The sequence below is a fragment of a genome, unplaced genomic scaffold, assembly GCF_019419815.1.
Source record: "Pyrus x bretschneideri cultivar Hongxiangsu unplaced genomic scaffold, Pyrus_bretschneideri_v1 Contig73, whole genome shotgun sequence".
Classification (NCBI taxonomy): Eukaryota; Viridiplantae; Streptophyta; class Magnoliopsida; order Rosales; family Rosaceae; genus Pyrus; species Pyrus x bretschneideri.
In genome coordinates this window covers 97,759-169,483 of record NW_025999813.1, presented here as the reverse complement: position 1 = coordinate 169,483, position 71,725 = coordinate 97,759, and the positions used below count along the sequence as shown (strand labels likewise).

Below are 71,725 nucleotides of genomic sequence, written 5' to 3'. Positions count from 1 at the left end.
TATAGTTCCAAATGCTAGAACTCATGCCCATTTCATTCAAAGCATGTTATTGATTTGCATAACACATATTCAAGAAGAAGTTGTGTAGTGACCACCACCATAGCCAAATAGCCTTACTTCCCATACTTCGTATATGTTGTAAGTTTTAACCCCGTTGAGCCTCGTTTTGCCTTTATTCCTTGTTTACCCACATCACCCCTTACCTAGCTTAGAGTAGGACTTTCCTATACCCTTGTTCTTAAAGTTTAGTGAGCATGACTTAAATGAATTCCTTTTGAGTTACATTATGCAAGAAAATGAGTGTGGGGGAGTAAAAGTTTGTTCTTACGTTTATATGTATGTTTTGAGATTCAAAAGAAAAAGAAGAAAAAAAAAAAAAAAAAAAAAAAAAAAAAAAAAAAGGAGTGAAAATAAGTAAGAATGAACTCACGAGCGTTGATGGTTGAAGAAAGGGTCCAAAAAGTTGAATATGGCCCTAAGTTTTGTGTGATTTTCCCTTGGGTGTTCAAAGTTGACTTCTGCGTTCTTAAGGGAATTCTAAGTGTCTAATTCAATACTTTGCTCACTATTGCTTTAAGAATGTTTGTTTATCCTTCACCTTTCATTGTTAGCCAATACCCTAGCCCCGTTACTACCCTTTGACTTCTATATTGAGTGTTATGTATTTCAATTGTGGAGTTTGAACTTGGTATGAGCTTATGGTGTCACTGGTTCTCGCGTCTAAGTAGTAGCATTCCATTCATGAGATCATATCTAAACATGCTTATTAACTCCAGAAAATGCTTTCCTTATTATAACATATGTGAGTGTTCGTCTACATGTTTACATCAATCTTCTCACATATACCTAGTGTAGGGTGTGTAGTCAGAAAATCTGTGTGAAAAACGAGAGTACATCTAGTAAGAAATTGAGGGAATTCTCTAAAGGCATGTTACTACATTTGAAATGTGTTTTAATTGCTTAATTGTGAACTAGTATGTGGTGACTATGATTAAGAATGTACTTAAGTGTAAAGATGGCTCAAATCTGTGAGAATAATGATTTTTAACTTGTCATGTGCATTGGAAGTCCCTGATACGATTGTTGGAAGGTGTAGGTTGTGTTTTGTTCTTTTTGTTTTGTTTTTCTGTTTTGCTCGAGGACTAGCAAAAGCTAAGTGTGGGGGTATTTGATAGGAGCATATTTATGCGACTTAAATGGCTTGTTCTCGTACATTTACGTTATGTTTCTTTAGTTATTTTAGTACTTTAAGCTATTTTCGTGTGTTTGTAGGTCCAAAGGGCTAAAGGAGCAAAAAGATGCATTTTGGAGACTTTTGGAGCACTTTTGGGCTAAGGACGGATAGCTTATGCTTGAAGCCAAAGTGTTGGACGAAATTGAAGACCTAATTGGAGCCAAAGTGTTGGAACCTTGTTCTCTTTAGTTTTAGGACATTTAAACCTTTCCTAATCCCAATCATGCCATGCATAACACACATCCATTCTAACACATTGTCATTGCACATGCATTTCCTTCATTAGTTAACCCACATGCACTTATCACTTATCATCACCACATATCATATCACTTAATCACTTATCACTTATCATCACCACTTAACCACTTATCATATCATAACCACATATCATATCACTTATCACTTATCACTTAACATAACATCCACCTACTTCACCTACAACATCCACCCACTTCACCTACAACATCCACCTACTTCACCTACAACATCCACTTCACCTACAACATCCACCTACTTCACCTACAACATCCACCTACTTCACCTACAAATGACATAGCCATATGTTCCCTCCACTACTCCTATAAATACCCTTGCATTCATTCATTCATGGACATCTCATTTTCATACACAACACACCACAAACACCATTTTTCCATTTCCCTATTAATCCAAACACCACTCCCCAAACTATTCACACCATCAAACTATCCTTAGACCTTGTGCTACAACAACGAGGAAGAGAAGAGTGCCTAAACGTTCATACAATTCAAGTTTGAGTTGTTGGAATGTTTAGGTGTTTCTTTGATTTCAATGTTTAAATTCAATTCTCTTTGTTTGTACGTATGAGGAATGGAAGAGAAGAGTGCCTAAACGTTCATACAATTCAAGTTTGAGTTGTTGGAATGTTTAGGTATTTCTTTGATTTCAAAGTTATAATAAACTAAACCCCCTTTAGCTAGGGGGTGATTCGAAATATATGTTTATGCTTGCATTTTGATTTGATTACTTCTAATTGCATTTCATAAGTTGTTGATTCAATTTGTTTAACCGTTTGATTGATAACTTATTTATGTATGTTTATTAAGAATGCGCGCTTAATTTTCATGCATGAATATGACGCTAGAATATAAGTGATTTTCACCTAATCGTTATGAACTTATATTCACAAGTAGTGGAGGTTGCTTATAAACAATCGCGTTAAATGAATTCTTGGCACGAGTTTCATGCTCATCATAGTAACGAATGCCTTGTCAACACTTATAGTTTTCATAATGTTTAATGATCTTTGATTGTATCTTTATTGTGCTGTTCACGTAAAGGACTTTTGGAGAATGTTGTGAATTGCGTTGCGCTAACCCATCCAATTCATTAACTTAAGGAAAACTTGACGGTTAATTTAAGCGGACCTAATTAACCCGGGGTGATGAGATTCATAATTTATTGAAATGTAATTGGAAATCTTTTTATTATGCAAGTGTAACATATGTGGAGATGACCCCCTTAGCTAGCATTCATCCATTCTATTTCATCAATTTCATATTTACATTCTGTTTTAATTTGTTCATTTAATTTAATTTCGTATAAACTTAAATCCCCCTTTACTTTAATGTTCATTTTAGTTAGAATTCAATTTAGTTTGTGTTTTTAAAGCATTTTGAGTTTTTGGTTTGTCTTAGTGTTTTAAACTTTAATTTTGTATTCTTTGAGTCTAGTTTAGTGTTTTAAACTGTGTTTTTATGTTTTTGAGTCAAATCCAAGTGATTAACAATCCCTCCTAATCCCCGGTCTAGAACGATCCCTACTTATACATATACTACAATTTGACGAAAAGAGGGTTTAATTTGTGTGCGTATAAATCTCGCATCACCTTTCATAAAGAAAGTTTGTTCCCTTGGAGTTATTTTGCCTTCTTCATTTGACTTCTCCTTTGACTACAATAGTCATGGTCCCTAAACTCCCACTATCTCTCTTGAAACTTATTTCAATTGTGTTATACACATCAAACAATTTGGAGAGTGTGTGGTTATTGTTCACTATATAGTTTACAATAAACTTAGTGAACCATTAGGATAGGGACACAAAGGTGAAGTCCTTGCCTAATTTCCGTCTTGTTAAGTGGTTTAACACTTCAACACTCAATGATTCAAAATCATCATAAGTCCATGTTGATGGACTATTTTTGTCAACCAACCATTATGTTCTAAACATAACTACAAACTTTCAAGAGTTGTTCAAGGCAACTCTCATTTCTTCATACAACAATTTGTAAGTGAAGAATCATGGCACATAAAGCGTCCATGCCCTTGTGCTTACTTCAAAAGTTCCTTGTTTATGTAACAAAGAAACAAGCACTAAAGTTTGTGTTGATTAAGGGTTATTCAAAGCAACTCTTATTTCTTCATACAACAATTTGTATTTGAAGAATTATGACATTAAAAGTGTTGTCCTTCTCATGTTAGACTTATCTAACATATTCTTCCAATGATACATTATCAATAGGAAGATTGTGAGGATGAGACTACTTAGTTACAACTACAAGCCATTAAAGACAATCTATGGGATTGTAGAACTAAGTCCGGAAATTAAAGCATTCGGCTTTTCTTTGTCAAGTTTTGGATAGCGTTTGCAAATATATTGGTAAACAAATACATAACGAATATAAATTGATTGATTTTAAGCCATTTGATTCGGGTCTTTAAATCAAATAGCACCACCCACTATTTTTGGCAAATTCCATATCCCTCATCGGAATTCGAGAGTTATGTTGAACTCTTAGCGGGGTATGGGAGACTCACCATTACCAAGCCCACCTCAGAATTATATCATGTTGGTTAGCAAAAATAATGATGAGAGAATAACACTTTAGTCATTTACAACTCTTGTAATTACCCATCTAGTTTGGCCTCTAGAGAATGAATGCCTCAGAATTATATCATGTTGGCACCATTGCACTTAGTTAAGTTATTCCCACCATGCTTAGTTTATGTAGAGGTTCAAGCACAACCTCAGAATTATATCATGTTGGTTATACTCGTTGTCTACATTCACCTCATCATATGTTTATGGACTCCTCCTGGATGTAAGCACATACTTTGTACTTCCCCATTATAGGGTGAAGCCGGTGCATGAGTCACAAACAATTAGAGCCCACCACGGTGGAAGGCCACGAAGAGATATTCAAAGCATCTCTCGCTTATCAACTTAATATTGATTTGGTTGAGGGTTTTTAAGTCTCATCACATATAAACATACATTTTAATCCAATTAAAACATTTTGGTCCTATTACAACTATTGGTCCATATGATTGATTTAGTAGTATATAATACTCCCACTATGCTTTTAAAACGGTTTTTAAAGCAAGACTATATGGTACTACTAACATAAGATTTGCATTCATTGATGGACTATATAGTTGCCTTAGGGCCTTAGGATGACTATGAACCTTTGATTCGATTCAACACGAGCCTAGTGTTGAATCTCGGTCTAGGGATGGTGATTGATTTTAGTTAAGCGTTTAATCACATTAAGGCGTGTTGTCTTATTGGACGTTGGACCCAACTACTCCAATTTCATGCATATCAAATAAAACAAGAAAGGAGTACTTCAAAGTGAGCTTATGTTGTTTTACAACAATTGATCAAATCAAATTACTTTAAAGTAAAGAAGAGCTTATGCTCTTTTACAACAATTGATCATATCAAATTACAACCAAAATTTAATCTACACATTCCCATGGTTCAAACAAATTTGAAACGGCCTTTCACATAGCTCAATTATAGTAGGCTTAGGTTCATAATCACCCTTTCTTTAATTAATTAACGCTTTAACTAATTAAACTTGAATGCAACATTTTCATTTGGTTTTTTGTATCCATAGAATTGATTTAAATGGAGCTAAATGAAATGAAAATCCAATTCTCATTTAAAGAGACAAAACAATTTTGTTATCTACCTAATTTGGGCCAAAATGTTATGACCTCAACTTGTTTGGACCATAGTGCAATTAACCTCAACTTTTGGGCTATTTTGTAAAAACTTAAACTTTTGGGGTCACTTTGTAAAAACACAAAAGTTCACTACTTCATGTAATTACAACTAGAACCCAAAAATTTCCACAAAAGCTAAAACTTCATTAAAGGAGCAAAACAATTTGTCCTTTTAGTGATTTTGGACCTTTACATAAAAACGTAAACTTTTGGGTCAAAGTACAAATACACAAAAGTATCAAAATTTTATGTAATTGCATAAAAGCCCCACAAGGACCCTAATTGAGTAGGGTGGCCGGTTTTGAAGCAAAGTAATAAAAAAAATTTCAAAGTTTTTGTAAGTGGGGTGTGTGAAATGGAATAAATCATTCCACACCTACCCACTAAAATTTCTTTAATTTTTCAAAATAAATATCTAATATATTTAATCATAAGAAATATTTGAAAACAAAAACTTTATGAAATAAATCAAAACTTTGAATCAAAACACCAAACCTTTTGTTCTTGGCAAGAACATATCAAGAACAATGAAGAACATTCATGAAAAACCCATAAAAGCTCCATGAACATTCTTCACCCAAAAACATCCCAAAACCACTCAAACTTAAGGGAAATAACATACAACCATACTAGGGTATATAGGGGTTCCAAAAGTCACTTTAAAACACTTTTAACAAGTCAAACAAGAACCCAAAAATCCACCCTTTGGATTTGGCCGAATTTCCCCAAAAACATGGCACCAAAATTTAGCTCCAAAATTCATGCTCATATGAATTACATCTACAACATTTGAGATGGCAAATTTTCTAACAAAATTTACATTCAAAGAAGCAAGAATAAAGCTTGTAACAATTACAACATTCAAATCACAAACTATGAACAACAAAACCTAAAAGGATTCACCAACTACTAGACTTAGGGTCTTGATACCACTTGAAGGAAGATTTGTGAAAAACAAGTTCATTTGAGAAACATCAACAACATGCAATTAACAATTAAAAGGCGGAATCATGTTTATATGCACTCAAAAACAAAACTTAACCCATGAACTTCAAAGCCTAGTAGATAGGTGAACCAAGACTCAACTCAAAACAAAGTGAGTTGAGAAATCAATACCTTTGTAGATTCCTCTTTGCATAAGCAAAGGCTAATCACCCAAAGAGAGGGCCTTCATTCCTTGCATCTTAGATCCATGGATTTGGATGGATGAAAAGGTTTCTCCAAGTTCCCAAAATTGAGAACCTCTAAGTCTCTACACCAAGGCACATTGAAGAAGAAATGAGTGACCTAGAGGAAGTAAGATTGCTAGCTTTTCCCCTCTAGATTGGCCGGCCTCTTTGAGAGCAAAGGGAGGTTTGTGTTCTCATCTTTACTCCTAAGAAAACCCTAAGGATGAAATGGCTATAAAGATGTCTTTATACCACCTCACAATGGAGTGACAAACTTGCAATTAAGCCAAGTTCACTACCCTCCTCTAAATGGCCAGCCTAAGGGGATTTATTGGGCTATTTGGGCCTTTGTGAATCATTATTCATTAAGTTGTCATACAACTTAAGTCAATGGACTTGACGTTCGAAGCCCATTGGGCCTTAAGGTCCAAAACTATCCCGAGGTCTTTAACGAACTTATTCGTTTGATTAATTAACATATTAATTAATCCTTTCCATAAATAATTAAACCATTTAATTATTCTTACTCATCTCCGTTGAATCTTCAATCTTTACCTTACACGGTGTACGATCCATTAGGTTCCTTTTAGCGAGGCAGTGGGCGATTCAAACTCTTTCAAATCGATTGTGAATTGGAACTTACTTTCAATTCTCCCGTTAGTGATAATACACTTTTAGGGCTTCCACAAACCATGGTTGACGCCTAGCAGCATGTCATGGTTACCCAAGCTAATCAGAAGAGGTGGAGAACCTATTCAGTTTTAGGATTACAAATGCAATACGGTCTTTCTCTAATACAATACTCTTGACCACATTGTTTGGTTTGATAGTTTATTCATGTCTACTATCCAATGTGAGTCTTATGCTTATATGATTACCTTGAATGTGATTTGGAACACATTCCTAAATCTCATTCATACTTTGGCCAAAGATTCTTAATCATATCATAGAGTATTCTCCCTCAAACAGTTTGAAGGTTAGAGATCCCTTGTTGCGCATTCACTTACCTCCATGGCTAAGTGGCTTAACCCCAACGATGCCGTGGACACCCTCCTGATGGAGTGACTTTGACATAATTAAAGATTAAGGACCTAACCACAAGACAACTGTGATGCCTCAGGTCAAAAGACTAATTTGCATTATCCCAACCTTGAGTTCTCATGTGACATGAATATAAGAACTCTTCGTTGATCGTGTTCAGTGAACTCATTCTCTATTGAGCACCTACGTACTTGTCTTGATGTCATACACACCAATGACTCGAGACTAGTCACTCTCCCTGAGAGAAGACATAGCACGTACTGATCTTAACGGACTGTCAATGCCCAATTGACAATCCTATGATCAGGAACGTTTAGGATGTGTCAACGAAAGAATGGTCTCATGAATCTAACTTCTTTAGATCGCATTCTTCCAATCACATATTCCTTGGACTTATCGTTTAAGCATATAACATTTATATGAGACGGCTCAAACAATAATCTTTGCCCTTTACATTTAAACTACATTAGTTTAACTTTGTGAAATGTCCGTAAAGTATCATCATATGATTGGTTTTAGGGCACATTTCCAACATCGTGTTCCATGATACTATTTAAAGTTGGATCAATAATGGCAAACTAAAGTTCCCATAAAAGACATAGATGCTGGTCAATGCTGATCATTTCCCTTCGGCAACAATAGGCATGGTAGACGCTCATATGCCAAATGATAAGAAAAAAGGAAAAGCTGAGTACATCTCAACCTATCACATTACAACATAGAATTCTCGACCGCACTTGAAAACTGATTTTTCAACCAAAAATGACCCCCCTAGGTTATTCTCGAATCCAGTGTATGTCGAACTGGCATCTAACTCCAGTTCTGATAAGACTGAGAGCTCAATAATCTTGTATAGTAGATGCCAGTCAAAAGTCGTTATAGCCGAGCCAATACCAATGAAACCATCTGCTGAACCCATATCTATGGTTTTGGTGAAATCTCAACTAGTGTTCAGCTCAGGACAATGCCAGCAAAGGGTTTTTGATAGACTCGGCCCTCAACAGCAGAATTACCAATCACCTTTAGTTCGACGGTGCCTTGATTTTGAAAGGCTATTTTATGATGAAGATTACTATATACATAACTCTGGAAGTTCAAGTTCATCCACGACCCAACGAACTTTTAAACCACCTGAGCCATGAGACCACCGGTGGCATAGTTATAATCTTCTTACCGGCGTGTATATCATTTTGTCTAAATCCCATAAACATCACCGACAGAGGATGGGCTGTCTGGCTTGTTGAAGAACAGCACAGGAAGTTTTAGTCACAAAGTGGCAACTTAAAGAGACGGCAAGAAATGAGGATAATTTGCAACCTTCGACAATCATGACGTAGTTGCTCCGAGGAAATAAGGTAATTGATCATAATTTTGAAACTGAGATTGAAGAATCTAAGAAACGAATGAAACTTCTTCTTTGGCCTAGAGAAATGAAAGCTCGTATCGAGCATTTTAGAAAGGAGGCCAAAAGTAAACTTCCTCTACTGCCGCCACGAAAGCCATTAATTAAAGTCAAAATGAATCACCATCTGCCATTTTTTTGTGAAGCTCTAGAATACATGCGGGAATTTCACAAATAAAATTTGACCAACGACCTATACGCCCTCCTAGAAGCATGTCTGAAGTCTTTCGACTTAGCTTTGACCAACCCCAACACCGATCAAATTATCCAGAAATGGTCGGATCTAAGAATGAATGTTAGATTCCAACACATTCGCGAAGCCAGTATTCTAGGTTTCGATGTTGAACCATACACCGATTTAGACCCTACAGACTTTTATTCTCTTTAGACAATCTGCAATATTTGCAACAACATTTTGAGGATTTTTTCGGCCGTATTCGTATTCAGCCTTACAGTCGAAGAGACAAAGCGAGTTAGAAAGTTGGACGCTTACCTGGATATGCAAGATGCTCACATGAGTGGGTTCGCAAGGCTTTGCAAACATAAGATAAAGTCTCATAGCCCAAAGACAAAACTAGTTGCCGAAGCCGAAGATAAAACGACCACACCTGGTACTTAGGTGTGCATCTTTTGCCTTTGGTAGAAGATAACGTCATTGGGGTGACCAATGATCAAGATATTATGCCAGAATATCCAGAAGATGGGGATCGCAATCCAATGGGTCCATCAATCCTCGACAACATGAAAATTATCATGGTCCATGTCTTATCTGCAGAATTCCAGCCAATCACATCCCAACCAAGCATTTTGGATGCTTATGTGGTTACCGAAGAAACAACGCAAGTCGAGTTCTTGGCTGTTGAAGAGGTCGAACCGATTAGCAAAGAGAACAAGCTTAGAGCAGCATTAGTTGAGCTCTTTCCCTGTTGCTTGATCGTCAACCTCCATCACCTGAAGCCATTGTATGTGACGGCCCATTTTGAGTGATATCCAATATCCAAAGTTTTCATTGACTGTGTAACAATGGTCATTATCATGCATGTTTTCATCATGAAAACTTTGCGTCGTTCCAAAGATAAGCTCATTCCATCTAGCGTAACTATGAGCAATTTTGTCACGACAAATCCCATACTAAAGGAGTATTCCCTTTGGAAGTTAACATCGCAGGTTGAAAACACATGATCGTGTTTTTTATAGTTGACTTCAAGTCCGAGTACAATGCGTTGCTTGATTGTGACTGGATCCACCAAACTGGTTTTATCCTTTTTTCACTATACCAGGTTCTTATTTTTTGGACAGCAAATCGGCCATAGTTCATCTAGCCGATAATCAATTGTTCGAGGCTAACATGATTCAAGCCCGTTATTAGATAACCAGCTCGGCTACATCACTTTACAAGGTTTAATGAAGAAAGAAGACCGACCAAAATCTATGTCTAAAAATCTAGCGAGGTAGGCACTGAGACCATCCAACAAGATTCGGTAAGACTCAGATTGGCTAACTTAGTCGATTGTCCTGATGACTAATGCAACACAATGGGATGAACAAAGGGCATTGGTTTCATCTATAATGGAATAATTGTTAGCCCACTAGTATACCAATTCCAATGAGCTGAATTCTAGCATGAACTTAGTAGAGTTCCTCGCCAATGAGATAATGGCCCCGAGCTGTCCTTCGACGAAATTAAGGCTGCACCAGCTGAGCTTGAAGATAATTGGCCTGAAGTCAACGATCCTTTAGAAGAAATAAATGTTAGGACAGCTGACGAACCTCAACCTTTATTTATTATGGCTTTGTTGCCTTAGCCTATGAAAGGTAAACTTTGTAAATTACTTGAGGAATTTAAAGATTGCTTTGCTTGGAGCTACCATGAGATGCCTGACCTTGATTGGACATTGGTTAAACACGAGATGTACATTAAACCCAGCTATAAACCTTTCCAGCAACCCCCACATTGATTCTCGACCGAAGTTCAGCTCGGACTAAAAGACAAACTTGTTCAGCTTTTAAAAGCCAACTTTATTCGGACAACTCGATACGTTGAATGGTTGGCAAATATTATCCCAGCCTTAAAAAAAAGTGGTGCCTTGCGCATCTGCATCGATATTCGTAATCTAAATCTATCAACCTCTAAAGATGAATATCCAATGCCAATTTCAGATTTCTTAATCGATGTTGCGGCAGACTATGAAATCTTATCTTTGATGGACGGCTCTGCTAGCTACAATCAAATTTTTATCGCCAAGGCCGACATCCATAAAACTACATTTTGATGCTCAAGCATTACATGCTGCCTTACGCTACTCAGGTCATTGCCCAAATGAATGTTATTTGATATACGCTCACTTGGCTAATAATCAAGGGTCGAATTGGGAAATGGACAATGGCATTATCTGAATTCAGTTTGCAGTATGTACCATAAAAAGTCATTAAAGGTCAGGCTTTGGCCGATTTTTTAGCCCAACATCCTTCTTTATACAAGTTTGGGGGCAACGACGTCAGAATTAGCATGGTATTAACATGTGATAATTTTTGGATGATGAATTTCGACGGCTCTAGTACTGCGACCTCGGCCGGTGTTGGCATTGTCATTCAGTCACCTGACCATTACAAGATGGTATTTTTCTCTGAAATTAGATTTCAATTGTAACAACAATCAGGCAGAGTATGAAGCCCTTGTCATTGGCCTTAACATTCTTCATGACTTGAAGGCAACCCACGCACTCGTCCTCAGCCATTCAAAACTTATGATTAACTAGCTCAATGGGACTTTATGTTGCATGAGTTGTACTCTGATGCCGTATCATATAGTCGCTAGCTATTTAGCCGAATCATTTGTAGGCATCACTGTAAACACGAAATTCTAAAACAAATGAAATGAGAACCCGTGTACAAAGTAAATTTGTATTGATGAATTTGTAAGGTTACAATCTCTATTTACAATTTTCCTCTAATTTAGTCTTCAAATTTGATGTAGATGCATAGGTTGTTGATCCAAGAATCGCGATGACTTGATCTCAGACGAACGATTGAACGATTGCTTCAAGTTTTGAGCTTGAAACAATGCGTGGATAGTCTTCACCTCTAGGTTCACGTATGACCTGCGGCAAGGGTGACGTTGATGTAGGATTTTGTTGATTCAAGGGTTTTGGCGACCTGATTTTGAATCGAATGTAATTACAAATTTTAAGCTTGCAACCAAGTCTTGAAAGAATCCGCACAAGTGCTCTTTGATTCTTCAAGGGAATGCTTCGGCTTTGGTTGAAAGAAAGCTTTGGCTTTGGTTATACGTTCTTTGAAGAAAGCTTTGGCAGTGTATTAGTCTTCAAAGATTTGGCTAAGGTTCTCCTTTTGTGAAAATTTTGGCCATTCAATTAGACATTGTCCACCTTATGCTTGTCTGGGGACCTTGTATTTATATACTTCCAAAGCCATTCCTTTGGATAGATTTGGCCCTGATTTGTGTCTTGATTCGTCCATGGGAGAATTTAGGCATGTTTTTTTTCTTAATTTCAGCCACTTTCCCTTGCTTGGCAGAAATCTGTAAGGCTTTCTTGCCTATTTTGCACGCAATCTTCAATTCTTGCTTGTTTTGTGAAGATGCTTTAGCTTTCTTTCTAGTTTTGGGAGCAATTTGGGCCCCTTGCCAATTTTAAGGAGATTCCTTCCCCTTTGCCGAATTTTAGGAATTCTTTTGAACTTCCTTTGCTTGATTTGTGCCATGTCATTGATGACTTGTCCATTTATGATGAGTCATATGTCACGTGGAGCTTTGTGATGCATCATTTGCATGCAACAAAATTTAAATGTCTACAAATGCCCTCACTTCAAGGCGCGTTGTAGGCATGTGCTTGTCACATGTAGAAAACGTGTTTTGAAGTCCTACAATGTGAATGTTCTAACTCAAGGGCCGTTTGAGACTTGATCTTGAATTAGTTTGCTTCATCAAGGGCCTTAGAGGCACATTTCTTGAATGGAAATATCTCTTCAAGGACCGTTAAGACGCATGTCTTAAATTTAAATGATGAATTTCGTCAAGGGCCATTGAGGCTTGTTCTTGAACGAAATGAAAATTTTCTTCAAGGGTTGTAGAGGTGTAATCTTGAATAAAATGGAAACTTTCTTCAAGGGCCCTAGAGGCTTGATCTTGAATGAAAATTTTGAAAATGGATAAATCGGCACATACTTATTGTGGGTATTGATTTTCCATAATTTTGACAAAATACATTTGGTGTATATTGAGGCTTGGATTTTTTTTCCTTGTGTGTGTGGGCAAAATGCTTTTTCCTTCCACAGGTAGGAATCTCCTTCAATTTTGGTAATGAGGGTGATTTCCTTCAAAGTGTTGGAAAGCTTTGGTGATTTCCTTTAAGGTTTTGGAAAGTTTTAATACTTGTCCTTGGGTAAGTAAGATTTGCATTTTTTTTATTCTTCCCTTTCTTTTTCCACGGCAAGAGGGTCTTTTTCCCTTTTGGTTTGGGAAACTTGAAGACTTGCCCTTGCTTTGGAGGGATTTCCTATTTCTTTGTTTCCTTTTCTTCTCTTTGTTGATTTTGTTGCAAAAACAGCATGGTTTTTTTTTTATTTGTGCCGAAATCAACTTGCCCCTTTTTTCCTTTTTTTTTTTTTTTTGGCTTGGAATTTGCTTCTTTTCGTAGTGTGATTATATAGCATTTTGGTTTTCTTTGCTATTGTAGCGTGCTTTGAAGGACTGTCTTGTATCTACCCTCTTTGCTGTGCTGCTCAAGTTTTGTGCCTGATTTCTTTTCATCGTTGTGACTTTGTCATCGTCATCCTTCAACGCTCACCAGGTTTATCTCTCATGTCTTTTGCTTTAGTGAAGCAATTTTTTTTCCTCTTGCCACCCCACTGTTATGCTTATGTTGCCTTGTTTGTTTTGCTGTAGCCATGGTATTTTTTAAGTGCTTTAAGAGCAATACCAACACCATTCTTACAAAGGAAGGCGATTCGCAAGATAGAGGAACGATGTTGATGCATTGTGCATCGTTGACCTAAGGCATTTGTTCTTCCTGCAAAAGACAACATGATGCATATCAAGTCATGGTCTTTTGAAGTATCTTGGGAGGTGACAGATTTTGGTCGACCACATACGAAGAAGAAGGCGTGTACATCGAGGATTCTTATCTTGAATCCTTCGCACCATGTTCGTGACAATCCACCAACTTCATTTGAGCATCTTGGCGATCGCATCCATAGCAAAGCTATAACTTGGAATAGCACCTTGTCGACAACTGGAGAAGCTGTCTTTGCTAAGTTTTACGAAAGATGTGCTTACTAACGTGGGTCTTTGTCACATCGTATACGCATCTTTGTTTAGTTATGATCGTCATCCTTCTACCCTTCGTGCATTATTTGAGCATTGGTGTTCAGCGACCAACACACTTCACGCGTCATAAGGGGAGATGTCGATTTTACTTTGGGATCTCCACAAGATAGGAGGCTTGCCGATCCAGGGTAAGGTTTATGACAAGGTTATTCTTAGTGTGGAGGAATTTTCTCATTGCAATAGCCAAGTATTGGCTGCGAGTTGCCGCTATTTGTTTTAGGCGTATCACAAGCTTTCCCATGAAGCTTAGGCTAAGTCAGGCATGAAGATTTCTTCATAGATCTGATTTTGCTATTAGGATGCCATGAAGTACAAAAAGCCTTCAAAGAAAAGTGGCGGCAACAAGACCACTAAGCCAAATGAGACTCAGACCTATCAGGTGCCATTGGTTCAGCTAGGCGCCTTGCCCCTGCCAAATTGAAAGCATTTGATGATCTTGGCGTAGCATCAAAGCACGTGGAAAAATCTTACCTAGCTGATTTCTTAGCTTGTTGGCTTTGTAAGTTTGTTTTCCCCAAAGACGACGTCAACTTTATCCGCTTCAGAGCCTTTAAAGTGGTTAACAAGATGGCTGCAGGTGAACCTTTCAGCCTTACTATTCCGGTCTTAGCCAATATTTATGATGGCTTGAGTGTTATTTCAAACTCGGCGAGATGGACCTGCGGCCTTAGCTCTTCAACGCCTGCGTTTATCTTCTCATCATTCAGATGTTTCTGAAGAGGCGGGTGAAAAAGTTAACTCGCACAAAGATGAGCTTGTTTTACTGGAGCGTCAACAAGTTTTGAAGAAGGAACCACTTAAAGGTGCTCAGGATGACAGTGATGTCAATTTTCTTCATAAGAAGAAAAAGTGTTTAGGCCTCCTCAATTTGATAGATGTGGGTCAGTTGAAAAAAGATGTATGTATTTCCTTCTTTCTTGTGATTTCTTCTGCTTTCATTGGTTTAGCTTTTGTTTCTAACATATTTCTTTGTCTTCTTTAGGCTGGGCTCTTTTGTTCCTTTGATTTGGTGAACATAGGCTTTCATTCCTTTACAGAAATGTTACTTGGAAATAGTTTACCCAAGGATAAGAAGATTGGAGACCCGCCCTGTGTAGAGCTTATTACAAATCTGCCAAGTTGCCTATGTTTGTCGTGTGTAGGTGAAGGTATGCAAAAGCCCGTCATGCATCTAACACCTTTGCCAGCTAGCTCGAAGATCTTTCTTATAAGGCCCAACCTTAATGGAACTGAGCAGTTTATCCATCGCATCAACCTTCGCATGGCCATGGATATCAAAAGCCACATTAAGAAGAGGATTTCAAAATGTCCAATGGAGGACCTTGCGTTGCTTAATGGGGACTTGTCGAAGCTTGTTTCTACGATTAACAACCTTAATGTTGATTCCTCGCTCTTGAAAGTCAAGATTGCGGAACTTATGGCCGCATCAACTGAGTATTCTTCCTTGCATGCTATTTCTTCAAAGAAGTTGAGTCCAAATGTTAGAGCTCAACAACTTGCGACAATAGACTTATCAATTGCCCAAGTTTGATATTCTCACATGGAAAGTTATCAACTCACATGGACTTCTTTAGCTTCCGTCCAGGCATGTCTAGAAATGTTGGTGCGTAAGGGAAAACAGTTGGAAATCGAAGCATCACGACTTCAAGGTGTTCTCTCGAAGCAGGAAGCTATACTTTCTCAGCATCAAGAAGGGATTTCATGCCTAGAGGAAGAGAAAGGCGCGGCCATGGAAGTGCCCACCTTGTCCCCCACCGATGTGGAGACTTTGAAGACTTTGGAAAACTTGCTTGAATACCGTCATCATAATTTTAGGGACATAGCTTTCAAGTAGTGTCTTCCAGTCTTTATACTTTTAGCCTTCTTTGTTTTTTTGCTCATTTTGCAATACAGTTTCGTAGCTAAATTCTTCCTTTAAAGAAATAAAGTATTCACATTCTTGAATTTGCTCTTTATTCTTCAAAGTATTTGTATTTTTGTTGATGATGTGACTTTACTTGAAGTTTTGAAGTCTCATGACGTAGTTCGAATAAATGAGATGGTTTTGATGGTGGTTTTGATGATGATTTTGAATTTTTTTTTTTTTTTTTTATTTTGCCATACACAATTTATGCTCTTGTGGGCCAAGAGCGTTAGGTGTCGCCCTTTAACCTCGTGCAAACAATGAGCATTGGGTGTTGCCTTTTAAGCCCGTGCGAACAAGAAGCATTGGATGTCGCCTTTTAAGCTCGTACAAACAAAGAGCATAGATGCCATGTGCTGTTTAGGCTCGTGCAGGCAAGGAGCATTGCTTGTTTGGTTTAGGGATAGTAACGCTTCAAGAATCTGCCATTGATGGGGCTGATCTTTAAGCATGATTAAGTAGGCGTCATTGGTGTACACCTCTTGTATTACGTAAGGTTCATCCCATTCTGATGTGAACTTGCTTTTTGTCTTGTGAGTTGTGATGAGTCCTTGATAATGCCAAGATAAGATCTCCATTTTGGAAAGACCTTGGGCATACCTTCTTGTTGAATGACGTGGATAGCCGTGCTTGGTAGCATTCCAAATGTTGTTGAGCTTCAAGCTTTCTTTTGTTGAGTGCTTCCAACTCTTGAAGTCGTAACTTTGCATTTTCCTCTTCAGTCAAGCCTTCTTGTATAGTCATCCTTAGTAAGAGGATTTGACTTTCGAGTGGCAAAACAGCTTCCACGCTATATACAAGAGAATAAGGCATAGCTTGGGTAGGAGTTTTATGTGTCGTCCAATATGACCAAAGTGCTTCACTTATTCTTTCATGCCAGTCTCTCTTTGTTTAGCCAATTACCTTCTTCAGGAGGTTGCATATCATTTTGTTGAATGTTTCCACGAAATCGTTGGTCGAAGTATAATACATGGAAGACTTGTGCTGCTTGAACTTATATTTCTCGTAGAGCTCGTCCATGAGTCAGTTGGAGAACTGTTTTTCGTTGTTAGTGATGATGTAACAAGGAACACCATATCGGTGATGATATACTCCTTGATGAAACAGACGACAGTTTCCTTCTTAACTTCCCTTAAGGGTACGGCTTCAACCCACTTGGAGAAGTAATCTGTTGCAGCTAGGATGTAAGATGACTTTAGTGTGATTGGTCATATGACATCCAGTCCCCATGCATCAAACGACCATGAAGCAATTGTAGGGTGTAATGGATTAGGTGTTTGATATATGAAGTTGGTGTGGAATTGGCAAGCTTGGCACCTTTTGGCATGTTCTGGGTAGTTTTTCACCATGCTCGGCTAGTACTAAGCCATTCTCTTAAGCTGGAAGTGTAGTTTTGATCCAGACTGATGCACTCCGCATACTTCTGAGTGTGCTTCTTCCATGGCTTGATTAGCTTTTTCCTCACCTAGGCATCTTAGAAGTAATCCTTTAAAAAAACATCGGTAAAGTGTTCCTTTCTAGCAGAGGAAGTGAGGTGCTCATCAACGTATTTCAGAGTGGTGTCTATGATAGTTTGAAAGCTTTCCATGCTTCAAGTAGTTGATCAACGATTGTCTCTATTGTTCAGTGTTGACTGGAAGTACTGAGATGATGTTTGTGTTATCTAGTAGCATTTCAGTAACGAGTGGGATCACCCATCTTTGGAAAATTGGCACATTTGCATCTTCGTCTTCTTCTAGTGCCATAAGGTTAGGTTAGCGAGAGTGTCCGGCATTTTATTTTCTTTTTTTAGCAAATGTTCTAACATCACAGCCTCGAACTTTTGTAGTAGTTGAGTTGCTAGCCAAAAGTATGGGACGAGATCATTTTTCCTCAGTTCATATTCAGTAAAGAGTTGATTAATTATGAGTTTGGAGTCGTTGTACACTTCTAATGTTGTGATTTCCATGTCAATCGCCATTTGGAGTCCAATGATCAGTGCTTGGTACTTAGCAACGTTGTTGGAGCATAACTCACTTAGTAAAAAGGAATAGGGTACTACTTGTCTTTGTGGCGACATGAATACTACTTCTACCCCCACTCCGTCAGTTCGTGCAAATCTGTCGAAGAACATTGTCCATGTCGAGAAGATGTCGATGTAGAACACCTCCTCGTCAGGCAAGTCGTCTGAGATTTTTCAATCGGCTGGGATTGGATGATCGACAAGGAAGTCTACTAGTGCTTATCCTTTGACGGCTTTAGATGAGACGTAGATGATCTCGTATTGATTGAAAAGCAACACTTATTTAACTAGTCGCCCTGTCAGAACAGGTTTAGACATAACGTACTTGACTAGGTCAGCTTTAGAGACCAAGTGGATGGTGTAACCATGCATGTAGTGTCTTAGCTTTTGGACGGCAAATACTAAGACAAGGCATATCTTCTCGAGCGATGAGTAGTTAAGCTCGACACCAGTGAGAGTTCTACTTAGGTAGTAAAGTGCTATTTCTTTTTGGTCTTCATTTTCTTGTGCCAAGAGTGCTTCAATGGAACCCTTTTGTGCAGCAATGTACAAGATGAGAGGCTTTGCAGGCATAGAATCTCCTAAGACAGATGAGCTTGCCAAGTACTTTTTTATGCTCTCAAAGGCATTGCGACAGGCGTCATCCCATATAAATAGAGTGTCATTCTTCATGAGTCGACTAAAAGGTTGACAGCATCCAACAAGGTTGGAGATGAAGTGTCTGATGAAGGCTAGCCGCCATTGTAGACTTTTCAGCTCATGTAAGTTCCTTGGTTCGGGCATGCTTTGGATGGCCTTGATCTTCGATTGGTCTACTTCAATGCCATAGTGCTTGACAATAAAGCCGAGAAACTTCCTAGAAGTGACGCCAAATGCACACTTTAATGGGTTCATTTTGAGGTTATAGTGTCGTAGTTTGTTGAACAAAATTCGTAAATCCTTCAAGCGATCGGATCTCTTTTTGGTCTTGGCAACTACATTTTCCACATAGCATTCTACATTTTTATGTAGCATGTTGTTGAAGATATTCTGCATTGCGTGTTGATATGTAGCTCCAGCATTCTTTAAACCAAAGGGCATTACCTTGTAGCAGTAGATACCTTTTAGAGTAGTTGGTCACGTCCACCATGATTTCGATGATTGGCAAAGGAAAGTCATCATTTTGGGCAAGCATCGTTGAGGTTGCAGAAATCTACGCATACATATATTTGTCCCGATTTCTTAAGGACAATAATGATGTTGAAGATCCATTTAGGGTATTAAACCTCTTAAATGAAGCCTGCTTCAATTAGCTTGTCAACCTCGGCCTCAATTCGTGGGATAAGCTCAGATCGATAGCGTCTTTGAGTTTGCTTTATCAGTCGCGATCCAGGGTTGACTACAAGACGATGCATGACGATGGTAGGGTTAAGGCCGGGCATTTCCTTGTAGGTCCAAGCAAAGACGTCTTTGTATTCTAATAGCAGTTGTTAAAACTCCTTGATCTTGTCTGCACTTAGTAGTGCACTTACAAAGATAAGTTTTGGCTCCTCGTTTGTGCCTAACTTAAGCTCCTTGAGATCATCAACTGTGGCTTACCCTCCATCATTGAGTTATGGTAGTGCAGCAGTGACGTCTTCCTCGGGGGTTTCGTTCTCTTTGTCTTCTTGGATCATGATATGGAAAACGTCTTGGACCTCATATTCAATGCCATCCCCTTAAGTTTGTTGGCATGAAGATTGGCTAGTGTGTACGATGATGCGTCTCTTTACCTTTAATTGTCCTTTTGTGCTGACTTCCAAGGTTGCTTGGAGCTTTATCCTTGAAGAAATCGAGCTTTGGACATCATCTTTTTTCTGTTAAACCGTCCAGCTTTTCTTCCTTCGGCATTGTCTTCCTCTTCCTAGAAGGCTTCTTGGTTTCTTCAAGTCTTTCCAAGGCCGACTGTCACAGATGAGAGCTAGCTGTGTTGCTTTGCTTATTAGGTTTTGACAACCTTTCGAAAATATAGCTTTGGGGTGTTGGTGTGTTGAGCCGTTTGAAGACAGAAGTTTGGTCTTGACTACCAATACGATCAAGTGCCGAAATTCTGGATTTTGAACGATTTGGCCTATCAAAGACTGATGTTTGAGGGGCGGGTTTAGGCTCCTCTTGATCTTGTTCAACACTCATGCTGAAGTGTTGACCGCTAAACGTTTTTTGTTTTGCTTGAAATCTTCATGGGTGTATTTGGTGTTAAGCCAAGTCCAACTTTGTTGTTGTCAACTCTGTAATCATGCTTCTTCAACTTCTTTTGAGTCTCGGTGAAGTCACATTCTTTGTCATTGATGGTGTTTGATACCGTATTTCCAAGATTTAAAGGGAAGGTGAAATCGCACCCAGCATTTGACATAAGTTTGTAGGCATTTAGGTTGAAACCTTCTTCATCACTTAGCTGGAAGAGTGCTCGGTTTCGCCCCCTTTGGCAAGGGTTTTACGAAACCTTGCAGTTATTTTAAAACTTTAGCATCGCTTAACTTTGTCAGAGGTGAAAATGTGTTTGTCTTGAGCAGCTTTACATTGTCCTTGTCTAGCAGTGTGTGGGCTTTGCTTGTTCCAGTTTCAAATGAGGATTGCCTATTCTTTCTTCTTGATATTAGGATGTATCAAAAGATGAGTGTGTTTAGTCCTTTTGAAGGAGTCATACTCCTTGTGGTTGTTGTGGGTTTGGCAAGCTGATCATCGTCTTTGTTTGAGGATGGCACGGCTTCCTCTTCTTGCTTCTTATGCACAGCTTGCCACTTTTGTTTCTTAGGTGTGGCTTTGCCTGTGGATTTAACCTCCTTTAGAAGATCTTCAGGTACCATGTCTTCATCCATGTAGAACTTGGCATCAGCGAATTGTGATTTAGCTTTGGTGAATAGCTTGGTGTTGCCTTGTATCACCTTTACTCCTTCTCAATAGAACTTTAAGCATTGATAAAGGGTGAACGACAATACTTCATTCTTGTGGATCCAAGCCTTTCCTAAAAACAAGTTGTAGAAAGTTCTTGCATCAATCACATGGAATAGAATGCATGAGTTGAGTTCACCAATGGTCATCTCCAGTCGGATCATGCCCATCACTCTTTGTCCTCCTTGGTTAAAACCTTGGATTAGGAGATGGCTTCGGGATAGTTCATCCACCTTGATACCGATTGTGGTTATTGTTGACTTTGGCATAATGTTTATGGTCGACCCACCATCCACAAGTATGCGGTTGATTTTTTTCTTTCTCACGTATGAAGAGAGGACGGTTGTGAGGCTTTGACCCTAGCAACAAGTCTTCATCAGTGAAGTTGATTGCATCATGGGCGATACAACATGTGGCATGTTCATGTGCCCGAAGCTTTAAGTCTTCGTCCTTGATTACTTGCACCTTGTGGTCGTCAGGACTCGTCAAGACCACTACTAGTGCTTTTCACATCTCCTTGGGAAATCGTAGTGCTTCCTCGATGCTAAAGTGTGTCGGTAAGCTTTCTTTGGGCATGAGGGTTTTTTCTTCCTCGATGGTGACATCTTTGCCATTCGAGTGCTTTTCTATCTCCACTTCAACCATGTGATAGGTAGCAATAATGCACTGTTGGAAGAAGTATTTTGGGAAGTACTTGTGCAAGAAGATGTGAATGCGCGGCCTTTGCTCTATAGGTTCCCCTACATACATTGGCTTAGCAGCTCTTCCACTCCTTTTGGGCTTCCTACTGTTGTGGCGACGGTTCTTTCTCCCTTGTTCCACATTTGGCCGTGTGGCTTGTGTTCTTGGCTTCCTTGTCTGTTTATAGGTCACCAGTGTCCACCGTTCTTCATCTCGGTAGGTGCATTTTGGTTGCTTGCCCCCAATGATGGTTGTGCAAAAGATGTTATGTAGCTTGACCATAGACGAGAGTAGTCAGGCGTCACTTGGAGAGGCACGAGATCGAAGGATCTAAATGCAATCGTAGTAGTATGTGTTGCGACCATGTCTTCAAGGTTAAGCTCAATCCGTCTTTATTGTGCTAGCATCATGATGAGCTCCTTGAGGACAAAACACTTACTAACAGGATGACTTACGATACGATGGTATTTGAAGTATCTAAGATCATTAACGTGATTCATCTCATCAGGGCGCTTGCATTCTGGTAACTCAATCACTTTTTTTCCAGCAAGTCATCTAGCATTACAGCCATGTTAGAGTCAGGAAAAAGGTACGTCTTCTGCTTTAGTTCCCTCAAGGTGTTTTTGTGGAGGAGATCTTGATGGGCGCGGATAAGGTCTTGATAGGGGTAGTATGGACGATAAAAGCTTCCTTGGGGAGCTTTTTCCTAGTCTTGTCTACCTTTGGGCCAAATACCTTATCCTTTTTGAAGTTGGTGATTGGTTCCTTATTCCCATGGTTAGCAATACTTAGCTCTATATCATAGGATCGAGTTGCTAACTCTTCAAATGTTCTTGGTTTTATGCCTTAGAGGATGTAATGTAACCCCTAGTGCATGTCTTGAACACACATCTCAATGGTGAAGGTTTTCATAAAGCTGATCTTTGCAATCTAGACTTCATGAATGTCATATATTGATGTAGTTGACGACAGGTTCATCCTTCCACTGTTTTGTACTCATTAGCTCCAGCATGCTTATAGTGCAGCGAGAGATGTAGAAGCGATTGAGGAATTCCCTTTTAAGCTGTTCCAGCTGTTGATAGACTCAGGCTCAAGGTCGGTGTACCAGTTGATGAGTCCATATTATACATATATTTTACCCTAATCTTAGTATTAATTTATTAGTTATTTTGGTAGAATTTTGATACTTCGTTATATATTTTCAATGTAGGACATTCAACTTCCTCTGAAGCAAAAAGTATTCAAATAGATGAATTTTGGAGTGATTCCAAGAGGATGTTCGTGTGCCTTTCAAGATGATTGTATCAAAATTCCAAATTTTTCTACCAAACTGTTTGACCGTGGCAATGAAATCAGGGCCCAGCGCGCAGCTTTCCCAGATTGACGTTTCTGGACGTTTTGAGTATTTTGAAGGTCAAGATGGCATATTATGAGGAAGATTCCCTCTGAAAATTTGTAAGGGACATCTTCAGCTTTCAAAAGAGACCTTTTGGACCAAATCGGAGTTAATTTGGTCGGTCAAAAGTGTGATTTTCTGAGAACTCCAAATTCTAGTTCAAATAGGAAACTTTTATTTTCTGTTTTATCATTTAATTAGGTTTTCTAGTTTTATTGTAAGACCTTTTACTAGGATGATTTTAATTAGAGTAGTATAAATAAGGCTTGTTAGCCATTAGGGTTCTCTATGCAACATTGGGGGGAACGTACGTGGAGAATTTAGCTAGGCTTTGACACCTTGTATTTTGAAGGTGTTTTCTATCCTTTTTCTATTTCGATAAATTCCTTTTGTTTTATGGTTGTTAGTAGCTAATTTTCGTTTGCTAGGGCGATGCCTTGAGCCTTAACTTGAATATGTAGTTTTTATTTAATTGCTTATGATATTATGCATGCATGCTTTGAATTATTAATCATTATGCTTTAAATTGTCTCTATATCTTAATGCTTAGCTACCATTAGGATGTTTAGATAAGTAATTGGATGCAATTCGGTTGAAATACCACCGGGGGATTGAGTATTGCTTCTTGTGGTTGATAGTTGTAATTTCACCTAGGATGAATACCACGTCTTAGGGGTTGCATAGTTTTTCAAAGGGTTTTCACAAAGCGTAATGAGTCATGTATGTTTATATTTGATCTGAATACCACAGATGGATTGCATGTTTGATGGTCCAATGGATGAATTTTGGAGTACTTCTAGTTGGAGGATGTTCGTGAGTCACTTAGCTTGATCGTATCAATATATCAGATTTTTCCACCAAGCGGTTGTTTTCTGACGATAAAATAAAGGAGTGATGTGCAGTGTTAGAATAATAACGTTTTGGGCTTGAATTACGTTTTTAGAGCCCAAAATGACCTCAGATGGATTTGTGGCCTTCTGGAGATGTATTCAGAACGTCCTAATCTTCAAAACAAGCTATCATGGGCCGGATTTGGAGGATGTCTGAGGCTAAAACGTGACTGGACAAGTACTTGGCAAATTCTCCTAGTTTAATTCGGACTTTATTTTCTAGTTTATTTTATTATTATTTAGTTTCTTAGTGGGAATAAAATACTTGGTTATTAGGGTTTGTGCGCTGGCTTTAGGGGGATATTAAAAGGTTTTGGCTGGTTCTAGTTTTAGGGAGGCTTTCTGTAAACACGAAAAGTTCCTGAAACAAGAAACAAGAATACGTGTACAAAATATATTTTTTTGTGTTAATGATTTTGGGGTTACAATCTCTTTGTAATTTGATCCTCTGATTCTATCTTCGTAGGGTGTGGGTTTGTGGATGAGCTGTTAATCCAAAAGGCCGTCGGGGCTTGATCTAAGGATGAACAGTTGATGAATGGATCTTCAAGGGGCGTTGATCTTGAAGAATGGGTGTATGGATTTGTTGAGGTTGTTGATCCAAAGGGCCGTTGGGGCTTGATCTTAGGATGAACGATGATGAATGATGAACACTTCTCTTCAAGGGCTGTCGGGGCTTGATCTTGCATAATGAACAGATGATGAACGATGAGCACTTCTCTTCAAGGGCCGTCGGGGCTTGATTTTGAAGGAAGATTTGACGAAGAACGAAGATAGCTTTCTTGGTCCTTCGAGATTTGCTTGAGAGCTTTAGAGTTTCAAGGCTTCAAGGTTTTGGTGTGATGTGAATTCCCTTCTTTCTTTCTCTTCTTCCTTTTTCTTTTTCTTTTTTTTTCTTTCTTTCTCTTCTTCCTCCTTTCCTTCCTTTTTTCCAAAATGAATGCCTTGGCTTCCTATTTATAGAATTCCAAAACTCGATTTTTTGGATTTAAATAATCAGATGAAATAAATCATTTCTGCCAGGTAATGACACGTGTCCTATTTGATGACTTTTCCAATTTATTTCGATTTTTCGTTGAGTCACACGCTACATGTAAAATTTATGTGACACGTGAGCGTTGAAATTTTAATTATTGGTCAACATTCATTTCACCGAAATTTCGATGTCCACAAATGCCCCCACTTCAAGGCGCGTCGTAGACATGTGTTTGTCACGTGTAGAAGATGCGTTTTGAAGTCCCTTAATGTAAATGTCAACCCAAGGGCCGTCGGGGCTTGATCTTGAATTGGGCTGGAAATTTCTTCAAGGGCCATCGAGGCTGGATCTTGAGTTCGACTGGAAGATTTTCTGGTTTCCCCCAATCGTTGATTTTCCACAGGCTTAACCTTGAACTGGGCTGGAGATTTCTTCAAGGGCCATCGAGGCTTGATCTTGAGTGATGCGAGATTTATACGCACACAAATTAAACCCTCTTTTTATCAATTGTAGTATAGGTGCAAGTAGGGATCGTTCTGGACCGGGGATTAGGAGGGATTGTTAATCACTTGGATTTGACTCAAAAACATAAAAACAAAGTTAAAAACGTTCACAAAGACTCAAAGGACTCAAAACAAGTTCAAAAGACTCAACACTGCCTAAAAACACTAACTAGGCAGTTTCTGACCTTAAACCCAATGTTGGACGAATTTAAGATTATGGCTTGATTCAAACGTAAAATAACAATATAAAACACTATACTAGACTCAAAGAATGCAAAACTAAACTTTAAAACACTAAAACAAACCAAAAGACTCAAAACAACACAAACACACTCAAATCTGCCTAAAAACCACTTTCTGGGCAGATTTGAGCACAAACACAAATTTGGACGAATTTGTGTAACAAAATGACTCAAAACTCTTATAAACACAAACTAAGACACTTTCTAACTAAATTAGACAATAAAGTAAAGGGGGATTTTAATTTGACGAAAATTGAAATAACGAAACAAGTTTAATAAACTAGACAGAATGTAAATATGAATGCGATGAAAATGAATGGATGAATGCTAGCTAGAAGGTTCTTCTCCACACATGTTACACTTGCATAATAAAATGATTTCCAATTGCATTTCAATAAACCATGAATTCTCAACACCCCAAGTTAACCGTGATGCACTAATTAACCTTCAAATCTTCCTAACGTTATTGAATTGGATGGGTTAGCGCATACAACAATTCAAAACATTCCCCACAAGTCCCCTACATGATTGCATAATAGAGATACAAGCAAGAATCATTACGCTCTATGAAAATTATAAGTGTTGACGAGGCATTCGTTACTATGGAATACGCATGAAACTTATGCCAAGAATTCGTTTAACGCGATTGTTTATAAGCAACCTCCACTACTTGTGAATATAAGTTCGTAACTATTAGGTGAAACTCACTTATATTCTAGCGTCATATTCATGCATGAAAATTAAGCGTGCACTCTCAATAAACATACATAAATAAGTTATCAATCAAACGGTTAAACAAATTGAATCACAACTTATGAAACGCAATTAGAAGTAATCAAATCAAAATGCAAGCATAAACATATATTTCGAATTTCCTCATAACTTTGAAATCAAAGAAACACCTAAACATTCCAACAACTCAAACTTGAATTGTATGAACGTTTAGGCACTCTTCTCTTCCATTCCTCATACGTACAAAACAAAGAGTATTGAAATTAACATTGAAATCAAAGAAACACCTAAACATTCCAACAACTCAAACTTGAATTGTATGAACGTTTAGGCACTCTTCTCTTCCTCTTCATTGTAGCACAAGGTCTAAGGATAGTTTGATGGTGTGAATGGTTTGGGGAGTGGTGAAAATGGAAGGATGGTGTTTGGATTGTAAGGGAGAGTCACGCAAGGGTGGTGTTATGGTCTACATTCTGAAAATGGAGAGTGAATGAGAATGAATGCAATGGATGCTTATTTATAGGTGAAATGGGGGGAACATGACAGCTAGGAGGGAATGTGGCTGCATGTTTGAATGATTAAAGGATGCATGTGGGTTGGAATTGCATGTGCAATGAATATGTGGCTGCATGTGCAAGGGGACAATCTGAAAATGCATGTGAAAGCATGTGTTGGCTGCAATGATGAAATGGATGGGAGTGCATGTGGCTTAATTAATTAAAGGGAGTGCATGTGCAATGTTTTAAAGGATGGAATGCATGTGAATATGATGGAAATCTGATTTATTTGAAGATGCATGTGCAATGAAGTGGAATGACAGCTAGGTTATGATGATGAATGCATGTGGCTGATTTAATTGAATAGGAAAGCATGTGGATTTAATGGTTTAAAGGGTGAATGCATGTGGATGCATGTGTTGATGAATGGGATTGTGGAGTTTCTGAAATGGTTTAAATGTCCTAAAACTAAAGGGAACAAGGTTCCAACACTTTGGTCTTCAATTAGGTCTTCAATTTCGTTCAACACTTTGGCTCCAAGCATAAGCTATCCATCCTTAGCCCAAAAGTGCTCCAAAAGTCTCCAAAATGCATCTTTTTGCTCCTTTAGCCCTTTGGACCTACAAACACACGAAAATAGCTTAAAGTACTAAAATAACTAAAGAAACATAACGTAAATGCACGAGAACAAGCCATTTAAGTCACATGAATATGCTCCTATCATTGAGTTCGACTGGAAGATTTTCTGGTTTCCTCCAATCGTTGATTTTCCTTTGTGCTACTCTTGAACTGGGCAGCAAGATTTTTTTGGTCTCCCCCGAAGGTCTGAGCTCACTCCTTTTATCTGTTTCTTTGTTCAATCTCTCCAATTCGTATTGAAGAGGGTTAGAGGATAGCTCAGCATATGCAGTTGTTGCTTGTCTCCACATGCCTCAATGTATCATTTTCACTTGCCTTACTTGCTCCCCTTTGCAGAAGTGGTCCCTTCTCTGGAAGTGTATCAACCGTTGAAGATGACTACTCGAGAGCAACGCTAGGTAAGCAACCAGGGAATAGATTTCAGGCAGTCGGTTCCAAATCGGAAGACTGACTCCAAGTGCCGGCTGATTGCTTCTTTCACTTTGCCATGCGAGTAAGAACAAGGACAAAGAAAAAGACAGGGAAAAAGCATGATATGAGATACCTTTGCTTTCAAAGAAGCAGCGAATGAATCAGCACAAATATTTGTTGTGCTTGTCTCCACATGCTTCGATGTATCATTTTCACTTGCCTTTCTTGCTCCCTTTGCAGAAGTGGTATTTCCTTATGCAGGTTTGGCATCTTCTCTTGTAGTATTTGTCCTCTGATGCAGGAGTTGAATGCAAACCTTGCATTTGAATGGACCATCACTTCTTGGTGGCAGCGCAAGTTTGAGTGGAGGTTCCGACATATTGCTTTCTCTGTCCTTGTCCTGGCAGGTGAGAACAAGGGCAAAGGAAAAGATAGGGAAAAAGCATGATATGAGATACCTTTGCTTTCGCCCTTGATGATATGAGATACCTTTGCTTTGGAAGAAGCGGCGAATGAATCAGCACATATATTTGTTGTGCTTGTCTCCACATGCTTCGATCTACCATCTCCTCCTGCCTCATCTGTACTCCAGGGATCTGGTATCTTCTTTGGGGAAGAAGAAAAAATTGAGTATTTCGAAAGGCTTTGCTGGGAGTGCGCCCTCAGAGGTGAGGAAGAATTGGGCATTTTTTTGCAGGTCTGCCTTGCCATAAAAGATGAAGGTCGACATATATAGGGATTTCTCAATAGCAAGTGGTGGTACTGTTCTTTTACCCTTGTCGACAAACGTCTTTTCGATATCTGAACGACGCCTCTTTGATTTCTGAACGACGCCTCTTCGATTTCTGAACGAGCGCCACTTCGATTTCTGAGCGAGCGCCTCTTCGAAAAAGTAGTCACGGGTGCGGCTCTGTCACCACGCTTGTTGGCAAAGGCGCGTAGTTGGGATGATAACCTTCACGTGTTTTCAACTTTGTCAGAGATCTTTTGACAAAGTTGAACACGTTATCTGAAAAGCCGCGAAAGCGTCGCCGAACTTTACGCAGGAAAATCAGATTTTTTTTTTTTTTTTAATCGGTGGTCGTGTCGCCTTGGCTTTTTATAGAGGTATCGATCACCTCTAACATGCACACTCTGAAGATTGCCCATTTGTGAAAATCGTCTCCGGCCCTTTGAGATTTAACTCCATCCATCCTTTTCTTTTAACGCCTTTGAAAATGGCTAACCCATCGAACATTTGTTTAGATTTGAGTCTCAGCAGTGATCCGGTTACACTGCGTCAGGCTAAGGTATGGTGCCCGTCTTTCTTATCTTCTAATGGTCCTCTTACAGGTGAAGACTCCATGATGATTGATGCAACAACAGCTACGATAGTAGCTAGGAACCTCATCACTCCTAAAGATAGTAGGCTGCTTTCAGGACGGTCCGATGAGTTGGCCGTTCAAGAGTCCCTGGCTCTCAGTGTTCAGTGTGCGGGCTCTGTGTCCAACATGGGCCAACGCCTACTTGCTCGCTCCCGTCAGGTTGAATCGTTGATGGCAGAGGTGGAAAATCTTAAGCAGGAGATCAAACAGCTTAAGTACGAGAATAGAAGTTTGCACGTGCTTGCCAACAACTATTCGACAGGCATGAAGAGGAAGCTTGATGAGCTGCAAGAATCTGAAGGTCGGATTCAAAGTGACCGTCAAAGGCTTGCTGCTTATCTCCAGAGGCACCTTTTTCCTGGGTCATCCAGCGTTCCACCAAGTATTGTGGCCTCGAATGATCTAGCTCCGATGCCTTCCGCTCCGAGAGTTTTGCCAAATAATGGGGCTTCACGTGAACATCCTTTGTGAAAGCTCCATCTTTGTATTTCTTTTTTTTTTTTTTTTTTTCATATGTAAGCACATATCTGTAATCTATCAGAGATATCAATAAATAAACTTTATTTTATTTAGCATAATGTGCTAAATATAGCGCATATATATATATATATATATATATTTTTTTTTTTCACATGGTGCCAATGCACCAAGATCCTTTTTTTTTTATTATTTTTTTTTTCTTTTCTTTGCTTTCGGTGGTGCTGATCCACCAAGATAGATCCTTTTTTTTATTATATTTTTTTTTCTTTGCTTTCGGTGGTGCTGATCCACCAAGATAGATATATTTTTTTATATATATTCCCCACATGGTGCAGGGAGGAAATGCAGAGGAGCTTGGAGTAGTAGGAGGTAAGAGATGGAGAAAGTCTTTGGGTGTGAGTTGACAAACTTTGGTTTTGTCAATCACATTCAAAGGCAGCAACAGAGGCAAGAAGACGGATGAGGTCTTTGGGTGTGAGTTGACAAACTTTGATTTTGTTGATCACATTCAAAGGCAGCAGCCATGGTGGAAGTGCAGAAGCAGCCAAATCTTGAGGATGGAGCACAGCCGTGTCTGGGTTTCTATCACTTCTACTTAAAGGATTTCCCTTTTTAGCTGTGGTCACCAAAGAAGCATCTGATGGAGGGGACCTGTTTGTGGGGACTGTTTTCTTTGGTTGAGGAGTCCTAAAACCGGGATCATCGGAACTTTTTAATGACGGAGGAGAGCCTCGACCAATCCCATTATCAGTTGAAGATCTGGATTTAATTGGAGCAGGAATCTCTTCAGAATCGCCGGCAAGAAGAACCTTCCACAACTCCAGTGCCTGGTTCATAGTCTCCCGGACTACCTTCACCTTATCAAATCTCCGACTTTCCAAGGCTTTCAAGCACGAAGCTTTATAAAACGGCGCTAAATCTGTCTCCATCGTAGCCACCTTCCCAAGCGCCTCGGCCGCGGCCTTCCTCACTGTCCAGTCCTCGCTGCTCAAGAACTCAACCCCGCAGGGCACAAGCCAGTCCAACGTGCCTTGGCTAGACGCGCCACCTGCACCAACAATGCTCCCAACAAGCACCAGCAGCGCCGCCTTGGCCTTGAAACTCTCGCTCTTCGCCAACTTCCCGAGCCGCTGCAAGCTCCGCTTCAGCTGAACTGGGTCCGGGTCAGGCGCGGAATCGATCGCGCCGGCCAGACACAGCGCCGAGCCGATCTGAGAGTTCAAGTCTTGCTCCGTCGCCAGAGCATCCATCAATGGTTTTAAGAACGACGACGAAAAAGCCGGCGTCGTGATCTTGGACGACATGGTGGAAACTGCCTCCACGCAAGCGGATCGGACGACGGAGTCGAGGTCGCAGAGACGACGGACGTCGGTGGAGATCATCTTAGACAAAAAGGGAGCAAGGGCGTCGCCGTGGGAGTTAGACAGCAGGGTGAGGAGCGAAACGCATTGCTTGCGGACGGGTGGCTTGGATTTTTTTCATGGCGGAGATGAGGAACTTGGTGGTGTCGTGGGTGTCGACGAAGACCTCGTTACCGACGCTGATGGCTTCGATGTGGGTGTTGGGGTGGTAAGCGACGACATTTCGCTGGACCCAGTTGGTGGCGTACGACTGCGACCTGGCAGCGGCTGAGAGGAGCTCGTTGGGGAGGTCGACGGTGACTTTAATGTCGGATCCTGACAAGGCCCGAAGCACCGCCGGGTCGGAGTCGAAGACCTTCACCCGCTCCAAGCCTTGGGATTTCAGAAGCTGCACCACCTTATACGCCGACGGCAAGTTGTCTGCGATTCTGCCATAGTTCACTCCCACCGAGCCCGCATCTGCTAGAGATGAAAAGACGAAAAGGAGAAGCACGACGGCGATGACATGGCGTTCCATACTCTGGCCCGTAGAGAAGCAGAGCATTGTGAAAGGTGGGAGAGGAGATGGAACTCGGGATCGTCCTGGGAGTGAGTCATACGGACTGGAGCGTATAAATGGATGAGGCTAGAGAGAAAAGGATGAAGAGAGAGAGGAGATGGATTGAGTTGGGAGTCTTGGAGTCGAGTAACGATGGGCTTTGAGAGCTGGGCCCGGATTTGTAGCTGGGCTCGCTGGCTTTGGAAAGAGGAATAAAAAGTTTTGGAGCCGGCCCCTTTTTTTTTTTTTTTTTTTTTTTTTTTGGATAGAGAATATATATTTTTCTAATACATAGTAACATATGTATTTTTTTTTCTTTTCTTTTCTTTTGTAATAAAATTGACTTTCTTTAATGAAACATTTATTTATTTATTTTGATGTGACTGTACTTGAAGTTTTGAAGTTTCAAGTTGCCTACGTACTCTTCCAAAGAAGAGATCAAGTCATAACGTAGTTCAAATGAGTGATGGTGTTTGATGATGATTTTGATTTTGCCGTACACAGTTTATGCTCTTGCGGGCCAGGAGCTTTTGGTGTCGTTTGCAGTTTTAACTCGTGCAGACAAGGAGCTTTTGGTGCCACCTTTTAGGCTCGTGCGAACGAGGAGCTTTTGGTGTCGTTTGCAATTTTAACTCGTGCAGACAAAGAGCTTTTGGTGCCATCTTTTAGGCTCGTGCGAACGAGGAGCTTTTGGTGTCGTTTGCAGTTTCAGCTCATGCAGACAAAGAGCTTTTGATGTCGCCTTTTATGCTCGTGCAGACCAGGAGTGTTTTGAATTTGTCAAACGATCTTAGAGAGGCATTCCTTGCAATCTTCATAGCAAGGAGTCTTGACTGAGTGATTGAAGAAGTCTTTGGGGAAGAAATCGCGCATCGTGATGGCAACGGACGATCTTTGTGTCATAACTTCATCATCCTCAACACTTTCATGTAGCTTTGAAGGTTGACGGTAGCTGCTTTGCCCCCTTTCCGATTGGTGAACTTGTGGAAGAGACCTATGTTTCTTGTGCATTTTCTTTGGAGTGACATAAGTCCATCCTTCAACTTCACTTGACTTGACTGACATGGTTTTGGAGCATGCCCCCAGCGGTTGAGGTGAAGATTTTGAGTTTAAAGAGCTAGAAGTGACGGTGGTATAGTTTGACTTCACCACATCATTAAGATCTAGTTCGATGATCCCTTTCTGAGCCAACTTCATGATGAGATCTTTTAGCACAAAGCACTTTTCCGTCGGATGACTAATGAAGCGGTGGAATTTACAGTACCTTGGACTGTCAATACGGTTCATATCTTCTGGCCATTTGCACTCAGGTAGGTCGATCACCTTTTTTTCCAGCAAGTCATCTAACATGGCAACCACGTCAGAGTCGGGGAATGGATAAGTCTTCTCCTCAAGCTCCTTCAAAGTGCGTCTACGTATCTCTTGATCACGAAAAGCTTCGGTTTGAATCTCCTTGCCTCGTGTATGGATTTTGACTGGAGTTGTGTTGACCGTCATTGCTTCCTTGGTGGGTTTCCACGCAGCCTTATCCACCTTTGGCCCCAAAACTTTGTCATTCTTGTAGTCGGCGACAGGTTCATCTTTCCACTGTTTCGTACTGGTCAGCTCTAGCATGCTTACAGTACAACGAGTGCTGTAGAAACGGTTGAGGAATTCCCTTTCTAGCTGGTCCCAACTGTTGATAGACTCAGGTTCGAGGTCAGTGTACCAGTCAAAAGCGTTACTTTTCAGCGAACGCACGAACTGTTTGACGAGGTAGTCTCCCTCTGTCCCAGCATTGTTGCAAGTTTCAATGAAATGGGCGACATGTTGCTTCGGGTTGCCTTTTCCATTGAACTGCATGAATTTTGGGGGCTGATAACCCCTTGGCATCTTCAAAGCATCAATCTTCTTGGAGTAAGGCTTTGAGTACAGTACGGAGTCATGCGAGCTTCCTTCGTACTGTGTTTTGATAGTGTTTACGATCATCTCTTGTAGCTGCTGGATAGAGAGAGATCCCATGAATGTCGTTGCTTGGTCTAGCTTCGGCTTCTCTTTAACTTTCTCCGCTGGTGGCTCCTCTTCTTCGTCGACTTCTTTCTTTAATAGGCCAACATTTGGGTCGACTTTCACGTCGGGCAGCGCATCTAGTTGGTTGACGAGTGCGGCAATCTGCAAGTCCTTCTCTTCCACAGTCCGTGTGAGCTTTGCGATTGCTTCATTCATCCGAGCTAGCTGCTCCTCGATTGAAGTTGCTCCAGTGGTCATGACTTGCATGGTTGTACTGCCGCTCGGATCAGCGTCGGAGAGTAGGGACTCTGAGTATTTCCTCGGGCTTTCGTCTTCTTTACCTTCTTGAACCGTGATGTAGAAAACATCTTGGATCTCCTCTTCAGTGCCGTTCTCTTGGGTTTGTTGGCATGAATATTTGCCAGTGTGGACGATGATGCGCCTCCTTACCTTCAGTGGTCCTTTTGTGTCGACCTCTAGGATTGCTTGGCGCTTCATCCTTGAAGGAATCAAGCTTCGAGCGTCGTCTTTTTCTCCTAACCCATCGAGCTTTTCTTCCTTTGGTGTTGTCTTCCTCTTTCCAAAAGGCTTACCATTATCTTCAAATCTTTCTGAAGCTGATCGTCGCAGAGGATAGATAGTTGTGTTGCTTTGTTTCTTAGGCTTTAACAACCTTTCAAAAACAGAGCTTTGGGATGTCGGCGCGTTAAGCCTCTTGAAGACAGAGGTTCGGTCTTGACCACCAATGCGATTAAGCACTGAAGTTCTGGAGCTTGAATGGCTCATCTTATTGAAGACCGACGTCCGAGGGGAGGGTTTAGGCTTTTCTTGGTCTTGTTCAATGCTCACGCTGATGTGTTGAGCGCTAGCTTTCTTCACTTTGCTTGAAATCTTCACGGGTGCATTTGGTGTGAAGCCAAGTCCAGCTTTGTTGTTGTCAACTCCATAATCATGCTCCTTCAACTTCTTTTGAGTCTTGATGAGGTCGCGATCTTCGTCGTTGACGGTGTTCGAAACCTTTTTTCCAAGATTTGAAGAGGAAGCAAAGTCATGCCTAGCCTTTGACATGAGTTCGTAGGCATTTGGGTTGAAGCCTTCTTCGGTCCTCTTAGTTGGAAGAGAGTTTGGTTTCACTATGACACCATGTTGCGCCTCCAGACGGTTGATGAGTTCGGCGGTTTGCAAGTTTTTCTCCTCTGCAGTCTTTATCAGCCTTGCAATTGTTTCCTTCATCTGAACCAGCTGTTTTTCAATGAAGGTAGTGCCGATAGTCATGACTTGTTCTTTGTTTGAAGCCATGGACTGTGCTTGAATATCTTGAACGGAGACAGAGATGAGAGGTAGAGATTGTCCCACTGGGCGTGCCAAATTTGTAAACACGAAAAGTTCCTGAAACAAGAAACAAGAATACGTGTACAAAATATATTTTTTTGTGTTAATGATTTTGGGGTTACAATCTCTTTGTAATTTGATCCTCTGATTCTATCTTCGTAGGGTGTGGGTTTGTGGATGAGCTGTTGATCCAAAAGGTCGTCGGGGCTTGGGATGAACAGTTGATGAATGGATCTTCAAGGGGCGTTGATCTTGAAGAATGGGTGTATGGATTTGTTGAGGTTGTTGATCCAAAGGGCCGTTGGGGCTTGATCTTAGGATGAACGATGATGAATGATGAACACTTCTCTTCAAGGGCCGTCGGGGCTTGATCTTGCATAATGAACAGATGATGAACGATGAGCACTTCTCTTCAAGGGCCGTCGGGGCTTGATTTTGAAGGAAGATTTGACGAAGAACGAAGATAGCTTTCTTGGTCCTTCGAGATTTGCTTGAGAGCTTTAGAGTTTCAAGGCTTCAAGGTTTTGGTGTGATGTGAATTCCCTTCTTTCTTTCTCTTCTTCCTTTTTCTTTTTCTTTTTTTTTCTTTCTTTCTCTTCTTCCTCATTTCCTTCTTTTTTTCCAAAATGAATGCCTTGGCTTCCTATTTATAGAATTCCAAAACTCGATTTTTTGGATTTAAATAATCAGATGAAATAAATCATTTCTGCCAGGTAATGACACGTGTCCTATTTGATGACTTTTCCAATTTATTTCGATTTTTCGTTGAGTCACACGCTACATGTAAAATTTATGTGACACGTGAGCGTTGAAATTTTAATTATTGGTCAACATTCATTTCACCGAAATTTCGATGTCCACACTTTCTTTTATGCAACTTTGGAGACAGAGAGTAATTGCTAGGGTTCTTGGAGATTTTCTACTTTAAGGTGTTTTCATTCCTCTTATTCTTAATAATATTTTCTATGACTTCAATTATGAATATGTGCACCTAATTCCTTTTGATAGGGTGAAGCCTTGAGTTTTAGCATGAATATGTGATTTTTATTTAATTGCTTATGATTGATTGCATGCACACTTTGAATTATTAAACACTGTGATTAAAACTATCTAATTGTCTTAATGCTTGATCATCATTAGGATCTTTAGAAATGTAATTTGATGCAATTTTGGTCGGAAGGTTCCCTGAAATTGGGGCTGGCTTCTTGTGGTTAATAATTATAATTTCACTTAAGATGAACACCACGTCTTGCATGGTTTTTCAGAGGGTTTCCATAAAGCATAATGAGTCTTCCATGTTCAGATTTGATCCAAAAGTCCGGACGGATTGCATGTTAGATATATGTTCTATGTTGGAGGTTCCAAGTAGAATATAAATTAGGAAAACCTAACCTTCAAAGTGGCATGTGTAGATCATAAGTAATTGGTAAAAATGTATAGGATTGCTAGATGATGGTGGAACCCTAGTGCGTTTATAAATTGGTATTTGAAAAACTGTTTCTTTTTCTCTCAGCTTTATTATTGCATATTAGTTTATTTTTATTAATTAAATTCATTTTAATTTAAGTAGGTTATAAAATCAATCATCTCAACTTTCTGCTTTACAATAATTAATTGGAATTTGGTTTGTTTAGAATCATTTAATAATCTCTATGGAGAACGACCTTGCGAGAATCGTTTATACTACAATAACCTTGTCATTCTTGCAAGTATTATCGGAGTTTTTAGCCCGTTTGTGTGGGCGGTAAATTTATCAAGCTACTTGACGAGGTAGTCTTCATCCGTCCCAGCATTGCTGCAAGTTTTAATGAAATGGGCAATATGTTGTTTAGGATTGCCCTTTCCATTGAATTGCATGAATTTGGGTGGTTGATAAGCCATTGGCATCCTCAAGGCTTCAATTTTTAGAGTATGGTTTTGGGTACAGCATGGAATCATGCGAGCTTTATTCATATTGCGCCTTGATCGTGTTTGTGATCATCTCTTCCAGCTGTTGGATAGAGAGATATCCCATGAGTGTCACAACTCGGTCCACCTCTAGCTTCTCATTCGCTTTGTCCATCAAAGGCTCTTTAATTTCGTCAGTTTTCTCCTTTGGTGGATTAACCTTCAGGTCAGCTTTCTCATCGTGCTACGCCTCCAAATGGTTGACAAGTTTAGGAATCTGCACGTCTTTTTCCCCCACGGTCTTTGTCAGCCTTGCAATTACTTCAATCATTTATGCCAGATGTTCTTCAATTGAAGTCGCACCAGTAGTCATGACTTGCATGGCTATGAGATACGAGTTGCTTCTTAAGTTGGCATTGGAAGTCAATGACTCAGAGTACCTCATCAGGCTTTCTTCCCTTAGCGCCCTTAGCGAGGCCAGGGTGATCACGGGCTCGTGCCTCGGGTGCTCTTACTCCTCCGGCAGAGTTGATGTAAGGGTGAAAGGCACAGCAAAGAGAGTTTTTGCCTTGCTTCGAGTTGTGACGCCCAAAGTGCCACCACTTGCGACAATGATGTTCTTGTTCTTCGCATTGGTTACGGGAATAGCTTGATCCTTTCTTGATGCTATATGTGTTTCTTATAGATTTGAAGACAGAGATAAGAGGAATAGAGGTCTCATCGGGCGTGCCAAATTTGTAAACACGAAAGTTCTGTAACGAATGAAACAAGAACACATGTACAAAGTAGATTTGTATTGATGATTTAGTAGGGTTACAATCTTTGTTTACAATTTTCCTCTGATTCAGTCTTCAAATTTGATGTAGATGCATAGGTTGTTGATCAAATGGTCACGATGACTTGATCTCAAACGAACGATTGAACGATTGCTTCAAGTTTTGAGCTTGAAACAATACGTGGATAATCTTCACATCTAAGTTTGCGTATGACATGCGGCAAAGGTGATGTTGATGTGGGATTTTGTTGATTCAAAGGTCTTGGTGACTTGATCTTGAATCGAACGTCATTACAAGTAATAAGCTTGCAACAAAGTCTTGAAGGAATCGGCACAAGTACTTGTTTATTCTTCAAGGGAATGCTTCGGCTTTGGTTGAAAGAAAGCTTCGACTTTGGTTATACGCTCTTCGAAAAGAGCTTTGGCAGCATATTAGTCTTCAAAGATTTGGCAAAGGTTCTCCTTTTGTGAGAATTTCAGCCCTTCAATGTAGAAATTGTCCACCTTATGCTTGTTTGGGGACCTTGTATTTATAGACTTCCAAAGCCATTCCTTTGAATGGATTTGGCCTTGATTTGTGTCTTGATTCGTCCATGGGAAAATTTAGGCATGTTTTGTGTCTTAATTTCAGCCATTTTCCACTGCTTGGCCGAAATCTATAGGGCTTTCTTGCCTATTTTGCAAGCAATCTTCAATTGTTGCTTGTTTTGTGAAGATGCTTTAGCTTTCTTTCCGGTTTTGGGAGCACTTTGGGCCTCTTGCTGATTTTAAGGAGATTTCTTCCCCTTTGCCAAATTTTAGGAATGTTTTTGAACTTCCTTTGCTTGAAAAATTTACATGTCTACAATCACGTTCAAACATATCTCTCGAATTCAGAATACTAATGCAGATGGGCTGGCTCAAATATCTCTACAAGACAAGGTACATGCCATAAATTATATAATATATCAAAATGAGTTATACTGAAAAGGGCGAGAATGGTCTTTTATTATTATGTCTCGGCTCAGAAGAGGCTGCTCAAGCCATTACAGAGGTGCATGGAGGAATATGCGGTGCTCATCAATCCGATCTCAAAATGCATTGGTTACTCCGCCAACACGGATAAATCTGGCTAAGTATTTTAAAAGATTGAATAGAATATGCCCAAAGTTGCTTACAATGCCAAATCCATAGACCTATTCAAAAAATCTCGGTCGAATTACTTCTCTCGTTCACTAAACCATGGTCGTTTAAAGGATAGGCCATGGATGTAATTGGCAAAATCATGTCGTCATCTGGATCAGCGAAACATACATGGATACTCGTAGTGACCAATTACTTCACTAAGTAGGTCAAAGCGAAATCGTTCATCAAATTAACGTCCAAAAAAGTTTGCAATTTCGTACAAGAAAACATTGTAACAAGATTTGGCATTCTAGAAATGATTATCACAGATAATAGCACGATTTTCATGTTCGATAGATTTAAAGACTATATGACGAGCCTGACGATTCGGCTTAAACAATCCACGCTGTATTACCCACAGACGAATGGGCAGGCCGAAGCAAGCGACAAGGTTTTGATTGGTATCTCAAAATAATGGTGAAGGAAAAGCTTGGTATGTGGCATTTAAGGTTAAATGAGGTATTATGGGCATATCGAACTTCGCTTCGATCAGCAACAGGGACGACTCCATATGCTTTGACTTATGGGCACGATGCAATATTACCAGTTGAATTAAGTATAAACTCATTATGAATTATTGAACAAAGTAGTTTGTACAGCGCCAAATATAGTCAAACAACGAGGCAAGATTTGGAAGATCTAGATGAGGCTCGACTCGATGCCTATAACCTGTTAGTAGCACATAAAAAAATTGCCAATCAAGCTTATAATCAACGAGTAAAGCAAAAAATGTTCGGTGAAGGTGATGTAGTTTGGCAAACAGTGGTGCCAGTAGGGATTAAGGATCCTAGATTTGGAAAATGGTCGCCAAATTGGGAAGAACCATTTATTATTCACGAACTGGTATGATACATAAGTTGCCAATCAATGGGAAGTTCTTAAAAAAGTATTCTCTAGTTACTTGGGAGATACAAGAATAAGAAATATTTCATTAAGTCTGCAAAAAATATATATATATATATATGTATACAAAAAGTCAACCGGCCAATAAGTCGGCACCGGGAATATAATCTATGAGCCAAAATAACTTAATTGATGAGCCCAATGTTTAAGACAACTCTTCAATTCATATGGCCGATGAAGGTTATCTATGTTTGATGGCTACCTAGGTGACTATGAAATATAGACAACGTCCTTCAGTGTATAAAATTTTTTATGAAATGATCAATTGGGCACCTGATAGTTGACAGTTTTATTCTGGTTTAGCATTCCAAGACAAAATTTAGAATCAAAATGAAGAACTTACAAAGGCCGAGGTGACATCTTGGGCAGGGATGAACCGGAGTCTCATGGTCACTTATTCCCTTGTAGAAGCCACTGGCTCGATGGCTGGCCTCTCAACAGCCGCCTCAGGATTCGCATGACTAATAGCCTCCACTAGTAGTTGGATATCCTGGTCTGAATTAGGCGTGGAGGATATGACACCTTTGCCTTTGTCAAGAAGCAGGAGATCCTTATTTGTTTGCTCAGCCGGTCGAGGGCGCATCATCAGCGGGACCAGCTCACTGTTGTTTTCCTGGTAACAAAGAATGATTAAATACCAATCAAAGATGTTTAAGGAAAGAGAAGCTTTGAAAACTCCGTACGCCTTTTGGAATATTCGACACCGGAATAATTTTTGAATTAGGAGAGGGAGTCACTTCGTCCAAAACTATGGTCGCCTCTTTCAGAATAACAGTTGTTGGGCCAATGTTTGCAACAAAAGGGATGGTCAAGGCTTATACCACAAACTCCTCAGTTACTAGAGTAACGACTTGTTCAGCCACAATAACAGTCTGCACCATGGGTTGAATTATGGTCGTCTTATTAACTTTTGGGGCTGAGGAATTTTGCGGTGTCCCTGTTGGGACCTCAACGCCAAGGGTAGAATGAGGAGCGTCAGGACTTGAAGTTCGTGTTTCCTAGCAGGAAATGACAAGGATCTCACATTCCCTTTTCTTGGCTCTCTTCTTTATCCATTTCATGGGTCAAGCAACTTTATCAGTTATCTCGGACAAATGATGAAGCCATTTACCCACCACTATCGGTTCAGCAGCAACATCTGCTGGAGTTAGAATGATTAAAGTCATCTTGGGAGAATAGGCTATAACAGTAATGGCCTTCTTTGGTGGAAAAACGATGTTTTATTATATTCGTGACCATCGCGACTACTTCGGCCCACATTTTATCGAGCAACCACTTGGAAAAACTAATTGAGAGTAGGAAGAAGATGTTTGGTCAAGTATGTGTCTATATATATATATATATATATATATATATATATATATAAGGTAATGGTACCGTGGGTTTCAAAGGTATTCAGCCGAAGGTAGAATTTAATGCACCGTTCTTGAAACTATTGCTTTACTTCCTCACATTCCCTTTCTAAATAGCCAGAAAGTCGCTCTCAACTGAAAAACGAGCGAGAAGTGAGCAAAGGCATAGGACAACCCTGGAGATAGCCTAGTTGTCGAGCCACAAAATGAGGATGGTAGACTTCTCAACTGGCTTGCCGAGCTTCATAACCAAAAGGAAGGTCACAAGCTACCACAAACGATCCCTAGGTTTGCAGAAGATTGGTGTCTTCTATTTCCTCCTATGTGGATATAGGAAGATAGATAGAGGATGGATAATTTCTTCGACAACAGATCAGGAATTCATTGTTGGTAAGGTCGTCTATGCCGAAGAAATATTTAAAAATTTCTTTAACTGAGTAAGTCAGGTTTAGGCGTGAAGCAGTTGAAGACCAATTGCTTTAGATGAGTCGAAGTTGAAGTTCTCTGGCCTCAGGATGGCAAAATAGACTTATAGCTAAAGTTGAAATACCTAGAGTGGGCCGTTCTGGTGCAAGTTGATTTTTCCAACGGTTGCCTTGGCCAAACAGAACGTAAAGTCGACAAAGATGGCAGGCTAAGGGCCAGAGTATGACCACTAGCCAAGGCTTTAACCATTGGCATATTTTGGCAAGGCATTTGTTCAACTTGGTACAAAAGATGAACTTGTTGTATCAATAGAACAAGAAGGCCTCGTGTGCAGAAATTCGTGTGCAACTTGTTTACTTTATCTTTTGATACTTCGCCTTGGTTATCTTTTTTCAAAACTTCGAAAATGTGCTCATCGAAGACTGTTTTTAAATCCAAGTTAAATTGATACCGAGATATAATGGTATCTACTAGAAAACCAAATGGTAAGGTGCTGAGGATAGTCGTCATGTCTATAACTGTTGGACCAATGGGGTTGAGAGGAAGCACCATAGTGTTGGTGGCCGAGCACCAAAAACTCATAGCGACCATCAGGAGTTCTTGGTCCATGCTGACCTCAATGGTCGAGATGTTAATGGTGTTGAAGATGCTAAGTGACTTCTAGTCGTCGCCGAAGTGTGGTTCCATTCGACTAACCTAAGCAACCTAGGCTGCAGGAGCCGAAGGCCAGGCTCCCTGAGGTTTGGCCAATTCCCATTTCAACCAATCATATCCTTGGAATAAAAGACTTAGGCAGTGGTCCTTCAGCATTTCAGTGATGACCTATTGGACATTGTCTTTAAACAAATGACCCAGGATCTGGTGATAAGCAATTGAATCTTCTTCAAATCGGAGGGTTTTGATGGCAATCCGGTCAATGAAATCATGACATTTGTCACATTCTTTTACAAGTTTCGTGATGAAGGTATTGGCAGCCATTGAAGCAAGAGTTTGGAGTTTTTCTGGGTTTCAAAGGTTGGTTCTTTTCTTGGGTGTCAAATCATCAAAAGCAAAGTGTGAGAATTTAGAATTTTGAAAGCGTAAATGAAGAATGAAGCCAGAAGCAGTATTTATAGGCAGTTTAGGAAGAAGATAAATGGTCTCAAATTCAAAGCGTAAGTGGTAAATTTGGTCGAAATATTTTTACAATCATTACGAAAATCAAAAATCCAAGCGAAAGGGATGAAAAACACTTAAATTGGGATTGCACGATTATGTATGGCTATGAACTTTAGGGCATGATCATTATAAAGAGATGTTTCGATATCTACGCGCCTTAGGTGTGTGGCACGTGTATTGCCAAATCTAGACAATCGCAACGAGAAGGCGCCTCGTGTCAAACCTTTGCGATTATCAAAGACTAACATATAGTGGGAGATCGTGTGTGATAGATGTATCTGAATGGATGGGGAATATTCATTTTTGCAATGATCTTTTAATCGACCACAAAGTGTAGGCCGAAGGTTTATTTCTTGGTTAATAATGGATCACTTCTTCAAGGTCGAAGTTCAGCCAGATATGGTAAGCCGAAGACCTTAGAAGTGAGGGGGCAATGTTTGGGTCCAAAATAACACTTTGGGCTGAGCTTAGAATTATTCTTGGCCCAGGAAGGAATATTGGGAATATTCTTTGCCACGGGTCGAGTCTAGTAGAGTTCGGCATAATCCTATCAGGAGATGGTTTGACCTGGATAAGGTTGAAATGGTCGAATCCTAGTACGATGAGGATGCTTCATAAGCTAAGGATGCTTTGAGTCAGAAAAGATGCTAAGAATCACGGGATGAATCTAAATGATTGAAGAGCTTGGTTCAGAGTCCTATAAGGGTTAGGATTGGTCGAGACCTGATCAGATTGGGTTAAGGAATTTTAGTCCGAGTGAAATTCTACCTCGGCGATGGAGGAAATCACTACTATAAATAGAGAAGGGAGTCATCATTCAAAGCCCCTCTAATTCAACACGCAACTGCCCTACGTAAACATCTGAAACACCTTGAGATTTTTATTTTCTTTTTTCCGCCAACACATCTCCAGTTTAGGTAAACAACACTGTGAAGGCAACTAACAACATCTTCAATTTGGAACAACACTGGAGCTATAAAAGCAGCTGACTGAGGAGTACCTTTAGTTTGGATAAACAACACTACTTCGAGACCGACTGATTACCTATACAAGTCTCGTCTAGCAAGGATTTCTAAGTCCTTGTTGGAAGAGGCCATCTCATCAGCTTTCTCGGCGAAGTGAGGTGTTAACAGGCTCAGCACATTGAAAGCAGAGTTTATTTTATGATTAAATATTCACGAATGCATTTTAGAGTTCGACGCATTCTAACGACCAAACCACATTTACAATCAAGACATTTATCTCTTTTGAGTATTTGTGTCCATACAGTCTGGTACCAGTTCGGCGTACTTATATTCTCACAAATAGAATTAATGAGGCCGAACTCGGCGTCAACGATTCGTGGACTTTGAAGAAACTAGCAGCCTTGTCTTCAAGCTCTAGAACCCAAAGGCTGAGATGAGTTCTTTCTTCAGCCGCAATCGCAAGACGCAGAAGTAAGCAACGTGCCCAATGCTACATCAACATTCATTTTACTCCCCGGCCGAACTCGACCGACAAGTTGGCACACCCAGCATTCGACTGAAGGACTTGATTAGCTTATTAATTATTCAGCCTGAATGCCACATAGGCTAATTAGTTTTTAAGGTCAACACACATGCTTACTGATAAGGAAATGGGGAAAGGACATAGATAGATAAGGTGTGAAATTAAAACCGAATTTTTAGGTTAAAATCCTACCGAAGGCGAATTTGAATTACATTATTGCTAGCCTATTTTGAGACTTAACCCGCCATACAACCCCATTAGTGTAAATACTATCGTTTTTTCAACAATAAAAAAATTTGGATGAACTTATAAAAGAAAGTTAACAACAGATGTGCTCTTTATCTTATTCTTACAATAACAAAAACCCATAGTTACTCTATTGCTCAATAACTCATCATAATGGGACACGTTACCTACAGAATTATTTTCCAATATACATGTGCCAGTGTGCCAAGAAAATACGCCATGCAACCAGCAGAAAAGAGAATTAAGTATAAAACCGAAAGAAGCATATGTATGATGTAACTTAACCTTTTTCATCAATATTAAAATGGAGGCAGATTGTCTGCCCTCCTGTTTGGGTGCCCTTCCCATCTCCTCCTATTTGTGCGGTCACGGTTAAGTCACGTCAACATTTTATATTCTTATTGCTTTTTGTTTTTTTATCTCTATAAAAAAAAATCAATATAAAATGTTGATGTGGCTTAACCGTGACCGCACAAAATAAGAGAGGATGGGAAGGGCACCCAAACAAGAGGGCAAACAATCTGCCTCCTATTAGAATGGTCCTCCTCAAAATCATGTTTACTATACAATACAGAAAAATATTCTCAATGAAAATTTAGTAACACTATATTCATTTTTTTTTTCCTTCTAAAAACGATATTATCTACTTTATAGGGGAGGGATGGGCTTAGCCTCATAATGTGCTAACAATAATGTGGTTCAAAACGAAAATCGAACTTAAGACCTCTTACTTACAAAAAAAATATTAAGAAATACCTCTAAACCGTAATATTATGTGATACATTTTTTTAACTACAATACAAAACTACATTTAACCGTTGTACAATTTGTGGGGACAGAATGGACATATATCCCACTGAATGAGACAAGAACAAAATATTTGAGAGCAAATAAAGTCAACTAGACTGGAATTACCGTGCCATGGGATCCAAGCTCCTGTGGTGCACATGTTAGGAAATTGGCATTATAGTGAGTTTGAGAAAACTACATAGTGTCACAGCCAAAAAAATAGGGTTTTTCCTACAATTTTTTACTCGATGAATAAAATTTTGTCGGGTAAAGGGACTTTTATCCGATGGCTATTTTAGTTGGTAGGGCAAAAATGATCAGTATTTAGGGTTACTCAAAATCTTTACGCGACGGAAGGCTATCGGAGGGCAAGTCACAAATCATCAAGCAAAATTTTAGTACGAAGGGAAAAATTGTACGCAATATCTGAAGGTTTGCGCGATGAATCATGTCTTCGTCAGCTAGGTTCGCTTTGCCCAACAACAATGTCTATCAACTAAGTTCTACTGTTGGTGGTCAAATCCTCTGGCTATTGTTGTAGTAAGGTTTTTTAATTAATGTAGATGTGTGAAGAAAATATAAAAAAAAGTGTATACAATGCTCGTAATGAGAAGCTCTACAACTTTGTGAAGATGTCAACTCCGAAATTCACCACCATAATCTCATAAATCATAGATTTAAATTTAACTATTGATTGTAATTTACACTTACGCTCCATTCTTCTTACCAAATTTTGTTTTTTCAAATTTTGTTTTTTGAAAACATGTTCTTTTAGCAGATGCAAAAAGATGAACGGTTCGGATTATTGATATCACGTTCAAATTTTTAAAGTTAGTGTAAATATTGCTCGGATGTTATAAAGTCTCTAGAAAGTATATAACATCAACTCATATTTAATTCGTCATAAACATCGGAACGTGATATCAACAGTCCGACTGTTCATTTTTCTAACATTCGTTAAAAGATCATGTTTACAAAACATAAAATCTAAAAAATGAAATACAGTGAGAAGAATATAGTGTAAACGACAATTGACAATTAAATATAAGAGATTATGGATTATGGTCTAATTTCAGAGTTGATTGTATATGTTTTTACATTTTTCACACTTCTACATTAATTATTATGAATTTTTATTAATTTTGCACACAACAATAAACTCTATTTATGAAGGTTTGGAGAGTTTTAAAAATCTAAATGACAATATAACCATCGTGTAAGCGTAAAGGATGCAACCACATGCATTTGTATTCTTTTCACATTTTTCAAATTATTATTATGAATTTTTATTTTGAACTCCCCCTAAAAACACTGTTCACAAGGGTTTGTAGGGTTTTAAAATCCAAACGACGATGTTCCCATCACTCAAGTGTAGAGGATACGATCACGAGTGTTTGCATAGTTTTTTTCACATTTTTTCACACTTGTAAATTAATTATTTTGAATTTTTAATGTGCTTTCATATTTTTAAAGTGCTTTGGTATTTTTAATGTGCTTTGAAATTTTGTAATCTCACTTATGTGAGATCAAATACTTGGCTATTGTAGTAAGATTTTTTGGTAGTTTAAAATTATCAAACTAACTTTTTTCTTATTGGGTTGAAATGGGATACTCATAGGTAAACCTGTTAAGAATCCATTATGTGACCTTGTTTGAATTCATTTCTAAAGCATAGTGTAGCGCAAATCTCAATATCCAATTATAAAACTAGACCAGTATCATATAGTTCCAGCTTTACTAGCGTTGGATGTTGAAATCATCGGCCTTGTTTTCTTTGTTTCTTGAGCTTCGTTCTGGCCCTTTTCTTCACATAGGGAAATAGGATGAAACTAATATTGCTACGAAACGCTCAAGCCTATTCTCTTAGCATGCCAACTATATGGTGAGAGCCCGTATTTTATATTATATTAATGGGTTTTCTTTATATTTATGTCAAATAGGGTTGCATATGTGATAACAAAAGGAAATAGTGGCGTGTATTTGAAATGATGGACACACAATTTTCTAGTTACTTGGAGAACACTCTCTATAGCTAGACTTGTCATGCATTCGGTGTTAACTATATCTTGTATTAGATATATTTGAGGTGCACTCTTTGAAGGAGGTGTCATAAGTTTTACCTACACTGGACAAGGGTGTGTGCCTAGTGTTTTAACTAGTAGGTGCTGTCAATATAAGGGAAAAACCTATCCTAATTTGGAACCCTAATATTATGAGGGCAAAAGGTGCTCTTTCATTAGTATAGTTTTCTTACTGTTGGAAGCTACACCCTAACGTGGCACACCAAGGTTTATAGCCATCTACGTGTATATCTTACATTGAGGTTTTAAGGTGCTTGTGAGCACTCTTCGCGTAAAGGAAGATGGCAGGTGTTCGTTCATATTGCATGACGCCTTTTGCATGCATTTACTTGACCACCACGTAGTAGATTCGAAGATCATCTAATTCTTTGCCGCCTTAGGTGTCACTGGAACCTTTCCAACCATTTGATCACATCCGCCTTGACAGCCGATTAATCTCCTGTAAATAGGAGCAGGCTCCATTGGTTTACATCATGCAAAAGAACGACAGCATGCAGTGCATGCAATATGGTTCTCCTAGGGTGGGAGAGAGATTAGGAAAAGAAACAGAGCTAGGGTTTGAGGGTTTGAAGTGTGTGAAGATGTTAGTTGGGTTGTCTTGCCAAAGTTCAGAATATCAAGGTGAGTGGTTTATTTCAAAATGTTCTTATTTTCGATAAATGAAAACTACGAATTATTGTGGGTTTTATTTAATTTTTAAATATCTCTCTATTTCAAGCCAAGCATGTTGAATTTGGTGGAAATACTTTTGGAGTTATTATATATGGTGATATGTGGTTCATTTGGAAATGTTTAAGAGCATGAGAACTTTAGTGTTGCATTAATATGAGGATAAATGTAAAATGCACACAAGGACATTAGGGCGAAATGGCCATTAGGGTTCACGTGGTGAGTTACATTTGATGAAGAATACAATGGACACATAAAGAGATGATGTGATATGAAATTATTTGTGGTTAAAGCTTTTGATCTATGTATGATATATATTTTCTAGCGTTTGTAAACGACATCGCTTGACTTGCATACTGCATATTCTAGTCACAGGGCAACGGTAGTTGTTGCTCACCCCTCATCTTTTTATTTTACAGATGAGTTATTTGACAAGATAATTGTTAGACAAGCTGAGATTGTATTAGACGAAAGATTTAAGAGTTTTTATTATTTTGTACACCCTGTAAAGCTTTTGTAGTTATTTTTATAAGAGAAATTTTGTTTTTCTTATTTATTATTTTTACTTTACGGGTATATTCGTTTGGTATTGGGTCGACCATCGAAGTAGTTGCGTCATAGCTGAAGGCTTAGTAACCCCCATCCCATTGTTGGCCAAGGCATCTAGTCTCCCTATTGGATGCTTTTACCAGTTGTCTTAGCATCTGCAATGTGGTATATTAAATAGACTAGTAAATAGACCTCCCCAACTCGCTCGTAATGTGTGATCCGATTAGTTAATGTGTTAATCCGAAATTTGTTATTTTTGTATCATTTCAAGTCGGGTTACCAATTCGTCTAAGAAATTAGAAGAAAAGAAAAACTCTGCCGCCAAAGATTCCAACGCCATTCTGTTCTTAATCTTATTTCCGAGTTTTATATTTAGATTAGCTGCCCAGATATTGTCCAAGCCTGAAACCTCTGTTGTTTGTCCGTCCAAGCCTCGGCAACATTTTGAAAAAAAGCCCCATATGGAGGAAATTAGCCCAACCCCATAAGTTTGGCCCAAATATATGAACCAACTTTCAGTCTTGGGATAAATAAACCCTCGGCTAACAGTATCCAGTCCTAGCGGAGGTCAAACTCGGTTGACCGAAGGCCATTTTCCCATTAGCAGCGAGCGAGAGGAGAGATAGAAACCAAAGGAAACACAAACACCCCAACTCTCTGATTTCCTCCGCCCGATTTCCAGTACTCTCCGCCGTAAAAAATCAGTTCTTTCGAGAAACCCACCTCGCAATGTCCGCTGGATTGATTTCCCAGTTCAAGGAAGCGACACAAACGGCAAGGGCCACGCTCCGGCCATGGGGTGAGCTCCTGGAGCCCACCTCACTCAGCCTCCCCTCCAGTCTATCTGACGCGACGACCCGACTCGCCCAGAACTTGACCCACTTCCGCTCCAACTACGCCCTGATCGCCCTGATCGTTCTCTTCCTCAGCCTCCTCTACCACCCGTTCTCCATCATCGTCTTCTTGATTGTCTTCGCCGCGTGGCTCGTGCTCTACTTCTCGCGTGACCAGCCCCTCGAGGTGTTCGGGTTTGTGGTCCCGGACCGAGTCGTGATGGTTGTTCTTGCGGTGGTGACGGTGGTGGCTCTGGTCCTGACTCACGTGTGGGTCAACGTCGTCGTTTCGGGGGTGATTGGGGTCGTTTTGATTGGGCTGCATGCGGTGTTTAGGGGGACGGAGGATCTTGTTATGGACGATCAGGAATCGCCGTATGGGGCTCTGCTCTCGGATGATGCTGACCCAAGTGGGAATTACACCATTATGTGACTGTTTCTCTCCAAATTTTATAAGGTGGGTCGGATTTTGGTTTCCCTTTTTCTTCTAGGTTTTGTTGAAATTCAATTTCGAAATTTTGTTGGGTTTGGTTGGAATTTTGGGTTTTGATTGCTCACAAGAGGGAAGTGTAGGGCTTTAGTTGATATCCTGAATTTGATTACTTCATTGTTATTTGCGCTACTCATCTGTTTTCGGAATTTAATTTCGAGTTTATGGTAATTCTTCATTGACTGTATCAAATGTGATTTGCCTCCATTCATGCATTCCCAGTTGCAGAAAATTGCATTGTTGCAGTTGGCATAATGTGTGGCATGATGATACCTTATACCGCATTCATACTGCTATGCTGATATGTGTGTCAGTGGCATATAAATCGTGCACAGAATATGTAAACATGTTCTTCGTAGTACTTATGCAGCCTTTTCGTGCAACTTTATAGTTTTCTGATTGCATCAAAACATTCGGAACGTTGTTTATTTAAGTTGAACATATACCCATAGTTGGAAAATTTTATGTATGAATAATTTACAAACATTTACCTTTCTGTCAACAGTGTCTTTAAAGAATGGGCCCTATTTGAAGATTGTGTGATTTTACTCACTATGTACCCCTTATAACTCTTTGCATGTCCTTAGTTCAAATCTTGGTTTGCTACATAGCATTGAAGTTCCTAATCATGTGAACGTTTGGTGGTGCAATAGCAAATATACCTTAGCAACTTGTTTCTGGCTATTATTAGTTATACCTGTTATTTCTAGGAGTGCAGTTTGATTTGATCATTTTCATATCTTACTTTCTGACCATACCTCCACAATTGTCAAATAATTTTTTCGTTTTCCATTTTGGGGTGAATACTGAATAGTAGTTCAACATTTTGCCGTATAGATTGTCAACGTTGTATGAAGATAAAATCAACATCCATCCTACCAATTCATGTCACAATATTTGGTGTCATATGTCGAAACTAGCAGATGTTTGATAATCTGACTCAGCACGATCCATTGAATTTTTTTTTTTCCTTTGAGTCCTTTGTCCACTTTCATTTTGTAAATTAGAGTTTCTGTCTCGGGGAAATGTATCTTGCATAATTTCTTTTCCTTTGGTGTATTGTGGTAGCCATTTACCAAATAGAGTAACATTGCAGCACTTGGGAATTAATTTGTCTATGCCGTATGCTTTATCACACATACGTGGGACCGTGACATGATTATAAATATGAAAATCCTCTATCAAGAGTTGTCAGGATTGAATTGAGCTGTATGATTTTTACCCAAACTTGCATTTTTTTTCTGTTCTGATATTGACCCGAGTCTATTTTGTGCATATGACGTTGTGACGACGTATGTAACAGCAGTTCTTGTTTGAACGTTTTATGTCAAGTGTTGGCTCCCGATGAACTGGAGATGGTGCTAATGCATTTTTGCTTGTTTTATATGTATTTCCCATGTATGCAATGCAGATGGTAGCATTTCTTCGTTCTTCGATCAGGTACCTGTGTCTCAGACAAGCCTCCGATGGGGGTCAACCTCTAACCAACATATCCAGTTGTGATGTCGTTCTTCCTTCAGAAGTCTGAAATTGTGTATCCACCACCGTAGTTGATGTTCGGCACTTCTTCCCGGTTCAAATCACATTTTTTGGGGTTGTATATACCATTGTTTTCTCATGGTAAATCATGGGTCGCATTGTCGGACCGTGCCATCGTGGAATACATTGGAACCTTGCAAATTGTGAAAGTTTAACTGCAAATTTTTGTAGTAATCGTTTATGTATGCTGTGGTGATGCCTTTTCGTTTTCATACGTATTGTAAGTGTATTTTATAGGAAACAACTTCTGACAATCTGCTTTATGTACTTGAGTCAAAATTAGAAATAAACCAAAAGGACTATTTTTATTACAAATAGTCCTTAAAATTGATTTACCCTAGTTGCTGAATTAGAAAATCAATTAATGTTATTCCTGAAATTTACCACTAAACATCAATGTCGTCCTTGCTGTTCAATTCTATTAAATTTTATGTTAGAATGTTGATATGGCACACGTGTAACCTCACCACTCCAATGATATGATGCCATGTGGATTTTACAAAAGAAGAACGAACCCAGCCGCTCCGCCATCCTAAACCCCAAGCAGCCCTCCATTTTGGCACTTTGAAAGCATTCGTGTCGCTTCTTGCTTTGTCATCTTCACTTTCACTCTAATCGTTTATTGTCATCTTCACATATACTTTAATCTTTTGCTTCTAAGAAAGAATCCAGCCGCATTATTTGTCAAAACCCCAGCCCATAATTTTTCATTTTCATTTCATCTCTCTCTGCGATTTCTCTCCTGTATTTGTTCGACGGCACAAGAGTTATTGAGGTTAGAGGTAGGTGATTATGAAATCAGATTAGCCACCAGAGCTTTGGCACCTTCCATGATTTCTGACTGGCTTCCTATTTCTACAAACCCGGGAACGAAGACGAGAGATAAAACATCTGAAATGCAAGATCGATTCGTCCATCTCGATTGTTGGAATCTTTGAATCGCCCGGGCCCAACGCACTCTAACGACACCGATACTGTTTCCAACTTTACCACCTGCCCAATCCGTCAAGTGTGAGATTTTACTACAAAAAGTCTCGGTGTTAGTTAGAGTGGTTTAATACTAATTAAACCCCTTGGTTTCTTTTCACCCCATCGATGTGAGACTTTAACACTCCCCCTCACGTGTAACCTCATTTAGTGGTTCACACGTAGAGATCCATATCGGTAATTGAAACTCAGATGTCAGCTCACGTTTGGTTCACTTGTTGTCAATTGGAACTCAGTGGTCGTTTATATATTAAGAGTTCAGACTTGTTTCCTTCCCGGTGGTGACAAGCTCATTAGCTTTCACACAAGCTCGTTGGCTTGCACGGGCTCGCAACTGTGGGCTCTGATACCATGTTGGAATTTTGGATCGCCGGGCCCGCCCCACTCTAACGACACCGATACTGTTCTCAACTTTACCATCTGTCCAATCCGTCAGGTGTGAGATTTTACCATAAAAGACCTCATTATTAGTTAGAGTTGGGTAATACTATTTAAACCCCTTGGTTTCTTTTCACCCCACTGCTGTGGGACTTTAACATCAATTTGTTTCTGTATAATTAAAAACTTGAAAAATAAAAATGGAAAAAAATGGAGAAGAAGATGAATAGCTAGGGTGGGAGTGTAGACCATCTCTAACTGATCCAGTTAGAGGGCTATAGGGCTAAAAATAGTCTAAAATGACATAAAATGAAATTGAATGAATTGAATAAAGGTTCGGCCAGCCCTTGCGTAGAGATAATATAGAAATAGAATAAAATTCTAAACTTAATTACATTACTTTACTCGATTTTATTTAAAATGATATATTAAAATATATTTTCAAATTAAATTAAAATGAAATATATATATATATATATTTCTATATATAAAATATATATGATCCATATATAAAATATATATGAAATATAATAAAATTATGTAATAAAAAATAGTAAACATAAAATAGTAAAAAAAATCTTACCATCTAATTAAGCTAATTAAGATATTTAACTGAGGGCTAGGTCAAAGGGCTCATGAACCTCATCGGGCCAAAAATACCAAATCAAGCCAAACGACTGGCCCAATCTAGCCAACCAGCTCGGACCGGCCCAAACAATTCAAATTCAACGGCTACTTGGCGTTAACATGATGTTAGCTAGCAACAGCTAACTAATGTCATGCTGATGCTAGGTAGCCGTTGAATTTTTTTTTTTTTTTTGGGACAATTAAAATAATAATAATAATAATAATAAATTCTAATTTTTTTTTTTCCTATAACTACCTAAGCCATTAAATAACATTAAACAATATTAAACAACCTTAAATAACATTAAACTTAAACAACATTAAAGAACACAATATCCACCATAGTACCACTTGGGGAAGTTCTTCAAACTTAAACAACATTAAAAAAAAAAATTAACAACATAAAACTTTAATGTCTACTCTATGCTTCTTTTGGCCCAAAGATGTGCAACAAAATCATGTTGTAAGTACTTGTTTGTGGCGAAGGTTCTAAAAAACGCTAGGCGCTAGTTGGACGGCGGGCTAGCGCCTAGCACCTAGGTGGCTAGGCGGAGTCTAGGCGGGCGCCTAGGTGGTCTAGGTAGATTTAGGTAAATTTCTTTTATATCTTGTAAGTAAGTGCATATTGACACTTACAAAAAATTATACTTGTATGAAATTCATGAATACAATAATAAATAATAAATAATAAAATGCAAAACTAGTATCCAAAGTTCAAGATTTAAAAACACACATATATGTCATATTAGTTAAGATATTTTGAATGATTATATCTAATTTTCATAAAAATAAAATTAAAAATCCCATGTGTTGTGTGAAGAGGTGCATGCATCCTCCCCAATTTCAAAATGCATGTGGGGTGACCCTTACCCCCCATCCCTAGTCCCCATCCCTCACATCAGTCAAGAAACTCCCTTTTCATGCCTTGAAAATTGAAACATAAATAAATAATAGAATAAGATCAAAATAAATAATAGAATCGAAACTAAACATAAATAAATAATAATAATAGAATAAGATCAAAATAGCAAATTGCCACACGCTTGAGCGTGTGACAAGAGACTATATATATAAAGGAAGAAAGCAAAAAGAGTGAAGTTTTCATGAAAAAACCCATGTACTAAGTTTATTATTTTTTTAAAATTATATTAACATCCTACAAATTATTGAATAAACCTCACATACTTAATATACCCCACATTTGTTTTTTCAATTAAAAATTATCTTAATACACCCCACATCCTTCCCCATAATACTTTCACATCCCACATTCTTAATATACACCTTACATTTTCTACATGCACCCCATATTTTCTTTACACCTCACATTTTCAAATCTTATAAAGCTTTTAATTTGGACAAAAAATGCCGACTAGAATTTTGACAAAAGATACCGCCTGGAATTTAAAGCATATGTGGGTTGTTTTCAATTCCACCATTAAAACCCAAGTTGTCAGTTTTTAATATTTGGTGGTAATTTTAGGTGTTTAATTCTTCATGTAATCCATGTGATCCCTAAAAGATGAATACAAACATAGAAGCTTGAATAACGCATCAAAAGCAAGATTAAATAATTATCGATATCGTCAAAATCACTAAAACATTAAAAAATATGAAGTCTTACCTCATGTGAAGCTTCCAAAACATCGATTTCGTGTTTCATTCATCAAAAAAAATATTTCTTAATCAACATGTTTGTAGTTTCATTGGTTAGGATTTTGTTCAATAATAGAGGGTCGGAGAGGTTTTGATAGTTGAAAAGATAAATAATACGTAAAAAGTGATTTGGAGTGTATATAATTTTTTTTTTCTTTCTAAACCTAATAAGGTCAAAATTGCCATTGCATAGTAAGTTAAATAAGTTATTTAATACTAAATTTTAATGTGAGATGCGTTCAACATTTTCTAAAGTGCTAATATAAAAAACATTTTTTAAAATATATTTTAATAAAAATTAATAACAAGGAAATTTTAAAAACAAGGGTAAATATCAATTTACTACTCTCATGTTTCGTGGTTTTCAACATTTAGTTTATCAAGTTTTTTTCGTTCTAGAGTCATACCTAAGGTGTAAATTTTGGGACAGTCTTCTACATTCGTTAGTCAAACTGTTAAGTCTCCCGTTAACTGATGACGTGACGCCCATGTGGACAATGACTAGGAGCCACGTGCCAATAGGGGGCCCACTTCAATATTAAAAAATAAAAAATGAAAAATACAAAACCACCCCCCCCCCCCCCCCCGGGTCTCCTTCCTTCCCTATCCCCCTCCCTCCCTTCCTTCCTTTGCAACCCGCACCTTCCTCCCCTCCCTCTCTCCTTTGTAACCTACAACACCTTCACCATTCCTCTCCCAAGCCCCACGAGACTAGAATCGCCCCCGACCCTCCTCCTTTTCACTACCGAGAAGCAATCAAAAACCAAAACAATAAAATTCAAAACTTTCCCATAAAAGGAAATTTCTCAAAAATCCCATCTTACGGAATCAGTACTTCCGAAACACGAGATGGTAGAGAGAATGCTACTGAAGAAGAGCCTACTGCATCAGAGCTTGTTGCTGCTGCTGCTTTAGCATCTGGTGCTGCATTTCCTCCGTGATTCTCTGAGAAAGTCGAGGTTTTGCCAAGAAATTTAAGGGTTAGGGTTCGAGCAAAGGGCCTCAGAAAGAGAAGAAAAATTATGGGTCTCGGGTTTGCGAAATTGTTGGACGAAAATGGAAAATGGCATTGTCTCCAGGGTTGAGGGAGATTCTAATCTTGCGGGGCTCGAGGATGGGTCGGTTGTGGACCGCCAACGACGAGGGTTGGGTTGCAGGAAAAGGAGGAGGAGGAAGAAGAAGAGGGTGGGGGTTAGGAAAGGAATGGTGGAGGTGTTGCGGGTTACCGAGGAGAGATGGAAGGAAGAGAGGTGTAGGTTGCAGAGGAATGAAGGGAGGGAAGGAGGGGAATGGGGGAGGTAGGAGACCCCCGCGGGGGGGGGGGGGGGGGGGGGGGGGGGATATTTTTAATTTTAATTTTTTGTATTTTTAATTTTTAATTTTTTTAATATTCAAGTGGCCCTCTATTAACACGTGGCGCCTAGTCATTATCCATATGGACGCCATGTTATCAGTTAACGAGAGATTTAACAGTTTGACTAACGGATGTATAAGACTGTCCCAAAATTTACATTCAGGTATGACTCTGGAATGAAAAAAAATTTGATGTACTAAATATTGAAAATCATGAAATATAAGGGTAGTAAACTAATATTTATCCTAAAAACAATACATACATTTTATCAAATAAAAAAATAAAAAATAAAAAATCTGAAAACGGAAAAGCATTTCAAATAGTTTCTACAATTTCCCTCCTTTCTTCTCTCAGACTCAGAGAAACAATGGAGCCCTTAGCTCTCAACCTGAAAATGCTCCGAGGCCCGGGGTTTCATAATTGGAACGGCGACACCCGAAACTTCCGACCCGGATCCAAGGTCCGAATCGGCCGCGACGGTCGCTGCAACAACATCCCGATCAAAGACTCCGGCATTTCTTCCAAGCACCTCTCCATCGAGTCCGAATCGGGCAAATGGGTGCTCCGAGACCTCGAATCCTCAAACGGAACCCTTTTGAATGGCACCAATGTCCCCCCAAACACGCCGCTGGATCTCAGCCACGGCGACGAAATCAAAATCGGCGAGTGCACTTCCATTGAGGTTAAGATCGATGGCTACGAAGAGAGCCGGCTGAGACGGAATCCGAGGCGTGTCGAGGAAATTGAGGTCAAGGGGAATCAGAAGAGGGGTCGACCGCCCAAAGCTAGGGTTTTGAAGAGGGAGGTTGCGGAGGAGAAGCCTGTGGAGGAAAAATTGACACGGCAAGTGAGGGTGAGGCAAACTCGGATCTCGAAGAATGAGGAATTGGGGAAGATTGCAGAGAGCTCTTGTGTAGACACTGAAGGATTGCCGAAAAGGACACGTGGCGGTGTGAGGAGGGGGAAGAATGCACCAAAAGAGCAACCGGTGTGCGATAAACTTGGCAATGAAGCTTCAAAAGCGGTGAAATTGGAGGAAGAGAGACATGAGGAGGCGGATAGAGAGTTCAACGTTGGAGGAGAGAGTGGTGGAAAAGGTGAAAGTGGAAGTGGGAATGGCGAAAAGGTTGAAAATGGAAGCGGGAGTGGCATTAAGGGCTACAATGGAAGTGGGAGTGGTTTGGGTGTTAATGTGAGCTGTGACTTGGAGAAGATGACGCTCGGGGAGTGGTTTGAGTTTTTGGAGAGGCATTTGCCAAAACAGATCATTGGTGAGACGGAGGAGGCACTTGTGGAAATGACAGAGAAAGCAAAGCGAATTCGGGAGCACATTGCGCAGGAGAAGAAGTGAATGTGCTCGTGGTCTAAACGGGATAAGATGGGAGGATTAGCGCCTTGTGTTCTGTGGTAATTTTGCAGCTCAATTCCTCTGTATTCGTATGAATTACGTGGCGTATGAAATTTGTACTGTGTACTTTCATCACGTATATGTCGTTTCATATTCATGCTAAAGTTAGTCTTGATTTTGAAGTCTTAGATATGATATTAAAGACCAATCCATTGAATTTTAGGGATATGAGATGAGATAAAACTAATTTTATTTCTGTTGTCAGCATCTTTCATATTGACGGGGGTGGTTTGGCACTGGTAATTCTATCAAGCGTTCTACCTGTTACCTATTTCTGATAAAAAAAGTTGTCCGGTTTTGGGTCTAAATGAGGCATCATCCATCTTTGACAGCTATGTTCTGTTTTGTCGCTCTCCATCCATATGGAGGAGCTACTGGTTTATGCTGTACCGCTGCTCTTGAGAATTGATCTGTCTAGGTCGTATGATTTAGGCAATATCACACGTACAAAGGGCAGTGACATGATTTTTTCAGCCTTGAGAAATAATCGATGAATTAATTCTCTATCGGGATTGAATTGAGCCGAGTGCTTTTTACCCAAAACATGCATTTTTTTTTCATATATGAATGCTTTGGATAAATACACATCTGGCTTGGAAATGTCCTAGGTTGATCATTTGCTGCTGCTTGATTGCTAGTTATTACGGTTGAATTTGTTTCCAGGATATGCAAGAGTTTGGTACCTACTTCACAGTTCACACTCTGGAAAAAAAGAAAAAAATTGATTGTAATCACTAGCAATCGCTTATTGTTGTTTCTTGAGTTGTTTATTGTTAATCGTAGTTCTCAAACTGGTGCCATTGGATTTTGCAGTGAGTGAAGATAACACAACCTCAGGTATGGAATTTTGAAAGAATTTATAATCATCTTAGTTTTGGCTGTTAGTCGGGAAGGGCTGTAATATGACCATCCAGTATTGGCCCAAGTCTATTTTGTTAATTTGATCTGTTGACGACATGTTAGGCTTACCGTATTTCTTGTTTCAACATTTTAGGTCAAGTGTTCCCATGAGTGGCGATTGGGCTAATGCATTCTTGCTCATTTTTATGTATATTTTCAACGTATGCATTGCAGGTGGTGGCATTTCTTCATTCTTCAACCGGCAGATCCAGTTTGAGATGCTGCGCCTTGCTTCTAAAGTCTGCAATTGTTCAGCTTCTAACGGAGAAACTTGTATATATCAGAGCTTTCTCATGGTAAATGTGGAACAAATGGGTACGGTGTAGGTAGCTGTATCGGTTCATGCATTGTATGAGTGTGCAAGTTGTGTACTGCAATTTTCTGGGTAATCATCTACGCATTGCTAGTTCCTTTTCATTAGTGGTGAAAATTGAGAAAAAAACCATTCATCAGTTAGTCCATGGGCACTGGGGCTCCCCAGTTTTAACATTTACGGAATATTCACATTCGTATTCTTGATCGGTGGATCTAACATTCGTATTCCCAAATGTCCGCCATTCGCATTTTCTGCTCGTTCAAAGTAGATGTAAGATTCCAGTTAACATTTAAGCCCTTCTTCTGAAATTATCAGAAAGGGGGAAAATAAATGTTTTAGGTATAACCTATTAACCGATATTGCGCCAAGAGTTATAATTTAAACCAGCTTCATCTGTTTTGAAAATCTGTCGACGAGAGAATTCTTCAAAAACTTAGAAACCATGATACAGAGTTACGATCCTAAAGAACAGATCCTGTTCAAGTAAAACTCGAAAACCTGCTTAGAGTAAGAAGTACCGGGAACACCACACTGCAACCAAAGCAAGTATATGCACTCGGGGATGAAAAGAAAGAGCAAATGAATTCTCATGCGGAGAACAACACGGTGAAGGCAGTTCAGACTGCCGTTGCCTGGACTGATCACTTTCACAGGACTGTGACTACAGGAATAGCTAAAGCTACCGAGGCTGCATTTTTCGACCATACATGAGGGGCATCACGTATTCCTTTGCAGAGCTTCCTATGGAGATCTGAATGCTTTGTGAAGCCGGTGTTGTCTGTAACCACAAGTCGACTAAGTTATGCAGCTGCAATGTCGGAACTATTGGGTTACCGCGCAATGTGACCTCCACCTGCATTAGGCATCAAGTGAAACTCAGTATCAAATATAGGCATATGTACCAAGGCAGATTATCACCAACCCAAATTACCCAAAATCTCAAGTGAACAGTATGCAGTGATGGACAAATCGAATATCTCTGATTCACTTCTTTTCTTTTCTTTTCGAGAAATAAAACAGATAAATTTGGTTTTGTTGCAGGACAATGTTTCTTCATTTTCGATATAAGAAAAACGCTTCTCGTCTCCTTTTCTTCACCATCTAAGTTCTAAGTTTCATACATGCACAAAAAGCAGGAACTGAAAAGGGATAAAGATGATGTCACCTCATCCTCGCTGGTAAGATTCAGCTTTTTCACCAGATACTTTTTTATGAAAGAAGCGGGTAAGCTACCATCCCTAGAGAATTTCGAGAAACAAAACCGAAGTTAGTGTCTGCCCTACAAGATATTACACGAAAAAAAGTACACTAGACAATGCCGGAAAATGGTAAGAGAGCATTTTCATCTAATGGTCAGTTCAGTCCCACAGAATTAATTTTGTGTACTCCTGCCATGAATAATCCCTAAATGTTAGAAGGGCACATTCATTCTTCAAACAGGTCTGAAAAATGTTCCTAAACGACGATCCATGGAAAGCCAGTACAGTTTTGTAACAACTAAAAATGGAAAGGATATTTCTTTTGTCCTTCAAAAACATGTGGCATCTGGAAAATGATATATTTTGTAAAAGCCAAAAAAGCTTCATAAATGCATATCATATGTTGCAGAATTGCAGTAACAAAAGATTGCAGTAGAAACAAATTTCATTTTTTGTGATACCAGAGCAGTATCTTCATGTTATCTAAACACCATAGGAAGCCTCTTAGATAATTGAGTTGAGCATATCATGAATCACGAGCGAAAAATCAAATTGCTTGTAAGATATGATCTATTGCCATGAACTTTACATCGAGACTGAAAAATTCATAGTGCAGGGAAAGATACAATTAAACAACAAGACTTCCATTCCGACAACCAAAATGGTGAGGGATCAGCAAAAACAGTAAATGCAAGAAAATACAAGGGCATGAGGTTAATGAAACTTACTTGACTCTCAAGTAACATGAAGGTAACTGCGGCAATGGTGGAAAGCCTTCCCTGCAACAATCAATTCAAAAGTGTTAAACTCAATACATGAAGAGGGAAAAAACAACCAAAATCAGTTATTGGTTTAAGCTAAGGAAACAAAATCTCACTGGTGATTGGAAGCAAACAATGAGAACCAAATTGGACGTAATATTCTGTCACATCTATTATTTGCATCAACCAAAGATTGTGCTGGAATATTGAGTCCCTCAGGTACAGCTAGTTTTCTTTTGCGGCCACGTTGTGGTTTCCTAAAACTCCCTGAACCCGATGGAGCAGGATTAGATTGATTCACACTTCCACCGACTTTGGATTTGTTACCATATTCCATAATGGGCTTCACCTCACGTGCTCCATTGTTGAGCGCATCAGGCAACATTGGTTCGGAAATAGGAAGTTGCAGTTGCAGATTAATCTTATCAGAACTTGATTTTCTTGCCGCTTCAACCAGGCGGTCTAATGGTTTCCAGATCTCAGGTTTCACATCTTCTGGTTGAGAATTGTCCTCCACAACCATGTTAAGCATGTGCTGCTTCGATGATCCCTCAGTAGAGTTCTGCATCAACATAACTCAACATGTTTGAGAGGATAAAAATGGAGAAGCAAATGCATTGAACCGACTATTGTTTTTTCCTCTTTTACCTGTCTGGTATATAGTGTATTTTTTTTCAGTGTCTGAGGTGACTTAAGTCTCTCATGGAAATCTTCCTCTTTCTTTTCAGGCTCCTGAAATGAAGGATACTCTTGTAGAGGAACTCTCCTTCGTGTAGGATACCTTCTTTGTCCACTCATCTCAGGTCTGCCTGATACTTGAGGTGAATTTATCACCAATGAAGAGAGATATTTCTCTTTTCTTTTAGCTGGGATTGGAGCTGAAGACACAGCAGGTGCCTTAACCTTTTTCCTTTTGGACGGAAGTGGGTCTACTTCTATATCTTGCGCAATGTCATCTGCAGGTACCTTGGACTTTCTACTTACGAAAGGAAGCAGCTCTTCTGTTATATCTTGCACATTGAGGTCTGCAAGTGCCTTAACCATTTTTGTTTCGGAGGGAAGGGGCTCTGCCGTTGTATCTTGCACATTGTGGTCAGCAGTTGCATTGACTGTTTCTGTGTCAGGACGGAAGATCTTGCCTGTTATACTATCCCAAAGGGGGTCTGCCCTGCAGACAAGGAAATAAAAAAAAAGACTAACGTAAAACAAACACAGATATTAAAAGTAACCTTTCCATATCAGCAATCTAGGAAACCCTCATCAAATGTGAACCTGCTTGCCACTGTATGTTTGCTCATCAAGAAATTTCAAAAAATGGTAACTAAACGTTGAATGTAATGAAAAGCGGAAGTGTAAATAAAAAGAAAACTACACTTTGCATCTGTCCCTTGCTGAATACACAATATCCTTCCCAGCACAGCAGTTGGTCTGAACAACTGGTTCTACACAAAATTATAGTAGTTAAACTGTACGCTTTTCAATTTATCCGGTGTCGTACTACTAATTAAATAGTTTGTGCATCAAATCTTTCTTTGGTAACAAAGTACGCGATCAATAATCCAATTTACAGTATAACCATTCTTCTAGCATGCTATAAAATTAGAACATGAATGACTAACCGATGTTTAAACATTTATAAACATAGGACTACTATTGATGATCAAATTCAAATACCTGAGTTTTTCCAATGGAGCAACCCCTAAATAAGTATTGCATTTTGGACAGCAGTCCAACTCTTCGTCTACTATCTTTGAGTATATGCACTTCTTGCAAACTGTTCTCGAAACCAAAAGAGACCAGTCACATATTTGATTGATAGAAGAACAACCAATATGCAGCTCAGATGATTATACGAGAGATTGAGGTAAATAAAACACAGAATGCAGCTTACTCCATATTATTCAGATAACCATACTATTCAGATAAATTTAGACAGAAATTAAGACGGTATGGGACGAATGAGCGAAGAAAGATAACAAAAAATGTGGATTACCAAACAGTGTTCCGGTGAAACATAAGAAATAACAGGAGTCTAATATGTGATGGAAAATAGAGATAGTGCTTCTTTGGAAATATAATTGCCAAGTAAATTCGAAAAACTTAGCCGCAACTCTTTGCTATTAGGTCTTGTCTTGTCCAGTGCAGAATAGTGAAACGTGACCAAGATATTAACACTACATAAATTTATAGACCATGCAACCATGAAGTCCAAGTCGTTCATTACACATATGTAAGGAAATAGCAAACAATGATCAGTAGTTTGACATATTTCAAAAGGGAGTTGTTACTGACACTCCAAAATGCTCATCATGACCTTATAGACATGCTTTCCTCTTATGTTTTTATAAGACATAACGCATAATAATATTTTTGAAGTGCTAATTATAGTTTCTTCAAAAAAAACTTAGAGCCAAAACGCAAATTGAATAAAAACCCCGATCACGAAAACGTAACAACAAAGAACCCATATCGAGGAAAGGAAGAACTTCAAGAAAGAAACATGAAATCCGATTAAAAAAAAAAACATAATATTGGATGAAACATGAAGAGGGAGAGAGAGGGTACTGACATGTATGAAGGCATTCACATATGGTAGTGGCCTCGCAGTAGTGCTTCTCGCAGAGTGGACATGTCACGCATGCTTCGATCTCCCTTCTGTTTCTCTTGACCACCGGACCACTCATGTCAACGAACACAAACCAGTGCAGTTCTACTCTCTTTCTTTAACTATTCTGCAACTCACGTACACCTGGTGCATGTTACCTTCAATATTCTTGACCAGAAAAATCAAGAAACAGGAAAATCACCGAGAAATCGAGCACGCAAACAAAACCTAGTACGGGTTTTCTTGACTCTATGTGGTGGTGAATGATGATAGCTATTGGGACGTGTTTGGTGGGCGAGAAAAAACAGACGGAAAACACACCAAAAACAGAGTGGATAGAAATTTTGGAGTATTCGAAGAGGGTTCTTGTTCGATTTGGACAATGGGATTGGGGTTGGATTGATGATCTGTTCGAGGCACAACAGCTACAATCTCACCTCCTCCCAAAAATCATAAAGCAAAAACAAACAAACACGAACGCGCGCATGAAAAACTATAACTATGCGTGAGTTTGCTGAAACAGACAGAAATATACATAACAAATCCTAAGGCGTCATGGTAGGATACGCTGGCGGTGTTTATGGGCTTAAACTACGCCCACAAGTTTTATTTTGTGAGTGGATGTTTTCATGTTTTTGGGGTTTTATGGGTTTGTTTCTAAACTTTCTATTTTTCTAAATTCCATCGGAACCAAAAACCAAATAGGGTTTTATTTCCTTTGTTGCCCAATTTTCACTTTTAAGTTTCCCTTGGGTTGCAGGATGTCACACTATTATGAAATGGTATTTACGTATAATTGGAAAGTCCTAATCCTAATAGTAATCGTTAGCGTTCAAATATGAGGAGACTGGGGGAAGAAAAATCCTGCATTTTTATGCTGCCAACAAAACAATATATATTAATTTGTGTGTGTTTAGTTTGTGATTTTGAGGAGTAAACTTGGTTCATTGTATCACCAACACAGATTAATCCACTCGAAAGAATACCTAATGTACAACGTTCAATATCTAATTAATCCACACCAAAGATACAGCAATATTATCCTACCTGCAAAATCTATTTCCGGGAAACTATTCTTCTACCAAATCCTTGTTATTCCTTGAAAAAAACTGTTTCAAGTATTGAACAAAATAAAGGAAAGTGATAAGAGGAGCAGCATTTCTTTAAAATTTGATGGGTGTGAGAATAGTGGCACTACTGATATAGGTAGTGATTTTCACACTTTAATTTTCTCATTCTATGTTTAATTCTTCTTTGATTTATTCAATCTAATTCTTAGAAAAATCAAAAAGGGCTGAGAGAGAAAGGGAGGTGTAGAAATCATTTCCCATGATATAGATAGTTTCCTTTTATATTTTAACAAAGACTTATAAAAAGTGTTCCACAACATGAATTGTGTTTTGGATATGGTTGCATTGTGGTAGACTAGTTATCATAGATTTGAATGACTTGTGTAGCTCGGACAATTTTTATCAAAATTCTTTGAGTTATCACACAATTTAACATGTTATGTGATCAACTAAATAATAAATGTTACGCATTTAAATATATATATTTCTTCCACTTATGCAACACTTAGCTATAATCAACAATGTAACATGACAAACTATGACTTAAAACTACTCAACTTCTAACTCATTAGCAAAACAAACTAAACATCTGAATTTTAAGGACATGTTTGATACTCTACTTTAATTCAACTTTTTGACTCAATAACACTTAAACTTTGAATATTTGTTTGGTAAGACTGTTTTTAACAATTGAACTCGAAACTAACTTAAAAATTAGCATATTTCTAGAAAACATAAAGTGAGTTTTTAGAGTTTTTTAAACTCTAAACCCACTACTTTCTCTCTTCACTTCACTTACTTCTGATCATTTCTCTTCTTTCTGATCTGATCATCTCTCTCCTCCCCTTCGAATCTCTCTCCTATTTCTCTCTCCTCTTTCTTTCTCATCTCCTTTTCATGCGACCCTTTCTTTGGATCTCTCGAATCAACGGGGAGTTGCTGAAGATTGTCTTTATCTTTTTAATTACTAAATTTTAAAAATAATTTTAAATTTCATACCAAACAAATTTTTGAATGTACCAAACAAGCCCCAAAATTTTATGCCAATAAGTCAATTAAATATTGAGCGGAAAAATATGTGGAAAACATGAAAAGTACAGCAAGATTAAAATGAAGAGTGAAGCGGGTAAATTTGGTCTTTACTCTTTAGCCAATAGATACACTTTGTCTATTTGAACAAATATTTCTTTTTTACCTCATGTGAAAAGAAAAAGAAAAAAAAAAGAGAGAAATTGATAATTAGGATGCAAAAGCGGGACGGTTATGAATGCAAATGTAAATCATGCAAGCGTTTTGGTTACATGCAGAGACAAATGTGCGTCCAAGTGGCAGCCCACTGACTCATATTTGTCGGCCTCCGGTTCAGAGCTGACCGAATCCTCTCGACTTAATTTCACCTCACTAACCATGAACAAAGAAAGATTTATGTGTGTTGGTTAATTATAATTAGAATTCATAAACCTTTTTTTTTTTTTTTGCTGAAAGAAAGAAATATATCAATATATATAAGGAATTCACTAAAAATAGAAACGAAAAGGAGGTTTTGCGATAGGAAATTGAATCAAATAATCAGATGATTATCTTCTAATTGAAATTGAACCATGGGGAGGCTATAGCCAGATCTTGAGTGTTATGAGGAAATTCGATGTTTTTTTTTTTTTTTTTTTTTTTTTTCTCCGCAGAAAAATTAAAAAAAGAGTAATTGAATTTACTGTTTTTTTTTTTTTTTCCCAAAAATTTTTTAAAATCATTTTGGGGGAATCATCTTTTGATGACTTTGCAGCCAAAATAACACAATGCAAATCTTGATGTGAAAGTTAACAAGAAAGGAGTCTTGGAGGACATGCAAATCTAGTTCAAGATCTTCCATATCTATGTTTTTTTTACTATTGACACACGCCTACAAACATAAGGAGGAAGAGGTGTAGATTTACCTAACTTTGAATCAATTTCTCGTCCTTCTGCCTTCGCGTCTTGTTATGGTTTACGCTCTGCTTATCACTCTGGATCCTTTCAGACTGGAAACCATTTACCCTATTCTCATCACTCTCGATCCTTTCAGTCCTGCTATGTTTATCATTTTCTTTTTTCAGGTTTGGTGAATGTATATAAGCGCTTTTTTGACCGGAAAACTGGATACGTTGGATGCTACGTGTAACTGATTTGGTATGTAAAAGACTCTTGTTTTTGTAGATTCTAACAACCAATTCATGTTGTTGTCAATCCACTAGTTTTTTTTTTAGTCTTCACCTTATTGAAAGAAAATGATAAGTCTAAATTTAATGAATGGGGCTCGGTTGGAAAAAAAAAAAAAAAAAAAAAGAGAAAGAAAGAAGCAAACAAGAAGCAATGTTGTTCTTGTTTCGTTTTGGATCACAAATGCTATTATACACAATCTACCCTTAGGGAAAGGGAGAGAGTTGGAACTCAGGACACAATGGGTTGAACAGGAAGGCTCTAGCTGTGTATGCAATTTTTCACCAAGGGTAGATTGACGAAATCACCCCTCCAAAACAATCAACACTGTTAGGCTAATGACAAACACCCAAGCAAAGGGGGAGTGTGTCCACCAAAGGGCATTCGATGTTCAAGTTAGAAATAGTTTGAGGGAAACTGAACTTGATAGAGTTCGAAGTAGTAAATGACGATTACCGATGGGAGAGACTCCTCGTTGGCAACCTGACAATAAGGTTGCATGCCATGCTAGACTAACCTGAATGTTCTACCATGATTGTGCTGATGTGAAACCCCGTTCTTGTATTTCACTATTTTAAATTTCGTAATTTCTATGTAGGTGAATTTATTTTTATTAATTTGAGAAATTTTAGTTGACTAGGTACAACGTTTATTTTTACTTAATTAGTCATTAAAATTCAAAAGATCTTTCGGGGTCACACTAAGTATATTTGGATAGAGCTCAATGCCACGAAAACCGTTGGCGAAACGAAGTTATAAGGAAGGAGAAATAAGTGAACAAAGGCAGGGGCATTTTAATAACTTGGAACTTCTATATTTAGGAAAGCCAACTCGCTAGTTGACCTAATTTCCCTCCCCGACTTAGTTACTGACCCGTTTTCCTACAAAAAATTTCGATGTCGATTCCGACATTTTCCCGGCAAATAGATCTCATCCCAAGGATTATTTTTCACCCAATATTTCCTTCATTTAACCACCATTCTTAGGAATCAAGGCTCGAGTTTTTCGAGTGTTCGACGCCTAAGATCTACCTCATCCGTTCACCTCAACGCCAAACAGCACCACCGACTGATTCACCGTGACCCTAGCTACAAAACCTGAGCTTTGGTTTGGAAGTTCGAGCTCTAACGAGTCCAAGATGAAGGTACACCCATTCTCGGATCCAATGGCTTCCTGATGAATTTTAACGCTTTCCGACCAAATTCGCACTCTGGCAAAGGTATGAAGATTTTTGTATAGCTCACAAGCTTCATTTTGACAAATTATGAGTCAACTTTGGTATTGCCTGAATTCTGGGGAGTCATGGGCCCCCGCATGCAATGATGCGTTAGTCTAATGACCCACTTTGTCTACGTATGCTAATTTAGATACTCTGAATCTGTTTAATGAGATCCAATTGTTTGGCCCCAATTTTGTAAATGGCTGCCACTTAACCTTTATGGTAGGTGGAGATCCGACATTTGGATCATCATAAAACTTCAGTATGTCATGCGTATACTTTAGGATCTTAAGAATTATAGATAGGAAATCCAATGCTCGGATTTTCCTAATTAGAATATTAAGGTTTACAATCTAGACGGGGACCGCTTGATTGAGGATTCATTTTTTATCAACATGTCATGATTCCTTCTTGAATGCTGAATTAGCATTGATAGAGACCCGATAAAGCGTAGTGGGCTTACTTGGCTTGCGTGTCATCTCAAGAGTTGTACACCTCGGTTTGTGTGTAAGGGTATCTTACTGAGATTTATGTGTTTGCTGGACTTCTAAATGAGTGTATTGGAAATGGATGATTGCCGATATGTGTTGATAAACCGGGGACCATATTAGAAATATATCATAGAACGTGTAGGTCTGTGTGGTTAGATATTATTGGTCTTATGGAATAGATAATGTGTGTGTATACAATTGTGATTTATGTTGAATTGATGTATGAGGTACAATATAGGATATCTGATATGTGATGATAAGATTGCACCATGTAGTAGTGTGGTACATGGATGGTCTCGCCTGGTTAATCCCCTATTGGAGACCATACTATTATGGGTATGTTTATGGTCCCTCCTAGTTGATCCGCATTAGGGGGTCACTACCTACCTGGATACATTATTTACATAAAGTAGTTCAGCGTGGTTAATTCATATTGGGGAACCACGATATTGGATGAGTGCTTATGGTTTCGCTTGGTCAATCAGCATTGGAGGACCATGCATTTTAAGGGAGATTCCGCCTGATTAATCCACAATGGGTGGGTCAGTGCCTACGTGCTCACATTAGATCCATAAGTGGTCCTGCCTGGTTCATTCGTATTAGGAGAACATGCTTTCATATTATGCCTATGGGTCCGTTTGGTGTATCCGCATTGAGGGGCTATACGTATTCTAGAGTTGGATCTCGTTGAATGGACCAAAATTCCTTTCCATATTTGGTTCCGTTGAGTGATCTGAAGCCTTATCTTCGTTGGATTCTGTTGCGTGGTCGAGAGTGATATACTCGTGTGCATAGAAGTTGCTCAAATTTATGCTTGTGGTTGTAACTTAGGGTCATAATGCCGAATAATTGGATTTCAAGTAGAGAACTACGGCAAACCTTGGGAATGTTGGCTTTATTAAAATTAATGAAGTGATATTTGATTTTGTTGGTTAATCAACGTAGTTAAATGTTAATATTTTGCATCTTTGATTCATGGAATCAATTAATTGTTGTGATTATGGAATTGTGTTGCAAAATATTGTGATATATGTGAATGACGAAACGACAATCCTGGCTAGCATATGGTTTCGTTATGTAGTCTGGAATATAATAAACCATGCTAGTTGAGTACCATTGAGTGATTGTGGAACTCTATGTTTTTCTGCTAGAAAGTACTATGAGAAATGTTGGAGTTTAATAAATGGTGAATCGCGAATGGCTTGATCCTGTCTTGGAGTACGTAGTCAGTCTAACACTAAGGTTAGATGGAGTCATAAAATAAAAGAAAAGGTTATGCATTGTTGAATTATTGGGTTGTTTTAGTCATGCCTTAAAAGTGAAGCGTGTGTGGTACAATTACGCCCTAACGTCACGTGTCAGTCTGGGAGATATCTCAAGATCGGAGCGTGATAGCTAAGCTCATGTTCTACAAAGATTGTGCAAACCTTATTGAACTAACCGCTTGAGAAGATCTTTGGTTGTAGGCACAATCTTTAGCATATGGGCTCGGCGAAGCGAGGACACCCAACACTACTAAACTAAACAGTTTGAGCGACGAGGAAGATTTTGTCGCGCAAATCATTATTAGGTCGCACAAAAACTATGGCAACCAGAAAATCGTTGCGCGTATTTTGTCGCGCAAAGGTCGTGAAGAAAGACATTGCACGACAATCAATTTCAAACTCATTGTTAAAAAAAAAATGGCGCGACGCTTTACTACTTGTCACGCTAAAGTTATACGGACGAAGGTTTTCATCGTACGATATAAAAGGGTACAAGTGCGCTTTGTGACTAGTTCGTCTCGAAAAGTTTGCGCGACGAAAAATGTTAGAGGCGTGTGGTAATGCGTGATGAAGTTATAAGACGCGCTTAATTTTGTGCGACGACTGGTCGGCGTTGTGCAAGTGTAATTTTTATTAAAAATAAAAAAATAGAATAAAAAAAAAGATTTCATACTAATGACAAAAAAAAAAAAAACCAAATTAATGAATAAAAAAACAATTTTTATTTATAATATAAATAAAAATGTATGTACAAATATAAAGTTTTAAAAGAAAGTAGGAACAAAACTATGAAAAAAAAGCGGAAAAATCTATAGGAATGTCGTTCGAAGGATCTTGCTGGTGCTTGGGGAAGGGGTTGGAGGTCGATGGGCCTGATTGTTGTGCTTGCTCAGTGTGGAAGGGTTGTGAGGGCGATGGTGCAAAAAAATCGGGGAGCTGTATTCCGGAGGAACTGAGGGCTTGTACAAGCATCGACATTTGAGACTTGTACGATGCCAGCACACTCCTTAGGCTAGCGACTTCTTGTGTCAAAGCCGTAACCTGGCCTTTTGACTGCGAGGATGACGATGCTCTACTCTCCCACCGCTTGGCATTTCCCATCCCCCGACAATAAGTCCTTGGCCTCCTACCAAAAGTCAGGTCCAACGTCTCTGTCATGATGTGAAACACTGCATCCTTAGAGGATCAACAGGCTCAATCGGCGTGTCCGAGGGAAGCTGGGAGGCAGACTCTTGAAGCACCGACTGACTCTTCTCCACCATAGTCGCCTGTTAAAAAAAACATGGATTATTAATAGAAAACAATTTGAAATAATTAGTATAAATGTTGAATGCATAAGAAATTACTTACATGAAGGGACTCAGTCAACTCATGCCCAGGCCGAACATAAACTTCAGTAAAGACGTTGATCTCCGAAAATTTTGAACCTTCCTGAAATCGAAAAAGATAAGGAAAATGTTAGTAAGAAAAAAAAAATTATTAGCGACATTTTAAAATTGAAAATAAAAGATGTAATATATACCTTCTGTCGCGCCTCCATCCTATAGGAGAAAGGTCTCTAACCCGAATGGTGGAGAAGAGTCTTCTTTTCTCGATTGATCTTGTTCGCCTTCGCCTTCTTCTATTATAAAAAAATAAACGTATTAATTGTAATACTTAAAGAAAATTAAAAAAATTATAATAAACATTAGTAAAAATTAAAAAAAATAAAATGAAAGAAGTCGTAATTAAAAACCCACCACATAGCCCGGCTTTTGAAAATGATCGCGAAGTCCAACCCAACTATCTTGTCGGTCCTCCAACTCTTTCGGACAACCCTCCTTGAGAGCGACCTGCGGATCATCAAATTGCTAGAAACATTGGTGTAGATCACTTTTCCACTGCTTGTAGCGTTAAGAGAAGAGCAGATTGAGGTA

General features: G+C 39.0%; 4 protein-coding genes across 5 annotated transcripts; 2 read left to right on the top strand and 2 right to left on the bottom strand.

The window, feature by feature from the left end:
- Positions 1–18,366: 18,366 nt before the first annotated feature.
- On the bottom strand, positions 18,367–31,686 carry LOC125472764 (TORTIFOLIA1-like protein 4). Its single transcript, XM_048574590.1, has 3 exons — positions 31,336–31,686; positions 30,315–31,274; positions 18,367–18,753 (listed from the first exon to the last, which is right to left on the bottom strand). The coding sequence occupies exons 1-3, from the start codon at positions 31,684–31,686 to the stop codon at positions 18,367–18,369; spliced, it is 1,698 nt and encodes a 565-aa protein (XP_048430547.1).
- A 17,532-nt stretch (positions 31,687–49,218) lies between these two features.
- On the top strand, positions 49,219–51,688 carry LOC125472745 (PRA1 family protein D-like). Its single transcript, XM_048574526.1, has 2 exons — positions 49,219–49,805; positions 51,250–51,688. Exon 1 carries the CDS (start codon positions 49,245–49,247, stop codon positions 49,779–49,781), a length of 537 nt encoding a protein of 178 aa, XP_048430483.1. The 5' UTR covers positions 49,219–49,244; the 3' UTR covers positions 49,782–49,805; positions 51,250–51,688.
- Positions 51,689–56,420: 4,732 nt separating this feature from the next.
- On the top strand, positions 56,421–59,104 carry LOC125472783 (FHA domain-containing protein At4g14490-like). 2 transcript variants are annotated; one of them, XR_007254679.1, is made up of 3 exons: positions 56,421–56,542; positions 56,734–57,786; positions 58,862–59,104. XR_007254679.1 is itself a non-coding variant. In XM_048574626.1 (2 exons), the coding sequence occupies exons 1-2, from the start codon at positions 56,511–56,513 to the stop codon at positions 57,728–57,730; spliced, it is 1,029 nt and encodes a 342-aa protein (XP_048430583.1). In that variant the 5' UTR covers positions 56,421–56,510; the 3' UTR covers positions 57,731–57,979. The 2 variants fall into 2 exon arrangements, 1 of the variants encoding a protein (XP_048430583.1); XM_048574626.1 differs by lacking the exon at positions 58,862–59,104 and having other exon boundaries at positions 56,734–57,979.
- Positions 59,105–59,553: 449 nt separating this feature from the next.
- LOC125472753 (E3 ubiquitin protein ligase DRIP2-like) lies at positions 59,554–63,706 on the bottom strand. Its single transcript, XM_048574546.1, has 7 exons — positions 63,533–63,706; positions 62,638–62,737; positions 61,612–62,131; positions 61,080–61,525; positions 60,931–60,981; positions 60,169–60,241; positions 59,554–59,856 (listed from the first exon to the last, which is right to left on the bottom strand). Exons 1-7 carry the CDS (start codon positions 63,645–63,647, stop codon positions 59,683–59,685), a joined length of 1,479 nt encoding a protein of 492 aa, XP_048430503.1. The 5' UTR covers positions 63,648–63,706; the 3' UTR covers positions 59,554–59,682.
- Positions 63,707–71,725: the final 8,019 nt, after the last annotated feature.

What these genes read in the sequence shown, in the direction of transcription:
- LOC125472764 (XM_048574590.1), bottom strand. Translation starts at nt 31,686, where the DNA reads ATGGAACGCCATGTCATCGCCGTCGTGCTTCTCCTTTTCGTCTTTTCA. An exon ending in CCATCAGCGTCGGTAACGAG is followed by an intron (nt 31,275 to 31,335) that starts GTCTTCGTCGAC and finishes AAAAAATCCAAG; the next exon opens with CCACCCGTCCGCAAGCAATG. An exon ending in CATGGCTGCTGCCTTTGAAT is followed by an intron (nt 18,754 to 30,314) that starts GTGATCAACAAA and finishes CGACTCATGAAG; the next exon opens with AATGACACTCTATTTATATG.
- LOC125472745 (XM_048574526.1), top strand. Translation starts at nt 49,245, where the DNA reads ATGTCCGCTGGATTGATTTCCCAGTTCAAGGAAGCGACACAAACGGCA.
- LOC125472783 (XM_048574626.1), top strand. Translation starts at nt 56,511, where the DNA reads ATGTATAAGACTGTCCCAAAATTTACATTCAG. An exon ending in GTCCCAAAATTTACATTCAG is followed by an intron (nt 56,543 to 56,733) that starts GTATGACTCTGG and finishes TTCTTCTCTCAG; the next exon opens with ACTCAGAGAAACAATGGAGC.
- LOC125472753 (XM_048574546.1), bottom strand. Translation starts at nt 63,647, where the DNA reads ATGAGTGGTCCGGTGGTCAAGAGAAACAGAAGGGAGATCGAAGCATGC. An exon ending in ATGTGAATGCCTTCATACAT is followed by an intron (nt 62,738 to 63,532) that starts GTCAGTACCCTC and finishes TTTCGAGAACAG; the next exon opens with TTTGCAAGAAGTGCATATAC. An exon ending in ATACACTATATACCAGACAG is followed by an intron (nt 61,526 to 61,611) that starts GTAAAAGAGGAA and finishes ATGTTGATGCAG; the next exon opens with AACTCTACTGAGGGATCATC.